Source organism: Athene noctua, chromosome Z (genome assembly GCF_965140245.1).
Source record: "Athene noctua chromosome Z, bAthNoc1.hap1.1, whole genome shotgun sequence".
In the NCBI taxonomy this organism is placed as follows: domain Eukaryota; kingdom Metazoa; phylum Chordata; class Aves; order Strigiformes; family Strigidae; genus Athene; species Athene noctua.
Window position 1 is genome coordinate 87582499 of NC_134077.1, and position 72089 is coordinate 87654587.

The window sequence follows — 72089 nt, forward strand, 5'->3', positions numbered from 1 at the left end:
CATGTCTATAGTCTCTCATCGCCCCAAAACCCACAAATGATAATGCACCATTTCCACCATCTCACAGCTTTCTCAGCCATACATTCTTGATATAAATTGCCTCAATTTTGGATCTGGCAAGTTACATGAAGTGGATGAATGCTGGATTAATCCCAGAACAAATCTCAAGGAGAGGAGTATGCTGTTATTGACACCCTTCAGTGTCGTACTAGCAAAAGTGAACCAGAGCACACCATCCATTTACCTTTTCAGTCTTTGGCATTTGGCACCAAATCTGTCTTTCGTAAGCTGTAACCACCTCGAGGTCTATGTGAGATGTTAAGAGCATATCTACACACATCTCAATGAGCATAACAGCTCTGTAGCAGCTTCTTATGCTTACGGCAGAGAGGCTGAACTGCTGGAAATAACCCACGTCCACCCAGTCCCTGACAGCAGAGTATCAGGCACCAAAAGCAGAGCTGCAGCTGAAGAGCTGCAGAAGAAATTGCTTTGACAACAAAAAACAAAGTGGTTGTGATGCAGCATCCACTGAAGTTCAGAAATAGCAGTATCGACAGATGTCTGATAAGGCAGAGTCACTCTTCACTTTGAAAAGAAGTCATATATCCTGATCTGCATCCAAAATATGATTTGTGTATACAGCAATCGTGGGGTGTGATCTTTAATAATTACTTATCTCCATCAAAGTACCAAAATATGTTGGTGTTCTATGCATGCTGGACACAGAAATCAGACACATTCAGGTGGTAGGGTGCAGTTACAGGACCCAGATATGGGCTTGAATTTGCAACCAATGAGTGTGACATACCCAGTTGCTTGTAAAAAAGCAACCATCACTGTTTCTTTTCCATAGAATAGTTGCTTCTCCAGGCTCTGAGAAAACTGTGGTAAAGTATGACTTTGGTCCTTCAAATGATGGTGTCACTACAAAGGAACAAAAGAAAATATCTGAGGAAACAGAAATTAAATTCTGGATCTTGTTCCCGCTGGTATATGTGTAGCCCATCTCTAGGGGACACTTGTGCATTCACCAGTTGACCTTATGTTCTGGTTTCCATTAAAGAAAATCTTTGTTGGCAGCACTGATAGTGTGGCAACATATCGGATGGGGGCTCAAGACTCAGGTAATGAAGGAACCAGAAATTTGGAGAGAGCCAAAGTGCACAAAGTGCACGTACAGGCATGGCCATGAGACCAGACTGGACTGTAAGAGCTTCGTTGGTTAGGTTATGTGCTGACTTTGTGGGCAAGGCTGGATAGAAAGTTCCTTTCCAAGGCTGGATAGAAAGTTCCTTTCCATTACCCCTCCAGAAAAGAGGCTATCTTTAATCTTAGTCATTTTAGCAATCCAGTTTTCAGTACAGAGACATAAATAGTTGCATTGGCAGAGCTAAGCACGTAGGCAGGAACAGAGAGGAAGCCTACTGCTGTATCTTCTCTGCTACTGCCAGCAGCATGGGCTACACCAGGCTATTGCAGCTCTGCTACTCTCTTGCCATCGAATCCTCGACTGGCTGCACCCTTAGACTCGGATGTACAATAAAGATAGTAGAATGACATCCCATCAGGTTTAGTTTACGGTACACGTAAAGTAACCCAGAAAGAATGGAAGGCTATTGCATTAGGATTGTATGTATGTATATCAAGGGCTACTCCATCACAGCTGAGACAGAGAGCTGTTATTCCACACAGAGAAGGTGCCTGGAGCAGGAATGGAGTAAAGACTGAAAAAGCAAGTAAAAAATAAAAGTGAGAATATACAATTTCCCCATGGCAATAACTGTATCAATGTGTTATTGACACCTAGTTGGTTTGGACTGGTATTAAAATACAAGCATTTGCTTTTGATACTGAAAAAAGAAGCAGCAATAGCCAAAGCAATTCATACTATTAGCCCTACAATGGAGCAAAGAATAAACCTATTGCAACTTCTGGTCTTGCACGTCTGGGACCGCGAAGCCAAGGTCGGTGTCTCGGCAGTACTCTGGAGGAATGCATACGACCTCCTGCACACGAACAACCTGCTGTTCTCCAGGAGGATGCTTATTATCCGCTCCCGAGCACCCAGAGGTCTTCCGATGCGGTCACGTGCCGAGCGATGGGAGCCTACAGTGCTCAGCAGGAGCTAACCCCGGAGGGGACCCCGCTGGCCTGGAAAGTGGAGATAAATGTTGATTGAATAAGGCATGGTTCATAAGACTTTTGTCTTCACTCTTCATTGTGGGATGGTTGGTTTTGTTATAAAACTAATTAGCATACATGTGGAAGTACTTTGTGGAAGCAGCTTAATCCTAAACAAATGTGAAAATAAGCCTGTATTGTTTCTAAGGACTGATTTACATTAATTATCTTCTACTTTAAAAAAGCTCACAGACTTTTTTTTTTTTTAATCATTGTTTCTTTGTGGAAAAATTAAGAACAGAACATGTCTGTAAAACACTGTACATATGAATTTCTTGCATTTCCAGCAAGGATGTATTCTCCAAAGGCAGAAAGGCTTGGTTTTAATTCAAAAATGTTACTTCCCAACTAGCTAAACTCAGGCACCTCAGTTCACATCTAGCTACCTAAATTAGTAGCTTCGTTCTCAAAAAATTATGACCTTCTGAGAACCAGATTTATTTTTAGGAACATATATATGGATTTAGGTGCCTAAACTTAGCCACACTGTGTTAATTTTTTTTTTTTTTTACTTTGTTAACTATAGTGTTGCTTATTTGCCCACATAAAACACTTGAAGACAGTTTGTGATCTCAGGAAAAGACTAATTCACTCAAATTTAACCAGCAACAATGCAGCAACTTCAGCCAGCAAACATCTGTAATGAAAGGATGGATTTTCAGGGTGTACGTCTGCATTTAACTCCTGCTCTGTGCATGGCCATTTGCCAGACCCCAGTCCCTTAGTCATCCTGCACAGGATAAAATGCACCCTAGCTCTCTTCTGAGGGATGCACTGGGGTTTTTTTTATAGAGCAGACTGAGCCAGTGTAGGGGATGACCTGGGTCTAGTACGGAGCAGGGGATCAGCTGCAGCATTCAGTTGGACCTGTGGAGTTTACAATTGGTCCCAGTTGCAGAGATCCACTTGCACACAACCTGGATCCACCGTATCCCTCACCCTTTTGAAGAAAGGCTACCTTCCCCTCTGAAAAAAAAAAAAAAAAAAGAGAGAAACATTGAAGACATACATGACTAATGACTTCTCTTTCATAGTGTATCCTATACCAGTATTGTCCACCTAAATCAGCATTATCTCATTCCCACAACATGCTCACTGAGTAAACATCCCAGATTGTCCCACTTTGGGGAATTTCCTTGCTGGACGTTACCTGATAACAGCAGAATATTATAAATTTGTAGATCTGCCTGATGCACCGTCTTCCATCTTTGCCATGAAGAAGAGTTGAGCATCCCGCAGGACTCCTCCTGCCTGTGCCCCCTCTGACTCCAGCCGTAAGGGATGGGCAAAGAGCAGGGAGAGGCACCTGTGGATCTAAGCGTGATGTCCCCATCCTAGTGAGAAAGGACAGAGAGGCAAGACTCCTTTCCCTCAGGTAGCCCTGACCAGAGTATGTACCTGTCTCCTTCATGTCTGAATAAACCCCCCTCCTTTTGTTTCATGACTGCTGCCTGCCTCTTTGTGAGTTGGAGGTCACGGGTTAAGGAGGAAGGTGAATGTTGGGAGCCTTGTCTTTCAAGAAGAGAAGTAAAAGAAGCTAACGGTGAAACAAGTGGACAATTCTAGTAAGGAAGATGGGCTCATCCTCACAACTCCTTGGTGGTGCAACATACACCTGGATGTCCAGGGACCATCATGGCTCTGCAAATCCCCTCCAGCCTTCCATGCCTCTGGGTCCCAGCAGGGACTGGTTGGCTTGGAGTTGCTGGCTCCTCTGCAGCCTGGCTTGGCCACTGCTAAGGTCATAAAATAAATAGTAATACGTGTCTTTTCATTTTGTTTTTACCAAACACCTAGACTGAGCTGTGGCAAGGGGTCGGCTTGAGACGTGATGACTAACCAAGCTTTCAAATCTCCAAAGAACAAACCAAGCCTAAAGCAAATACTATTTGCCTCTGTCCAGAGCATGTAGAAAGCCTTGCCATAGCACAAAAACTGCAGATTTTTGCAAGACGTAGTCTTATTGACAGTGTAATGGTTTTCTCTTTGACACACATTTTGCAGAAAGACAGCGGCAGGCTCAGATAAACTCAGCCACTGCAGGTCTCTGATTTCACCGTTCTGGAGAAGGTGCCTTCCTCGCAGAGATGCTGTTACCTCTGCTAGAAAAGCAGACACATGACAGAGAATAAGGACAACCAAGATTTTCCTCTTGAAAAAGGAATATTCTGCAAAATCCTTTCTTCCTCTCCCCTGGGCTACTTTTGCTCAAATACGAAATCCAGTTCTCCCTTTGGCTTCCTCTATTGTCTCAAATCCTCTGTTTAAAAACAGAGCATAACGTCTATGTTTATAGTTTTCACTAAAGAAAGCTTTAAATTTTCCTCACTCAGATTTTACCAGTCCTGAGTGCAGAACCAGCGTTCTTACACATTTCTAACAAACCCCCATTTGTTAATAGATTTTCTCCATTTCATTTAAAGCACAACTGTGTTTAAACACTTCGAGCACTGAATGTAAAAATAGCTGGCAATCTCAGAAGTGAACATTTTATTTGTAATACAGGTGATTTTATCATGCGCCACAACATTTTTTTTTTTCCTCATCATTTATTAATGTTTCATATAGCTCATCAAAAATGAAGGTTGAGGTCAATAATTGCTGACACATAAAAGAACAAGGAAAAGGACAAGCAAGGACATTATCCAGAGGCCTGTACACTAGCAAAACCCCCCTCAGATTTTATTTGCACACTTTAAAAAATATCAATCACTAAGAAGGGACGAGTCAAGGGGAAAGAAACCAAATTTTTTGTTTGTTTTAAAATAATCAGCATGCTTTCCAGCTTCATATATACTCACATGTGCTGCAGAAAGCATCTGGGTTTTTATTGATATCCCTTTCCACTTAACCATTTTCACTCTGTAGCCTTTACTTTGCTTTGGTGTTGGGGAGTCCCATTTTCCCGTCAGATCAGATCACTGAGCACAAGAGCTATTTTCCACTTGGCTCACAGATCCACGCTACGCGTTATTGACATGACTGCGTTTAATAATAGTTCCTGCTGATTCTGTTGTGGAAAAACTTACTCTTCATAAACCGTCTAGCATGTGGTGCCAGTGCATGTGTGTATAATTTTTTTTTTTTTTTTTTTAAAGCTACTCGGGCCCTGGTTTTGAAAAGAATGCTTGAGCATGTGCTAAAAGCTAAACACACTAGTTCCCACCTTTATTCAGCAAAGCACTTAAGTATGTGTTGAGTCTGGCTGGCTTCAAAGGGACTTATACACATGCTGAAGTGCTTGTTGATTCAGTGCCTTGCAACCCAGCTCTCTCAGGAACGAATCCCTAGCTCAGATACTCTCTCAAGTCTACCTACAAGTCCCTCCCCAACAGCCGGATTTGTGCCTTACTCTACAATAGAGTTACGAATTTGCAAGTTATCACATTTCCACTGGGCAAATATATGGCATATTTCAGAAAATTGTACTAAAGTTAGGATCAAAACTACATCTCCAGAGCAGGCAGCGATCCACTTAATCTACACTGCTGTGTCACTTCACAATACAACAGAGGGCAAAAAAGAAAATCTATTAAATGAGTCCATAATTGTTATGCAAAGGATGCCAATGGCTACAGTACAATTACATCACAGTTTTCTTCTAACACAAAGGCCCTCCCTAAATATCAAAGGTGTTTCCACCTTCAGTAAAAATAAAGGCATGAGAGCCATGTTTGTGTATGCTGGGGCATTTGACACATACCATTTAAAGAAACTGAAAACCATTTTAGTACGAAAATGCCATCCCCGCCACACCTTTTTCAAAGTTTTCATCAGCTGTTTATAAAAATAAATAAATATAAAACATGATGGGGTCTGGGAGGAGGGGTGGGAAGTGGGAATTGGGTCAATTTGATCACCAGAATGGTTTAGGATAGCCAGACTTAAACTGCAACAAATGTTTTTCCATGACATGATTATTCTCTCTCCAGAATAAGGAGTTGTTTTAAACAAGCCACAAAAGCAGACTGCACAGCATTTCCTTAGTTTGTAAGCTCTTAGCATCATTTTACGGTGTCACCTTATTAGAAAGATTTTTTTTTTAAAGTGCTCTCATTAGAGCTGGAGCTGTCAGGGCATGCAGTGAAAACATGTAATTTTTTTACTCTGGGAAATATGATTCTGTAACGAGCAGTTGGCTAGCAGTACAGCAGCAAACCTATGTAATACTTCCTCTTTTTTTAAAAAAAAAAAAAAAAAAAGTGCTGATTTATGTGTGCATGCCTTACCAAATGATTTCTCTTTGATTTTTAAATCTATTTGCTCAAAAATAATTGCAAATACCAGGTACATGGCTTTATGGTCGGAACGCCTGCGCAAATAACACTGCTGTCTCAAGCCATTCCCTGGGTACTACATAGGTATCAAATACAGGCTTAAATCCACAAAAGGACACCAGGTAACTTGCAATCATGGCAGAATCTATAGCTCCATAAAGGTTTCTAGGTTCTCTATAAAACATATGAGAATAAAAGGGCAGGTTGCAATTTCAATGAGCCAGTAGGAAAGGTCTTTCTCTCTCAGAAAAAAAGAAAGTAGCTTAAATCCTGTTCCTTTTTATGCTCTAACCCCATCTTCCTGAGCCTGCTGTTTGGCTGCTCTCCTAGGACTGCTGGAAATCCAGTGTGAGCCCTGGTGTCCTGATGGCTGAGCAATGCACCAGCAGCTCTCACATTGCACAGGGGCATCTTCCCTGCCACCATCACCCTCTTCCCTCTGTTTGGTGAATGTGTTGGTGCTTTGAAAAAAGAGCCAGCCCTGGAGGTAGTCTGATTCAAATCTACCATCCTTAGGAGAGGTACCAGTCTTGATGAGCCCGTTTGCTCAGGTTGTTCAGAGAATCCCAGAATCCTCTCAGTTGGAAAAGACCTCGAAGCTCCTCCAGTCCAACCATGAACGTCACCCTGCCCTTTCCCAGCTCCACCAGATCCCTCAGCGCTATGTTCAATACACAAAATAATGGATTTCCTTCTTTTAAAGCACCTCAGTCTTCCCATGCAAGCTCAGGAATTCAACACTGGTTTTCAGACTTTAGGAAACAAATCACCTGCAGTTTAGCCACTGGGGAGTCCAACCGTCAGATACTTCACTGCCTGACTGATTCCAGCCCAGGATCTTTGCAGAGGATGAATGGCTCTGTACCGGCACCAACCTCAATCTGCCTCCCTCGTATCTAGGTTAGCAAAACCTGACCTACTGCATTATTTCAGCAACTTCCTAAAAAATTCCAGCACTTGTTCGCAGGGCAGGTCGCTGGGAAAAACCTCACCGGTGTAGAGCTAGCTGAAGGAAAAGAAGCACAGCAGTCATTTTTTCTGCATCCACACGTGTACTTACGCGCATGCAGTTAATAATAAGATGGTCCTGCCACTAAATAGCTATCTTGTGAAACATTTACATATACCAAACTGATTAATTATTCATTTACCTCCAAACTATTTTCCTGAAAGGACTATTTACTTCCCACCCCCATTAATAGAAGTGACCTAATTGAAAGCTAAGCTCGTGGCCCAGTGCTTTCTAGGTTTAGAAACAAACCTCCCTTCCCCCCCCCGCTAGATCAAACATCACAATGTCAAATGCTCTGCAGACGTTTCCCTCGGGAATCTGAAAGGCTAATTAGGGTGAGCTTCACCATAAAGAATACAGTTGTTAAAACAGCTTTTGTACACACTGGAGTAATGATCATTCTCTTACACACGCGGTGATTTGTTGCTGCAATTTGCAGCCATATATCTCTTAGGAGCTAATTCGGATGTTGTTATTTATTGCACGTATGATTATTAATGATATCTTAGCAACTGCTGGAAGTAACTTATTTCACCTCAGGAAGTCAAGTACTTTAGCTCAATGTTTACAGATCTAAGGAGACATCAATTTCTGTAGAAAATCAGTTCTCCGTTTGGCCTCCCCCACCTCTACCCTAAGGTCTGAACCATCATTGTTTGCAGATATTTTCTCATGCTGGAAAAATATTTACCATGATAAAATATGAAAAGAACCCTATCACTTCTTCCTTCTTATTGAAAAGAACTCCTCAACCAGAAAAACAAAACAAAAAACAAAAAACAAAAAAAACCACAAAACCATGAGGATTTTTAAACACCTCTTAAGAGGAAAGAAAAAACAGAATGCCCAGTATTGACAAAACTTACCTGTGTAGAATATAGGACCAAGTTCTCAGATCACTTGTAATTTCTATTAAGGAAAGAACAAGATGAAAGAACTGCTTTTTCATTTAAAATCACTGCTGATCTGCAGAAGCATACAGAGTACAGGAAAATTTGCAAGATCACTTACATATTTCACAGTGTCCTTGCTCCCAATTGCTCATGTTTTTGTGTCTTATGCCTCAAAAATCATTAGTTTTCAGTTCTGTGATAATCTATACAATTGTTGTTGAACCTGCATTAATATGGAGATCTTCTCTCTTAGTGTCTGTGGAAAAAAATGAAGTGTAATCAAGAGAGACAGATGAACTCATTCTGCCTAATTTTGATCCCATTTGAACAAGTTTCACAGTGTGACTCTAACACAAGCTCTCTTGGAGATGTGTTCCCTTTAGAAGAGATTGTGAAAAATTCATGGGTGTTCAGGTGACTCCTAATAAAACAGAGACCAGTGGGTCAGTCTCTTTAGTGCTTGCCTGAAGTCATCCTGTTTGTAGCACAGTCTGGTCCAGGAATTCACCCTGGGTGGGCGGTGGGAAATCCTCTGAAAGACAGCAAACATGAGCTCTGAACATGAGCTTCTTGTAAATTTACTGAAAGTAAACTGACAAATCAAGAAAAGAGATGATGGTAGATTTTTCAGGGCAGAGAAAAAGTCTGTTGACTTTTATAGACTACACAGGGTCCGTCTCTTCCTAACCACAGGTGTTAAAAGTATAATCGAAATATTGTGTTTTACTGTTACATATTAACTTACAGTATGCAACAAATAATCAGATATTAGGATAAATAAACCATATGGGATTATATACATTTAATTAAAAATTCCCCTGATTGTTTTAGCAAGACCCTCATGATCAATATCAAATAGCAATATTAGAACAAAACAAGAAAACCAGATATTCAGTGTTCAGGAGTGGATTATAAGTTGCAGAGCCATGTTAATTTCATTTGTATATTAATATGATAATGCAAAATACAGTGCTCTCTAGTTAACATTTTACATACCTTCCTCAAAACTGTTAATAACAGCTTATTTTCCTCATTTCTTTAAGGATGGGATCATACGAATAATTTGACCTCAGCTCCCAAATGCTTTATGGACATTTAATACAGCAAAATAACTCAAAATACAGCACTATTGATTGTTTTTAATTTGCTTTATATTATTAGCCAATACTAACCCGAACTGCATTACTGTAAATTGATAGTAATGTGACCAGAGACTGTCTAACTGAGAACAGAATCTGGTTTAAGGTATATGATGGTATAGGTCTGAAAGTATTTGACTTTTATTTTTCATTAAAAAGTGGGAATTCAGTCAGATATTTTTCTGGGCCCTATCTGTTTTGTGTGCTTATGGGTTTTTAAGAATTTGCATGAACAATGGAAGTTAGCTCACAAATATGTATTTGCATAAATGTGCACGCAGGCAGCATCGCAGAAACTCGCATTCATTTATGCCTGTATCATACATATGTTGACAAAAATTTCCTCCTGTTCTGCAAAAAGGGACACAGGCAGGAGCAGTGCCATGTGGTCATTTATGGTGTGGGCAGTGAATGAGACTGTAAGCATTAACAATTTCAGCAAATAGTGTTTTAAGGATTCATGGGCTGATGCTTTTCTTCTATAGACATAATGGCTGAACAATTTTCAGTAACAAACGAGAAAAAATGCAAAATCTCTTCACAGATATATCTGTGAGAAGAAGAGAAAAGGCAACAGATTTGTCAAAACATTTGTTGTGAATTGTTTATCCGAATGTGATGCTTAATCATTTACTTCTTCAGTGTAATTTGAGAATCACATGAGAAGAATTATCCAAAATCTCAAAGGTTTTTCTTGTTAGCATCCTAATATTTGCACATATAAATACTCTGGTTAGACATACAGCTAAAGAGAGAAGCTGTGTCTTGCTGTTGTGCACAAGGTACACAGACTTGCATACTAGTGGGAAGAATTGTAAAATGGTCAAATATCTTCAAGAGGGAGACGAAGGACATTTGATGCATGTGATGTAAGAAAATTGTGACACTTGCTGGAGTTTTCCACAGTTTGAAAGGGTCGTTTTTGACAACAAACACTGCCACAGGATACACAAACCCACCTTGATCCAACCACTTACATTGCAAAGGAATCTTTTACCATTCCTCCTACTTTGACAATATGCTATGACACTGTCAGATTTATGTAGGAAAACAGGACTTTACATCCTGTGTCCTTACTTCTCCTCAGAGGATAAGGTTAGTTTATAATTTTCAGTTTGTTTGGGTTGGTCTTCTGTTGTTGTTGTTGTTGTTGTGGGATGGTGTTTTTTGGTTGGTTGTTTTTTTTTTTTTTAAGGAAAAGTACTGTAATGTTAAAATACCAATGAAAATCATTGTTCCCAAAAGGCTCTGTAAAGATTTTGGGGCTGAGTAACAACAAAAAAGCCTTCAGGACCGACTGTCCCAGTATGACTGAGCAGACAAGACTAGAAGGAAAGCAATGAATCTGCATATCTAAAGACTATGAAAACAACATCAGATGAAACAAGTGAATATCAGGACTGAAAAGGCTGCAGGAGTTTGCAAGCAGATGTCAAAAAGCATACCAGAAAACGTCAAGAAAAGTATAACAAGCGCTGGTTGCAGAGATTAGGGTGCTAAATATATGCATGATGAGCACACCATGGTAGGGCTTGCTGTCCTAGGAGCAGCTTTACAAGCAACACTGTAAAAAAACCCCAAACCCTCACCATCACCACCACCAAAAAAAAAAAAAAAAAAAAAAAAAAAATCAGTGAACAATGTCTGTAGATAATCTTGGAGTCGGCATGTAAACAGGGGATACTAGGCACATAAAACCACGGCTGAAACATGCCTCTGGAAAATCTCAGTCATTGCTGTTTTATCAGAGCCTGGGCCAATTGTTCTGCGCTGTTAGGAAGGAGAACAAATAGGCAGCAATTTCCAAGAGAGCACAACGGAGAACCTGAATAAAATAATTGCGATGAGCACACTGGCTTTTGGAAATGGTTTCCTGGAAGTGTGAGTAAGAAAAAGGGTTTTGGAAGCACAGAGTGGTCTTATGTGGCAGGCAATAGCAAGTTTGTGTGTATGGCATTTGCACGGCAGCAAGTCATGCTGTTTCAGGAACGGTGCTGGCTCCAAAGTATTGAGTGATGCTAACGCTCTCCCGTGGAAGAGCCCCATGGCACCAGAGGAGTGCTTCCAACTGGAGGCGTTGTTCACCCTCTCCCTGGAGGCACTGAAATGAGCAGAAAGAGCAAATGGCTGAAATCCAGAAGCTCCTGAGCTGGAAACTCACTGAAATTACAGTGGCAGAGAGAAAACGAGCAAATCTTTAGACAGTGTTGTGGAAGCAGCCTCACCGTAGTGTCTGTGGCAGCTATTAATTATGGGATATCCTGGCAAGTCATCACATTGCACGATACGTCCTCTGATCACAGATACGAAATTAAACAGATAAGGCAAGAATATTAAGATCTTCCTCACAGGCTGGCGGGAACAGAAGTTTCAGCGGTGTGGAAAAAGGCCCTTTCTGGTCTCTACCACGTGTGCTGGACTGCAGCTGGGGGTGAGCCCTGTGGGGTCGTGCAAAGGTGTGAATTTGGACAGATGAATGTATCCTGCCCCTCTCAGAGAACTCTTGCTGGGGCTGGCCGGTACCTCACCCTTAGAAAATCAGCTTGATGCAGAGAGCTTTCAGTTTCAGATTTTCCACTTAATTTGTAGTGACTCATCTTTGTTTGTTTATGGCCACTGATGTGTGCTTGGCTAATAGAAAACCGATGCCTCATCTCATGAGCAGAAAGCTCATGCTTCATTTCAAAACTGCCATATAATGGTCAGCCTCAGCATGCAATTTCTGTTTAACTAGTGTGCTTGGCACTGCGATCACCACATGGAAACACTGATTCCCAGTCACCCATGTCATGTAGTGCACCGCTATACAGCCTATCCATAAAACAACTACAGGCTTCCTGTTCAGCAGTGCACACTCCTAATTAAGTATCTGATTATATATTCCACTGATTTGTAAAACAACACAAGTAGGAGATGTAAATAAATATGCATAGTCCCTGCTTAAAGAGATTATTTCCACTGAAAGAGGATGTACATCAAGACAGCACCAATATTTAGTGCTACGTGGTGAAGTTTTCTAGCACAAGCAGCGACTGTAGATCTGACCCAGCAAATATCTATTGTCACCAAGCAGTTCACGTTCCTGTAGTTAGTCCTACTGAATTCATAGATGGCTTTAGGGAAGCTCAAATGAATTTCAAGTGCGGCCCATTTTGGTGAGCAAGCAGAACTGACTCATTTTGAATTGCCATGGGTTACAGAGCATGAATCGCTACCACAGCTCAGCTGCTCAGTGATAAGTTGCTAAATGCCAGCTGGGTTTGTTCCTTTAGGCCTAAAATGGTGGATATCAAAGAAAATGCCAGTTACATCAGTTCAAACCCTCCAGTCTTTGGATGCGTTCCTAATGCAAATACTTATGCCTTTTTGGGAACTTACAGGAGAAGAACTTAGCTGGATATCTTAGGTTCAGGGGACACATATGGGAGGTTGGTACTGCTGCTGCTGCATCCACGAATAGAGCACATCATCCTAAAGGAGAAGGAATGGCAGAGACCTGGCTCTGTGTGGTGCACCAAACTTTCCCTAGCAGTTGTGCAAGGCAGAGGGCTGTTGTTATTTTCTGCTGATACACACAAAGAGCAGTTCATTCCTCCAACCACAGCAGTAGGAGCAGTAGGAAAAGGGTAGAAGGGTTTTAGATGAATGCTGCAGCTTAACCACCACCTTATTTGCATCACCTAGCTAACTGAAACGTTTCCTTCCCTCCAGTTGTTTAACATACCTAAGGAAGTAGGTCTGAGTTTGCAATCCAGACACTCAGCAGAAGGAAACATGATTAAAAAACTTCTGAAACTATACAGCTTGTGGATAGTAAGAAACAAGTTAAAGAAGGCTCTGCATTACTTCCAGGAATAACTCCTTTCATCTCTTTGGTGTGTGAGTTATGTAAACTTAGGTTCCCCAAGAGATTGGCAAATAACCTAAAAGAATACAAATGATGGTAAGGAAGCCTTTGTTTGATCTCCTTACGCACCATTTCTGATTTGCCCTTGGTGACTTCACTGAGACTTTATATGAATTTACTCCCACAACTGGGTCCTGCCTATGGCAGGGTCTGTCTCATTCTGACAATTTATTTTCCATGGCCTATTAAATTTCCTAGTGGAAGCATTGATGAGAGCTGCCAAACAATCCTATGGTTGTAAGAGTGAGTCCATACTTCCCCTCCCTCCATGCACATTTGAAAAAGTGGAACCAGAAAAACACATCATATCGTATCATAATTCATCCAAATAAAAAAAAAAAAAGCAATTAAAGAATTAAAAATTGGGAAAATTTTCCCCAATAAAGTCATATAGAACAAAACTAATACAATCAAAACTGTCTTTTATTAAGAAATGTCACTATTTCTAGATGACTAGTACATGCTGGCAAAAGGAAAAACGAGAGTAGTTAATGATGCAATGCTTGGAATCAGAGAACATTAAGTCTAACACCGAATTAAACACACAAAGAATTGCTACAAGGAAGGAGAAGCTCTGACATAAATCGCACGGTCTTAAACCCCATCTTTCTAGCCAGGGAATGGTTAGAGGTCTCAAAAGATCTAAAATAAATTCCAAAAAGCTATAAAAAAAAAGGAGAATGGAAACCACATGCAACATAATGGAGTCTCAAAGCACCAAAGAACTTCAGTCCAATATAGATAGATTAGATGGATGTATATAGGTTACATTCAGCTTGGATGAGTTTTGAGCATTTCTATACAGAAAGCTTTTTTTTTGCCTTTTTTTTTTTTTTTTTTTTTAAATGAATGATGCAGAATAAGCGTATTTGTGACTCATCTGGTGAGCAACAGCTCTTCCTGACCACTTTATTTGACCTCCTCACTTCAAAACTGAAACCACTGTGAAACAGAAGATACTTTTTTTTTCATTTTTTTTATTATTATTTTTTATTTGTTTGTTTTTTATTTGCTCTGTTCTCACTTCATACGTTATATGCACTGCTACAGAAATGAACAGAGCTTGAGCAATCATGAGCTGCTACCTGACACAGAAAGGTATTCTGCACTTTATTATTCTGGTGGTTTAGTAAGTGTGACAGAGGATAAGGTTTGATTCTAATTTTTCATTTCATACTCATGGTTAACAAAAACACTGTCAGTGCAGTAATTATGGTGAATACCAGTAAGGCACAGCATCTTTTGAGTTGTAACTAACAACACTCCTCAAGTGTTATGAAAGGTGGCAAAATTCAAGAGATGTTCAAGAGATAATGGATGAGGATCCACTCTGACTGTTCCATTATCTAAGTTTTTTTTTTTTTCTTTTTTTTTGGTTTTTTTTTTTTTGGTAGTGAAAAAGCATACTCTCAATAGGCACAAAATTGACAGCACTCCAGACCGAAGTCGCATGCATAATCACTTTTACAAAGAGACACCAGCAGTGCATCTTTTCTCTCCCAGCCACTCTCAGGATGCTTCAGCCCCAGTTCAGGAGAAAAACACTTAAGGACAGGACAGTAATTCACATTTTATCTTAGCTCTCCTGCTGAGATTGCCAGCCAGAGTGCCTCATTTTAGAAAGACCATATTGCGATGCCTGTACTTGTCTGCTAAGAAGTAGACTGACCCCACTGGCCCATTTCATGTGTATTAAGGCACCAAATGGCAACAGATTTCATTTAGTACCAGCATGAGCTAATTCCCCAAAGAAAGTAACTTAAAACATTCTGTTCCCTCTCTCAAATTTTGCTCACCCTAACTACCTTTTCAGCATTGTTGAATGCTGAAAAATGTTTTATCACACAGGTAGAGATTACTTTCTGTTGTTATTGTAGCTTCCCACAAACTTCTGAGCCCTGCATTTCAGATTTCCATGGCTTCACCTCTGTCATGGACGTAGAGGAGTGTTATTCATAGGAGGCTGTACCTTCATGCTTTAGTCATTAGTAGAAATGGGCCATAGATCATGTCATGTTGTCTGTAACCTAGTTAGATTCTGACAGGAGAGAGGTTCTAAAATCATAGGTTCACATTAGAAACCTTTAAAAACTCATTAGCTTCTGATAATTATCCTAATATCCAAAGCACTAAAAATCACAGAGCTCGTTTCTGCCTCAGAATGAACTGTGAATATGTTCAGAAAAAGCTTTGTCTTTTCACTTCTCAGTAATAAAAGAAATAGCTGCTCTGAATGTGAGCATTTGGGGCTGGTATAGAAAAAGACCACTTTCCTTCCTGAGCATGAACAGCAAAGTCAATTCATTTTGTAATAGAGATGAAAAAAATTACAACTAAGTCTTAAATCATTGCTCTGCCTTGGGATATCACCTTTTCTAGGCCATCTCCTCCTGAATGTTTGACATCTCTCTGCCAAACTCACAAACCACTGCATTTCTCTAAGCTACATTTATTCAGAAATGTTAGCTGTGGGGGTTTTTTTTGTTGGTTTTTTTTTTTTTTTTTTTTTCAGTTACGATAGAAAAGGTTTCTGTGAGGCCACTAATCCTTATAAGCAGCATGTTCTTAAATGCACCTTAGCACTTGAGTCCTTCATGGTCAGGACCATCCTGTGTCCTCAGTTGTTCTACCATGGCTGAGTCCCAGTGACGAGTTTATTTTGAACCATACAAGGATTCAGCCCACATACTTGAATGTGTTCTGAGTCACAAACAAAGTGATCCAAAGATACGTTTCCCACTAGGCATTAAACAAAGGAAACAGCATCCTTTCAGCTTAATTAGCGGTCACTGTGCATGACAAGCTCTGGAAGGGATGGCTGGGGAATATTAGGCTCTAAGTTGGAGCACTGTTTTATAGATCCAACTATTTACATTTGATCCCACTGTAAACAACTGGAGCAAACCTGCTTCAACTTCAACCCTTATAGATTTTAACCAAGTCTGTTTCTAGACTTAATTTTAATAGCAAAACTATTTAATCTCATAAAAATAAAGCTATAAAAATATATTCATATTTATTACTATGCTAGAAACGGCCAGAAGTGTACAAAATCCTGCTAGAACAAACAAAACAGCACAACAGAACAATGACCAACCCTTAAAAAAGACAGATATTAATTTAAAATGTACATGAAGATGATCAGATTATTCACAGTCTTGTTATTGTGACCCTTTTCTCACCACACCTGATTTCCTTGGGAATGTATTTTCCACGATTTCTGGGATGTTGTGTTTCTCTCTTTAGTTGGGACTGGGAATTGACTTTGACTGCTGCACAGGGCTAGCGCAGGAGGGTTGCAATCTAGGTTAAGTTTTTTTTCGCTGAGATCTCTAGTGTAAAACAAATAACAATCATAAAATTAATTCTCGTGACATCGTTTTTACACACCTCACCTAGCGGGACCTTCAGAGCTAAAAGGAAGATGATGACCTAAGGAAGCAGGGACTGTCACCATGGCTACGAGGGACACGTTTACCTGTGCAGGTTAAGTACAGAGGTAGACACATAAAAGACGCTTATTGGCAATATTTGCTGAAAAATAATGTAGGGTTTGTCCCCAAAAGAATCAGTAATTGCCATACTGGCGGTGTGCTGAATACTTTTATTACAGAGTTTATTAAAATGCCACTTACATTTAAAGAAACAGTTACTAAAGACATTAGCTTCAGAGCAACAGAAATTTCTTAAGCTGTCAGCTCTGTAAACACAATTCTGGCACCTGAAAAACGAAGCTGTGTTGCTTTGGCGGTTTACATCACAACTTGCAGTAACCATGGCAGGATCAGAAAGAAGCTGGCCATCTCTTGATCTTTCCCTGGGAAGAGCAGAAATATTTCTGTGCTCTTCGGTGATGTACCAGCTTCACCGGCACGTCTGATATCACCTGTGGCCCCTTCCTGGGGATCTACATGAATATTTCTGTCTTCATGAGTCACCACAGTCACCTCACTGGCCAGAAGTGATGGGAGCAGCTTCTTTTCAGGATGACCAAGCTGGAATGTTCCTGGGAGGTATCTGACTTTCAAAGGGGGAAGAGGTAACATTTCCTGAAGGTGGGGTCCCATAACATATCTCCTGCTGTCCACCCGGAACCACATGAAGCCCTAGCTGCCCTTGAAAATATTAGTTTAAGGGGTAATAGAGGACAGCATCTGAGACATAGTCTACATCAGTAAAATTAAACTTGGAAGCATAAGGACACTTAAAGTGTAAAACTATACTGCAAAGAATGAGGTCTGTTTGGCCAATAAAATGCAAGAAGTGAAAAAGTATAGAAAGTCTTTTCGTACCAGCAATAAATGTCATATAAAGGTGTCATTGTGGAGCAATGTTAACTGTAACAACACAGTTTTGAGGAGAGAAATCTGCTTCCCTACATTTGACTGCATCTGCTTCATTCATTTTATCCATTAGCCATATGAAAGCCTCCATTTCAGAGCATTTGATGTAAGCTTGGGAAAGCCGTACAGGTGGTGCTGCCTCAGCAGGAAACCCACTTCTTGCTGAGGGACCGTCAATTATTTGCGGGGAAACTAAAACAGAAGAATAAATATTACATGCTGATGGATATTTGTCAGAAAAGATAGGAGTACTTTCAATGGGGCTTGTCAGACACAATACGTTCAGCACATCTACATTTTCTATGGCAAAGGGAATAGAGAGCTCCAGCTGCTCCCCTGGCAAGCCTAAAGTTTTGTCTCGTAAATTTAAATTATAGATGACATAATGGTGGGATGGAAATGGATTGCACCTATAGAGATAAATCCAGTGAAAAACCTCACGCTTTCAAGGAAAGGGAGAAAGAAAAAGGTTCTGACGTGCCGCAGATCTTCCGTTTGTTGTGATATTTAGCTTCTCCAACTCAACACTTTGTAAAGCAATTTGTTTCTTTTTTTCATTTCCCTCCACCTCCATTGAAAGCGATGAACATTTTTGTGAAGCTCACAGAGAGTGCTAGGTTGCAAATATAACAAAAAGCTTGCCAATGCCTGGGAGTCCAAACTGGCAATGTTTTCTGTTGTGTCAGCATTTAAGTATTATTGTAGTGTTATCATAGCATGGCATAAAAAAATAACGTGGAAGTAGTTGTGCCAAAAGCTTAATGTTTGACTGAAAGCACACATCGAGTATTCATAGGTACGTTTGGGTTCTTTGCCAAAACATCATTTTAATATGAACCATTCAATGGATCTTCCACTCAATCATGAGAAACTCTACTTTTTAATTTAAACCAATAAGACAAAAAGCACTGGCAGGTTTCCTGCATCTGATACTGATGAGGAATAAAGACAATTTTACAGTCCTGGAAAGGAGACGATCTCAGGTCTGGAGCCTGGAGAAGGTTCTGTATTTTTTTTTTTTCACATACTGAACTCTCCACTTTTCTAAATGTGCAGAACTCCACAACAAATGTATCTACCTTTGTCAATGATAAAGCACAGCCTTGCAAATGGAGACAGAAGAAAGAGCAGACTGAGAGAGGGAGAATCTTGCTCAGGAATGGGTAAAATGTTCTGTCTCCTTTTTTGGTCTCAGTGAAAATTATATCTGAATGATCAATACAGGAAATTAGAGAAGTGCTTTTGTGTAGTCTATCATTGGAAATTAAACATTTGAAGATATATCAAGCTTGACAATCTAGTGGAAATACCACCTGAAGTTTAAAAAAAACCCCCGAGGAATACACATACTTCAGACTAAATTCAGGTCCAGATGACTGTCTCACCATACGAATATAGTGTGATGAATAGGAATTTATTTCAATGACTGTTATTAAGTAGAGTCTTGTCCTTTAGATAATCCAGTGTAAATTCAGCTGGCTGCACTCTGAAAAACACCAGGTCTTGGGTGAAGGTAGAAGTAACATTTGGTGATTTTTCAGACCCCTTTGATCTTTCGCATCCTCTGAACTTCATTATACTGCACAGTTTGCTAGCAACTGCTACACTGCTCTCAGCAGCAGCCCGGGATGCAGCAGCAAAAAGTGGGACTGAGAATCTGGGCCCAATGACTTAAAGTGCAGAAACAGCTGCTGAAAGCAAATTCATTGGAAACAGAGACGAGTGTTCACGGGAGACAAACTGATTTTGTCTTGGAGGAAAAATTAATCCAGGCCTGGTCAACAGGGGCAAGCTGGATGATATCTCAAAACAAAAGACTTGAAAATAAGTGCTATACACTAATGATGCCATATGTGGAGCTACAGCAAAGACAGCAGCAGAAATTTGGCTTTTGAAAACTTCTACCTACTCCCCGTGTTCTTTGTCTACCTCCTCCCAGAGTGACCATTAGTTGCTCTCAATTGCTGCTGCAGCCTCCCAGAAGGAACATGAGGAACCAAATCCCTTTTCACCCTTAAGATGGAAATAAACCATCTGAAGGGTGAAAATGACATTAAATGGTGTAGAAAATGAACTGTAGTAAAATGTGGAGGCGGTAAGGCGATACAGACAGTCATCCCCAAAGTCTTTGCTGTCTATGCCATTTGTTAGTTTGTTTGTAAATAGTTGAATCTTCAGAATAGAGCAAGTTTAATTAAAGGCTACCTAGCATACTTCAACTTCCTGAATAGGTAAGATCTTTCTTACAACAAGGTTTCAGATGAATACAAAATGCGCTTTCCACAAACATTTTTCATTCTCATTTTAAATTTTGCTGCTTCTGCAAACATTACTGCAACCAAACTTATTTGCTGGGATGTACGTGAAAAGCAGACCAAAAAAAGGGAGTGCAAACACATTAAACGTGAATTCACTTAGAATTTAATAATAAAAAATTGCACAGCAATTTTGTGCAGCACTTGCCTGGCAATGGCTCTTAGAGCATCAGAATCAAATCCAGAAAGTTACGCACAGCTGACAGCAATGTGTCTAACACCTGATCATTCAAGATAAACACCGGAAAAAGTAAAGTGAGGACCATAAAGGACCAGACTTTAAAAGCACTATGAGACTTAATGCTGCAATTAGGAGCATGAACTTAGATTTAAAGAGGAACTTTGCACATGTCTATCTGAAGGGGTTGAGATGGATCCCACCTGCCCCAGGCACAAGCCAGTTTTGGGAAACCATATAACTACAACAGCAGCTCTGCCAGGCGCTTAGTTTGAACACACTAAGATATTAATTTGGTCATCCAGTTTCCAGACCTAAAATGATTTACATACCACCACCAAGCACTCCATTGCTGACAGAAAATATACCTCTGTAGGACTTCAAATCCCTGCAAGCCAAATGGAAACCTGAAACTGGTCTTCTTATAGCCTAGGTAAATACTGCACACTGAGCTGCCACGACCGTGTTTTGAAAAGACTAACTCCTGCTTGGTTTTTTGGAAGAAATTCACATCTAACTCCAGACCTGTGAATCCTAAACAGAAATAGGAGCCTCCCTCCGGTGTAAGACTTTGATCTCTCCATTGCATTAAACCAACAGTAAGTACTCGTCATAAAAACAGAGGGCTTAATGTTCTCCAGAAAACACGATTATTAAATGAGCAACTCCTTTAAAATTTTTTTCATCAAGTATCGGCTCATCTAATGCACTCATGCAACAGCTTCAGTTGGTTCAGCTTGTTGTATCTCTCTGTTGGCTTCTGCGGAGTTAGGCTGAAATATGATGGCTGACACTGGAAGGAAGAATACGTTACCCTGCTAAACTCAGGGGTGATGGAGCTCCAAAAGCAGTTAGCAAAGCTTCCTTATAGCCTCATTCATCTTCAGGCTTTGTCTCCAAAATCAGAAAGCTCAGAGCAGCTCCTGACACGCCGCAACAGCAGCAGTCTTAGAAACAGACTGTGCTCAAACCAAAAATCCCCAGAACACATCCCCGAACCAGCGTGGTGCTGCTGAAAAGAGGAATAAGTCACTGGGCCCTCCAGAAGGGGAAAACACATTTCAAACCCCCTAGAAAACCACAAGTCAGAGAGGGAAGTGTGCTGCTGGCCGACATGAAAAGTCATTTGCACCTGGCAGAGGCAGAAGACCTAAAGAGTCATTAAAGCCTGATGTATGGAAGTGGTTTTTGTCTTGCAAATGGGAGTGAGGCTCAGAGTTTCGGTCGTCTTTGCCATAAAACAGTGAATCACGGGTTCCTAGTGTGAGCATCTGCGCTGGGGCACTGCTTAGCAGCAATGTCTGCACCAGCATACGCTCCTCCTCTTCTGACTAGCTTGCTAAAGGTGATAAAATTAGTTTTAAGTCCTCTCCTCTTTCCCTGTCTTCCACCATCCTTCCATTGCTATGCTCTCCTCTCTGGTGTGAGACAACTAGTTTAGGAGACAGAGGAAGAAGTAAACTGTAGGGAAGTTTTGTTTACTTTGTATGCTCTTACTCTAATTTCTCCTTTGACCATTTTTTAGTCACTGTAACTCTTATAATAAGGACAGTTATTATGTACATGTTGAGCCTAAGTGCAGCCTTTGGTGTTTCTGAGAATTTCTTAGCACTTTTAGTACAGAAACACGGTGACACGGAACAAAATCCTGGACAGAAGCATTATGTCTTTTCAGCGGCTATTTTATCTCTGATTCTGGTTATCCATCATAATAACTAATTAAGAACTCCATAGAGGGTCTGCATTTTGACCATAGATGAAGAATTTTAAAAGTTTGGGTATAGATGGGTTACACTGTCTGCCTCTGACGTCCTGTGGCATTCAGTGAATAGTTTGTCAACACCAACATTTACGATTTCTGTTGTGTCATACATGTCATCTATTATAAATAATGTCCCTGGTCCATGGTCAACTTTATCTTTGAATGAGAACAGCAGCCTGAGAGCTGCTCCTTTCATAATTTAACTTCCTGCCTTAAAGTAGTTCTGTGGACCAGATGAACTCTTCAGTGAAAACCTGAAAACTTGTACATGTTCTAGCACACGTCTATATTGCACCATTTAAAGATTTTATTGGATAAAGCAATATGGCATTGCATCTTCAACTAGAAAAAAAAGAGGAAAAAAAAAAAAAAAGGAATCATTCTTGTTTGCTTTTTGTTTGGGTTTTTTTAAATGAAATTATTTTGAAACTGGTTGGAGATTTAGGATCATTGATATATTCTGCTAATAAATGGATGGCTAAAAAGTGCAAAATGAGGCATAGTTTTACATCTGTTGTATGAAGCATGCCTATTTCTGGGAAATGGGAAATACAACCCCTTCAACTTACTGGTAGAAATACAGATATTTCTTAAATTAAAATAATTTCTGGTTGGGATGTTCATACCAATATCTTATTCCCAGGACCAATACAAAAGCTTTGAGGATGTGAAGAGTAGTATCACAGAATCGTCTAGGTTGGAAAAGACCTTGAAGATCATCCAGTCCAATCATTAAATCAAAGTGGATTAGTACATCCACTTGAAACTATAGAGATGATCCAGATGCACATAGCACAACTTGGAATGAATCCAGCACGCAGGGCCTAACACCCCTACCCTCGGATAAAGTGCCATGGGATCTTTTCACAGGAGTAAATTGCAGATTGCAAAACAGTTACCTTAACTAGTTCCTGATGTGCTGTATCACACCACATTCAAATCTCCATCTGTGGTGTCTGCAACTACTGTTCATAAAATGAAGGTTTCAGCACAGAAATAAATATGATGTAGCTCTGTCATAGTGCCACAAGAGTGATTTTCTTCATGTCGTTTAATTTGAAAGGTACTTCAAGCTTTTGTAAATCCCACATAATGCCTAATCTGGAGGTCTAGGAGAGTATGCGGACATTGTTTTCAATATTATCAAGTTGCACTCTAAATATATTTCTCAGCGTATTGTTCTTTTCCTGTCTTGTCACGCCGAGCTGGTATTCATTGTTACAGAGCCTCCATGCACCACCCCAGACATGACTGCATTTTCAAAGAATGAAATGCTTTTAATACGGCAGTATATATAGTACAAAGGCTTGGATAACCACATGGTATGTCTATATAATGCCACACAACATTATTGACCCATGAAGCAGAGGCACAAGCTTGCGTGCAAACCTCTCTCCTCAGGGCTTCTCTTTTGGTGGGGTCACAGCTTGCTAAGTCTTTCCCCTCATTCTCAACTGTTTGACTAAGCTGGGGAAGAGCAGCAGTGATGTTACCACAAAGCTACCTAGCAGTAAACTCATCATGAGCCAATCCTAACTAATACTAGGCCACCAGAGTCACTAGAGGGAAAAAAAATCAAGTTGACTCCTAGCAGTCACAACCTAAGTAGGATGAAGCACTAGGCAGCCTGAGAAATGCTCTAGAGCCTTAACCTAGAGGAGGAAGCTGTTTGAGGAGTAGTGAAGGAGGATTTTACTTTTAAGGTGGGAAAAAACAGAGCTCAGGAGTGAGCGGTTCAACAGAGCAGTGAGCACCATTCTGATAGGAAAAAAATAAAACAGAGCAAAGAGACAAAAAAAATGTTTGTCAAGCATAACCAAAGATAAAGACTCAGGGGGAGGAGAAAAAAAAAAAAAAGTCTGTAGGAAAACAGACAATGTGAGAATCTAATGCTAAAAAATTCCTGGGTGACCCCTCTGATGTGTCTCAATGCTGTCTCTAGAAATACATATGGTTCGTTTCGTGACAGAATTTCTAGAAATATCTTCCTATTTATTCGTTTGGATCTGATATGGTCATTCCAACAAAGTTCAGAGAAGTGACTACAGGAAAGTGAGTCTTCTATAATAACAGAAGAGTTTAGAAGAACATAATGTGACTGGCCACAATAGTTGCACTTTTCTTTGGCTTGTTTACATTCTATTTCTTCCAAGGTTTAAATATACAAATAACAGACCAAAGACCAACCTAAATTTACAATATCAGTACCTTTCATCATGACATAATATATTTCTGCAAATGTACATTTATTTGAAATATGATTTTAAAAGAATCCTGACGATACTTGGCTAAAATTATCTCTGGTATAATTCCACTGAATTAAAAGAGGTTGCAGAGGGAGGGAGTGAATTTGCCTCCTAGTGTTATTGGTGAAAAAAAAAAAAAAAAAGAGTTTTATGTCAAGATGTTTTTTATGAACTTGAATCCAGTTTCTAATCATCCAGATTGCCCTGTACAATAAACTCTTGATTATGACTGCTGGCGTTAACAGTAATAAGACAAGATGATGTGCAGCACAATTTTCTTCATTCAGCTTTTCATTCTCCCACTGCTCCTAAAAAGTCTCCATATCTTTCTGTTGGTTTTGTTTAAAAGTCATGTAAAATTAGATATTATCAATCAAGTCACACATTCTCAAGTGCAAAAACATTATTTTGTTGATTGCCATGTAGCTTTGTGGGACGAATCGGCGCAGCTCCGCTCCTTGTTCGGGAAAGTTGACGCTGTCATGCTCGTGTTAACTTTCTGCTGAACTGATAGCACAAGAGAAAGCACTGACTTTCCTTTGGTCTAAAGCAGAGCTGCAGTGCCCGATCGAAGACACTTATCTGCATTCTTTCCACTTTGTAGTTTCAGCCATGCACACTTCTCTCCACCAACACTAATTAAACTAAGGAGGAAAAAAATTAGATGTTTGCACTCAGACAAAATTATTTGAAGAGAGAACTGCTTGCTAGAAAGATAATCAACAAAAGGCTTTCATTTTGAAACCACGGTCTGGCTTTTCCCTGGTTTTCTTGTTTGGGCTCAGGGTTTGGAAATCTTGTGGCCCTCGTTTCGTGTGGTTTATCAATGTCAAGAGTTTATTGTAGGCATGAGAACTGAAACCTGGCAGTTGCTGTAGCACAAACAGTATGGCTAATGCAGTGCCCCAGTATCCTGGAATTACTGCTTGAAATAAGAAAAATATGTGGGATTTCAGACTTTGGGGAGTTTTTCCTCTCTATTTCAAGCATCTCTCTAGTGCCTTTACTCAATCAGCTAAATGACATTTTTCTCTGGCTGGCTACAATGTTCATCCAAATTTTTTATTTAGTCCTATACAAAAATCTTCCATTTCTGTAGTACCATAGACATTTATGTGGCTGATACTTTAAATGAATGTGTGGAAAACCTTCTTCTCTTCCAAATAATTAAAGCATCATAATTCTCCTCTGTAACAAAACAGGATAAAGGCAGAGGCACAGTACCAAGTGCAAGCTACAGGCAACAGTATCAAATAGGAAAAAAAAAAAAACACCAAAGGATGGGAGATGAGACCAACAGGATTTGTAGTGGTTTGTGGTAGCTAAAGGGATGCCTGCACCCCTGTGAATTGTTGGTATGAACAACAGCTCTTATGAAGGAAACTACTTCAGGAGAAATCAGTCAGTGGACCAGTGTGCATGGGTCTTCCAAGCTGACTGGTCTGATTTTGGAAAAAAAAAAAAAAAAAAAGAAAAGCAAGGACCCTCACGGAGTTTGTGTGCTGGTGAACTAGACTTGGAAGGAGGTACCAATCCACTCCAGCCTCTGTTACCTCTCCTCGCAATGTAGATCTGCTAGTGTCACAAAGTGCTAAGGGCAATTTCAGGGACCCTTAAGCTACATTCCAGGAGTTAAAGAGAGGCATGACCTACCTGGCCCTCCCACCAGGTTTGCACCGTTTTGCAGGGTTGGAGCTGGGAGCAAAGGGTCATGTCAGTTCCCCGTGGCCTCAGACAGCTGGAATGGGGTGAGGAGAGGCAGCCACTACCCTTGAATTTGTGTGACCCTAAAACAGGCCAGATCCAAGCTCTTTCTCAAACTAATACTTTTTCAGTCTTAAGAGATCTCAAGCAGCTTGCACGAGGAGGTTTAATTTTTTTTGGTAAAAAAGATGTTTATGTTACATACAGAATAACCAACCTTCCCCAAGCCAAAAGCATTGGCTACAGAATGAAATAGACCGGTTTCTAGCAATTTCTATCTCACAACAGAGCCCGGAGAGGCTTAAAGCGGTGTAAAATGCCTCTCCACATTTCCGGAGTTTCTGACCTTATGTCTGCTGTTTTGCAGAGGAGGCAGAGATTTGATCCCCAGCTACCCATGAACTGTGGGCTCCCTTCAAAAACCTCTTTCTGTAGAGGACTGCAGACAGTTATTGCAACACTCCCTTTCAGTAAGTGACCTCATGCACATGGCATTTTATCTCCAGAGCTAACTGCTCATGCCTGATACACAATTCGCTGCACAAACAGTCCTCTGACAACCCTGCAGAAGCAGAAGCAGGCACTGAAACACATGGCTGTTTTGCAAGGCAGCTTCTTCGCTTAACTTACTGCCTTGCCTGAGTCTTCTTTTTCAGAGCTGTCGATAGCACTCATCACTGTCTTGCCCACAGATGCTGATCGACAGTGAAGGAGACCAAGAAGGAGAACAAAGGTACCCACCGACCCACAGCTTCAGGCACGGCTCGGCTCCCAAACCCAGAGCTGGGTGCAACGACTACCCCGTTGGGTCCTACAGCCTCACTGAGTATCCTCTATGCCAGCTTTTGTCAGTGTTTTCTCTGCCCTGCTCCCTCAGTAAATGGCCTTTGCTAAATCTCTTTTTACTGCCTGCCACATTTTTCATGGCAAGTTGCCACTTTTTAAAGATCTTATACCAGCCTCGCAGAATGGAACTAACACTCACTGATTTCACTCACTTTGGCACAGAAATAAATATTTTATGCATGCAGATAGTCCCAATGAGACTTCCAACCTCAGTAGAAGGGACTGTCGTCAACTGCAGTCATTACAGCACCTGAATATTAATTATTGCTCCTTATTTGGCATTGCCCCACAAGCCAAAGAGACACGGCAGTGCTTACCTCTTCTACACAAACCAACAGAAATAGTCATGAAGCAGAGCATATGCTGTGTCTTGTTCCGACTGAAACACTCCAGAAGTTGGGAAGTATATTTTATCCACCGTAGGAATAATGCTATCAAGACTCTCTGCTTAAGTGATACGTGACGGCACCATATCACAGTGCAGAGTTGGAACTTAGTGTCTGTAACTCAGTGTGCATATAACATGTTTATTTAAACAAGAACACATACACATAAACACATGTACAAATGTATACATGCTTCTATATGTTGATTTATGTGCATGTGTACTTATATACATACATTTTATATATATATATACTTATATAATACGTACATATACACACGCAAGCCTAAGTATATAGGTATGTATATATTTTTTATATACGCACAATTATTTTACTGACCAATGGCAGGGAATTTGGTTAGCCTCCTTAATGATTTTGTCTGCCTTAGTAAGTAGTAAGACAAAATATCTAGCAAAAGGTATGGCATACTTTTTTAAGTATGAGAGGAGCATTGTTTCAGATCCAGAAATGAAGGTTTTCACCTTGACAAAAGCGAGAAGGAAAAGATCCAGTTCAAAGCCAGATTAAACACATGAGCACTACCGTTTGCTGCTTTGCATCCTTCCCCTTGGTCCCCAAAATATTATTAATGCATAGAAACTCCACAGAACAGAAGAATGGCTATAGAGTTAATCTTGAGACTTCCAGAATATCACCATGAGGTGGCTGAGTAACGCTATTTAACCACCAAGACAAAAGAAGAAAGTGGTTAAAAGTGTACTTTCAGGCTGCTGATGTCAACCTTCTTCAGACCATGGAGGTGTCAGTAATCACTGTTGACATGACAACCTCCAGAAGAAGCAGTAGATTTCACTGGTGAAGCCACAAGGCTGATCTTTGGAATAAAAAAAACAACAGTAAGCTATAGAACGTAAAGGAGTATGGGGCAATAATATTACAGTCGTCACACCGAGTGTGACATTTGTGTGAAAGGTCTGAGAGTCTAAACACACATAGCATTACAAAAATACACCACAGCCTCCTCCAACCCAAATGCAGTCCACTTCTTTAAGAGCGTTGGTCCTGCTGCTCACTCAGATGGCAGAGCAGGAAAAGAGAGACGTACAGTCCAGGGGTGGCAACTGTGTGCAGAGATGCATGATGTTTAACAAAAAATATTGGCGCTGGGTTACTGTTTGTGCTGAGCTGCCTTTGTCTCCCCTCTCACCCTCCAAGAGCAGGAGATAAATCCTAAGGACACCAGTCCCACAGAGCTTCTCTCCATCTGCGGTCAGAAGGGCTGGACCCTGTGGCTGGTTGAGGAAAAAAAAGTGTCGCTTCAGCAGCCTGGGTGGTGTTATCTTGGTCTAGATGAAGCCAGGACCATATAAAGTAGAAATTCACTCTTCGTGAGACACTGCACGTTACTTTACAACGCTACTGAGAGGACACGGCTCACTCTGCGCAGGCTGCAGCAGCACAGCATCATGCTTTATATTTTTCTTTCTGCATAATTTCAAATGCCTGAAGTGAATTTATTGATTTTTCTGAAAGTGGTTTTGTTAACAACATCTTTAGTTTCCGCTATCTGGACATTTTAAGCTGTTTTGTTCAGAGGAGGGCCCTGCACCTCTTCCCAGCACCATAGTGATAACAAAGTCATGCTGGCACAAGAAAAAGTACACCTTTTTCTTTGAAAGGGTAAATTTGACCCTTCTGAAAACAGAGCCAGCTGGACAGTCGTATTCAGAGCCAGGCACAACAGACTTTTTCAGAAACGTCTTTCTGTGGTACCCCGCATGTGGCAATGCCCTTCCCTCTGCATCTGCTACCACAGGGGCTTTGCAGAGGAGCAGCCAAAAGGGCAGTCGACGGTGTTCTGCTCTCCCCTCCCCTCACACGTCTGTGGCCAAACTGCTTTGCAAATCACAAGATCTTTAAAAAGGTCACAATATATTGACCGTTTTAAAGATTGGCCGCCTGAAAGAAGACACATCTGATCCTTTCTTCTTGAAATCGAGAGGGAAAAGCTTTGGCACAGCAAAGGTTAATGTGCCGTGGGGAGAGAAACCTGTTGTCAGCCTTTTTAATGCTTCCAGGTGCATCGCTATTTGACATACCACAGAAGACACCCTTGTTTATTGACATTTACTTTTTCTTTGCAGGAACAGTCACACTCTCCAGTCATTGGTTTTCTTGTGGCTTTCACGCTGAGCCTGTAAGAACAGGATGTTCAAGAGCTGTCCCATATGGTGGCATGCTGTCTATTGTTCAGATGATTGGCTTCAAGCACTGGCTGGCTTTCACTTTTTGCTTTGAGTTGGTTATGGCTGAAACTTGCATCAATAGTTGGGATGGGGTGGAGAAACCGGGTCCCAGCGAAGGGTGAATCCGCAAAGGGTCTTCTTTTCATTACATGAATTTAACACATCTGCTAGAGCTAGATTTCTTTGTGTATTAAGGGCATTATGGTTCAAATTAGAGGGATATTTTAAGATCATAAGAATAGAATTCCCTTCTAATGCAGTGGTGTATATTTTTGGTTTCATTATAATTCTTATTTACTTTAACACATTTGTGATTTGTCCAGAGCTTAGGTTAATGTGTCTATTTATGTGTTTATTTTGGGTGGTTGTTAGATGTAGATTTACCAGTATACTTGATTAAACTAGTTTTCTTGTGTCCTGGACTATTAAGAGCATTCACTTATACAATTGAATGGTGAGACAAAAGCTGTCTGCATTAAATTAAATAGAATGAAAAAACCTGAGGAGATCAGGTTGACTGCATTTGCTCCTGTCAATAATTGTTTGCTTTATTTCTCTTCCTGTAAGAGGTCTTCCACATTTTTTTCCCTGCTTCTTTACAAATACAAAGAGAGGTTGCTATGTCGTAACAGGAATCCATAAAGAAAAACTATTCTGTTCTGGGTAAGAGAATAAAGCATCCAGAGTGCATCAAATTATGTAATGCAAAGCCCTGATAGTAATGGTTATGAATTACTTTCTGACCCCAGCTGGTGACCAATCTCTGTCTTAAAGTGTAAAGATTGATGGTCCCTGAAATTTTATCCTGGTCACCGTAAATCTGTTTTTCAGGACTCTCAGTGGATATTCACTGTCTGGTCTATGTTGTCTGCCCCTGTAAACTAGTTTTAGCTTACACTCTTTCTGGTTTGTACAGCATGAAAAAAAAAAAAAAAAAAGAAAAAAAAAAAAGCACAGACAAGATGGCAACTTCTGTGACCAGAATAAATAGGCAAATTTTAATCGATAAAGTTCTTCCTTATGTACATCACGCTTGGCAGAATTTGAGGAATATGGATGGCTATCTGCATTAAAGGGTCCAATGTGTTTGGTACCCTCTAGTTTAACACCAAACGCTACTTAAAAATCTAGCTCTTTTATTTAAAAAAAAACCCAAACAACAACAAACAAACACAAAAAACCCACAAACAAACAAAACCACACACAAAAAAAACACCACAAGCCCACATTTGATAAATACACCAAAATACCAGTTTTTCATAACAACAAAACTGAGATATTCCCGGTGAGATCCTCACAATCTCACCATTTCAAAACAAACCTCCAAACCAAATCCCCCTCTCCTGCCCCCAGCTGAAGGCAGCATTTTCTTGCCCATTTTTTGTTACCCATTTCCACCTGGACATGACTGGGTCCCAGAAACTCATTGAATCGAATGTTGATGGCTGTTAGACCTGAACACCTTTGAAGATTTGGCTCGAGGAGTCATTGCACCCACAACTGTAACACCCAGTCACATGAAAACACGAATGGTTTCACCAGGATTCGCCGGAACCCTCACGGCAGAGGAGCGTTTTGCAGGCAGGAATAGCGTTTTGCCGCTTTCTAAGCAAGATCACATTGTCTTCCCTAATCACGTAGTGGTTTTGTAGCCTAATTTATTCTTTTCAGGAAGGATTTTGTGGAATGCGTGGGGGTGATGGCATCCTTACACCACAGAGCTCTGGCTGCCGAGCACCAGTGGAGTCCCCCGAGGCATGGCGCGCAGGTTTGGGGAGCCTTGCATGAGCAGGACTATTAAGTACACGCTCTATTTGAGCGGGCGTGCACTCTGGATCTCTTTTCTCTCAACTCATTATTAATGGTGTGTGTGTGTTGGGATAGGGGGACTGCCTGAAATTACAAATGAGCTAATTTCCTTTTGCAACTGTACATCAAGAACGGAGAAGTTTGTAACACTTCTTTCTTCCCAGGCAGACTCTACACCCCAAGGAGCATTTTTAAGGGTTTTTACACACACACACACACACACACACACACATGCTCTTTTTGTATCTCTCCTAATTCCAAATTTCAACAGCACTACTGTGGAGGGAAATACTTGCTAAAATAAAACGTGATGCCTGGAAGAGAAAGAATTATCCAAATCTAATTATTAGACACTGCAAGCATTTTGAGAGTCAGAGATCCTACTGAGATGGCAGAATGCCTCATAAGTAATGCAGCAGGCAGGTTTTATTTCATTTCTAGGAGACTATTCATCTGTGGATACAAAGAATCTTTGATAAGTGCGCGCATGAAGAAAAACCACTATCATTTTGGTGACACTATCAATTACTAGTTAGCAAGTACCACTGATACACCGCACTGCACAACATATGAAGTGTGCCCAGCTAGTAACTGGTATAATCAGGGAGTAAATAGCATGCTGATTATTGGCATGTCGGCAAGTACATGGAAGACGAGTATGATTTGAAACAGTTTTAACCAGAAATTATTCATAGAGGTTTTCCACAGTTCTTGGGGAGGAGAGGAGCAACACGGCACACAGTAAACTTACAGACAAGACCCCGCAGACATCAGCAGTCTCAGATAAGGCCTCGAGACTAGTGCTGCAAAATCGTGGCTGAACTTTTTTAATGCAAAGGCCCAAAGACCTTAATATGAAATAAATATTTTAACGTTTTAAGGCAGTTCTCTTTGAGCCTTTAGGAAATTTTAGATAATAATAAGTTTAGACTGCGAGTCACAATGTTAATTTGTCGATATGAAGACAGCATGTACATCTTCTCATGCATGGAAACTTGTAAAGGTTTGACCGAACGTACTGAAATTTCTTTAATTGATTTGGAAATCTTTGGTTTTCATATTAACAAAAGTTTATTTGTCCAACATGTGCCGTTTGAACCCGATTATCATAAGCAAGATGACCTTCATTTATTCTGACGCAAAACTTTAACTGGTTTCACCTTCCTCCTGCCCTATTCCCTCACTGAAGGGATGGCACTGTCAAGAGGGGACTTGTCTGTGGTCTGAAATCTGTTCTCACTGCTGTTTTGTGTTTCTGTGGTGTCTTACATCACCTGTTTTGATTTTTAGAGCACAATTGCATGGTCTGCTCCCACACCCATCACTCCTGAAGTCACAGCGTCTGGCTAACCGTGCCCTGCAACAAGACACATTGATTCCTGGTGCTGCTACAGAAAGGAAAAGCTTAACAGCTGATGTGGTCTCTTGAGAAAACAAGGCAGATGCAGTCAGACTCCAGACGATATATATATGGTACAGGTTAAACAAGATAGATGGGAATAGAGGAGTGGGGAGGAGAACTCCCTTCTCCCTCCTCACTGTTCTCACTTCCAGGGGGTGCAGGTTGAGCTCACTCCTTCAGCAATGTGGGAAAATGCAGAGCTGCCCTGAATGCTCCAGCTCAGGAAAGAGTTTAGAGCATGTCAGAGACTGGGATACCTACCTGCAGAAATCCACAGAAAATCTACAGAAATCCATAGGAAACAGGCCACTCTGGCTCCCAGAACCACTCATCCTGCATTCAGCCGCTGCCTTCAAGACCTTTGGGGTGTCAGATTCCCAAAGCACACTCTTCTGGTGAGAGCTTTTGGATTACTGAAGGATTTCTGGAAGGATGCTTGGATTAGTGATAGCGATGTCTAACAATATACTTCTAGTTCACGCTAATACTGATAAATCGCAATATTCAATACAATTTCATGGTACCACTGTGAGTTAAAGTGCTCTCAATAACATAAAAATTACCAAAGTGCACCTTCACAAAACGTACTATTCATAATTTTTCAGTCAATTAATATGGAAAATGTAAAGGAGAGCAGATTGTTTTCTATATCAACAGTTCACTGAGAAGATTGTTTTAATTACAAGGCTCTCACGTCTTTTTATATTAGGTGTCTTGTTGAGGTTGAAAAGCCATTAGTGTCTCAATGTCTTGCAAAGCTTTCTCTACAATTGTATAACAGCTACTTAGCAGTTATATGAAGCATACCATTTAAACAAAATTTAAATCCACAATTACTCTGTTAATAAAATGTAAATTTAAAAATACATGCAACCATCATGAAGATGGAACATTTAATTCTCACTTAGCTTCCTACAGAATGAAGGGTTAATTTGGTAAAAGAGATAAGAAGACTGCAGTAATTGCTCTTATCTGCCGTTTCGTGGGTGAAAATAACTTCTAAGACTTTGAATTCTGAGGCCTAAATCAAGTGTTCATTTTACCTAGCTATAACTCCCCTGGAACATTAGAAGGAACAATTAGCATAGATCTACCTGTGTATCTTAAGTTATGGTTAATGCATGGGAATGGTGTGCTTAATTTTACTGCTTTGAAAATATACCCCTGGAGAATAAAAGAAAGTCTTTGGAGTTCTCAATAACAGTAAAAAGGGAAAAGCCTGTTTTATTTACTTTCCCTTTTGTGATAACCTTGCTCTTTCTGGTCCTAATACTCTGCAACGAGTAAAAAAATACAAAAAAAAAAGTGACGAAGAGGATTTCTGAGCACTATGGGGTTCAATGGAAATGCTGCTTTAGCATGTCTTAGCCAGAAGACAGCAGGGGTTTCTTCTTATTAAACTATTGTTTGATGACTATATTATGCAACGAGACCTTCCGTGACCATCGTTATTATGAACAGGAAGAAGAATAAGTGGGTCAGTCCAGGAGAATCAGCGATGTCAGCCAGTATTTAATACAAGTAAGGTCTTCTGGTGCAGGTGGTTGCAGAAGGAAAATCAAGAGTCGATTTATAACAAGCAAGATAGGTGACATCAGCCAGAAAATGAAGGTCTAGTGGTGCCAGGAGTAGCTGTCAGGAACCAGTGATCAGTATGAAAAAAAAAATTAGGTATCCTTCACCACTCCTGAACCCCATACTGACATTGGGAAATATTCACCCGTAGGGAGACCCACAATGAATTTCCAAACAAAGAGAGAAAGAGCAGAAAAGGGAGTTAAGCCTCAGGGAACACTCTTGCAACCCAGAGTTCGGTGATCCTAAGGGACTTTCACAGCCAAACCCAATTAAATGCCAAAGGTAGTTGGCCAAAGTCTAGAGTACAAACTTTTTTAAAGCTGCCTGAAAATCTTAGCCATATGTGTCTGCGCACTCCCTCCCCAGAGGCTGCTCAGAAACCAGTAATTTGAACACTTGTTGCTACCTCTGAAAAACGTACATATTGGGAAGTCACTTCTTTTTACCTTTTTTGGACAGAACCTACTCCCGTTATTCCTTTTCTAATATCAATCTCTCCTGAATTAATGAAGTTGCCTCTTTTACAAGATGCACTGTTCAGGTCAGAAAAATGTTTAGGAATGTGTAGGCACATAACTTCTATCACGCACCTAAAGAGGATTTAGGAACTTACATCATAGCTGATTTTGTCCTCTGTGTTTTGACTGGGAAATGTTGAAGGTGACTGAGCTACTCACACAGACAAGAGAGCTCCATTCTAATTCCAGGTCTGCCTTTACCATTGTCTGACCTGGTCTGTAAAGATCAAACCAGTTATTCACATCTCCTAAGAACCTCACACATCAGATTTCGAGGAAGAATCTTTTTTTTCAGTGTTCCACTGGCTGAAACTTTACAGTGAGGAGCATTTCCAATTATCTTTCCATGTCAGTCAGTAAATTGCTAAATTCTGTGTCCTAACAAACCATAGACAGATTGTGAAACAAAACATGAATTTTCATGCAGATACTTTCACTCGTCCACCCCATTTTTAATGCTCACTATCCACTGAGAAGCGGTTTGCATCTAGAAAGAAAAGCTAATGTGTTTTTGCAATGTCTTATAGTTTTACCATTAAAGGCTATATCAAAATAATTTTGTAAAAATAAATTTTTTAAAAAAGTGCTAAACCGTATTATTTCCTGTGTCGTCTGTATTATGGAACCTCACCCACAAAAAAATTAGCCATTGCTATTTATTATGCACCACCATATATTCTAGATCAGGGTAAACTCAGTGGGAAGAAAAAGAGTGACTGAACACTGTACGTGGAAAAAATAGAAACAGTGAAAACAAAAAGTTTACTGCAGTAGCTGGTCTGCAGTAACTTACAAATTACTAACAACTTATGTAAGTTTTACATGCCTATTCCATCTGCTATTCATTAAAAAAACACGTTGCTATGGTAACTGCCACATGCCATGGTATTTATGCTGCTTCTGATGTACAAAGCATAGTTTGTGTAGGAGTGTGTGTATGTATATGATGTGGCAGCTGTCGTCTCTGCCATTTTGTTGCTGCTCTAGAAAAAAATAAAGCAAGTAGTGGCTATGAATACTCATTTGAGTAACGATACTCGCGCCCATTTGACTAAGGGCCCACACAGAGCTCCACATGGTTATCATCTGACCAACCCACACACGGGGTGTTCTCGCAAGGGGGCAGAGCTGGGTGGGCTACCTTTAAAAATAACGCCGCTATCTGTCACAGAATTAACAGGCTGGGAGGCAAAAAGATACCCATATTTTTAGTGACACATAGAAAACAAAGGCTTTCAGAATGACCCTCTTCATCTCCCTCTTAAAAATATAAATGGGAAACAGCACGAATGGCTATGCCCTTTAGAGAGATGTAAATTTTCTGCACAGTGGGAAAGGAGGCAAATCAAAGCACTTCCCAGTAGTCTTCTTTCTGTCCATTATTTTAAAAAGGGTAATTGCTGAAGATGGACAAGCTGGTGAGAATAAAATGGACACAACATTTTGTCCAGTACTTAGTTCATACTGAATCTCTTTGAGTTTTAATGCTGTTGTGACATTTTATTCTGTTTGCCATCTATTTAACTTTGACATTTCACAAGAAAAATATCATTCAAAAGGCTATTTTCATACTGTTTTAACGTCTTTTAACATAAATTGCTGTCTACTGCAATCTTCAGACAAGTGGTCTTAGGAGATGACTCTGTTACCTGCCTAAAGAGACGTTTAGATTTACATTTGTATTCTAAACTCTCAGATTACTATGTAGTTTTCCAGCTTGAGCCCACTCCCTTCATTTTTACTGAGCTTGTTTGTCACAAGCAATTAGCAAACAGATTATTTCAAGGTTCATGAACATGATCTGACCTCAATGGTGACCTGTTCCAGTAGCAAAAAACCACCCCAAACCCCCCGGAACTCTTGTTGGTTCTGATTTCTTGTGCAGTGGAAAAAAAAAAAAAAAAAAAAAAAGAGAGAGAGAGAGAAAGAAAAGGAAATTGGTTGCTGTACCTTCACCTGCAATAATTTATAGAGTTTGGTAGCTAAGGGGAAGCTGCTACTTTGTGGAATATGAGTACTTACATAAAATCAGAAAGCTGAGGAACTATCTGTTCTCAGTGCCATGGAATAACCTGTTTTCATGAAAACATACCTGCAAACTGGTTAATAACATGAGATGGAAGGAAGGGGCAATACTGATGACACTGGAGATTAGAAAAGCAGCCTAGCTGTATTTATTAGCCTTCTTGCACACTTCTTGACAATGACAAATCAACAAACCATATCAGAGTCCTGTATTACAGGAAATGAACCGAAGCAGCCCGTGCACAGCCGTTGCCTACACATCTTCAGCTGACTTTCAGGTGTCCCAGATTCATCCATTTCAGAAGAACTCTATAGATCAGAAATCATGATATACAGCTGTGCAAAGATTACAAGGATGCAAATAGATGGTTTTCTTCAGCAGAATGTGTTTGCTCCTTACTGAAAATATCTCAAATGTGTATGCTGAGCAGAATAAAAAGCAAGAATCACTTATTCATGTGAAGGAGATATCAGGCCTCAGTCTGCATGGCTTTGCACATTATGGAATCATTTATAGCCTTAATCATAAGTGCTTATAAAATGATCTTCCTCATCAGGATTCTCTTTTCCTACTTGCATACAGGGCTTCAGGTGCTTGCACAGGTGTAAATGACCACACAGCAGCCCGGCAGCGCGCTATCGTAAAGTATCAGACCCTGAAGTATTTTTCTCTCACGCATATTCCAAAATCTCTTTGCTCTCAGGAACAGAGGAATAAAAGAGCAGAACCCGGGAACTGCCAAATGCCACAGGAAGAAATGAAAGGGGCTATTAAAAAACCTTCTCTCCCTACATTAGTGATACTTGGTGGGAATTACAGCTGCCTCAGCTCCTCTCATTTTACCATGCCTTTGACCCCAGAAGGCTCTTCTAGCAGGCAGGGAATCAGCAGAAAGTCAACATGTCATACACTGACCCTGAGACAACAGCCAGAGCAGGTTATCATAGGAGTCATTATAGCCTTGAAAATGGAATCCTCAACTGGCTGGTTAAGCCTGCTTCGAGCTGTCAGAATGATGCAAAGCAGCATCATCAGGTCAGAGAAACTGGCATTTTCAGGTTTTAGAGTAAAAGAGTGAATAACAATCCTGTGATAAAGAATTTTAGGATTCATCAGGCATAAGATCCGATTCTGCATGCTTTCTGTATTTTTCCTAGGGGGAGGTTAGCATTCATAACTAAATCCATCACACAAACAGTATCTCAGAAAAATCCCAATAAACAACCAAACAAAAAATTGAGTCCTGGGCATTTTGCATTCCCGGTTAGAACTGGCCTTGCACGCAGCTGTTAGGCAATCTTCTCTCAGACCAAAACATACCACTCTATCCAAACCACATTTGCTTCTCAGCTCGTGTCCAGTGTAAGGTATTCTAAGCATTGCAAAATCCAGGGCAGGAAGGTTTTGATCCAAACAAAATAACTATTTTATTTGTTAAACTAGATTAAACTCACAGCACGGTGTATATCTAAATAATAAGAAAAGAGCTGGTAGAAATAACTCTAGTTCCAGGAGGTCGATGACATTAACCACTGCTATTTGGCCCAGATTGCTCCACATACTTAAAGGGTTATATTTTATCTACCACGGCACTCCTTCCCTCTGTATATTCAGCTGTAATTACCCTATCTTTCAGGATGATACCTCAGGTAGTCATGACTGTTGTGCTACAGGGAGCTAGGGAAACATCTTCAGCCCTAAAAGCTGTTACAGGTTTTTGCAGGTGTGTTTGAGACTAGCATAGCACAAATGAAGTTATCTAGTGCAAGAGTTAGACAATATGGACCTCATGCACAGAGGAGCAATTAGCACAAACAGGGGAATAATCTACGATAGTGGAAAAATAAACAGAGTTCTTTCACGTTGAACCTGAAATCCCAATTACATTGCAGAACACAGATGTTAGTCCCATAAAATAAATACAATTGGCACCTTTGGGTAATGATTAAATCCTGCAGGCACTGAACAAAACATATACCTTTTCCCTTTATAAGACATTTTCCTTTTTGCTCGGAAGCAAACATTCTTTTGCACCCAATTCCCATCATAGTTATTTATATAAAGAAAATGATATTTAGTATCATTCCTTCTCTAGCTTATAACACACAAGAATCTCCTCTTTCCCTCTCAAGAGACGGATAGCAAAACTAAGATCAATGATTCTGACAATATAATCATCCAAGTCAGGATTTCCCAGGAGTGCAATTAGTCTTCCTTGTCTTATCCTCGTGTATAGACCTTATTCCCTTGCCCCTGGCTAGCTCCAGACCATTTCAACAAAATACGCTTCAACACAGTCCCCGGAACAAGACCGATTCTACAAGATGCCTCTGAAGATGTTAAGTGATACTCAAAACTCTTTCTCTGAAGGTATCTCCTTGACATATTCCACCTCCAGAAAGTGACCGTAGAAACAATAAAAGCGTTTTAGATTGTCATGCATGCATTTTAGGAAGGTGGGTGTTGGGATTACAGTGGTTTACAGGCTTATAATGGAATCAAACTATGTAAAACACTGGGTGTCTACTTTGCTGTGCGTAGAAAACACAGCACAATATACCTCCTGTTGCAGAGTAATGAGTTCTAACCTTACGGGATATTTCACATATGTATTTCTAAGAAGAAAAACATTAAATTGCTACAAACTCCAACGATAAAGCAAAGCATTTAGCATATAACACTAAAATGAAGTCAGGGAATTTTTTTTTATTCCTCTCAACCACACTGCACAAAGACCAAGATAAACAAAAGGGCACAGTACAGAAAACGGTTGTTTTCTTTTTTTCTTTTTTTTTTTTTTTTTTTAATCTAATTAATTTCAACCCTCCCTTCCACTTCTGGGACTGATTTTCACAGTGGGATTTTTATTTAGCCCTAATGCTTCAGTCTTTATAAAAATGATGAGCATCCCATCCCTTGGATTTAGTGGGAGTACCAGGATCTCTGAAATTCAGGTCTTTAATGCAATGCTTAGGCATCTAACCACCCAAGAGAACTTCAGTTCTCATTTGGAAAGCAAACTGCTTATCACTTCTAATACGAGACATTCATGTACCGAACAAGGGCGTTCAGGACAGGCGACATGGCAGGTTTCTGTGCTTTGTGATGCTTTAATCTCTAACACTTAAAATCTGTCAGCCAGCTCCATGAATGAACAGCATTGCCCCAATTCTGCTTATATAGCAGGCAGAATTAGGAGGCTTGGACAGAGAGTCGGTATCTCAACCAGTGAGGATCCAAGCCATAGATCCCAAAAGGCCCAGATGAAGGTGTTTCATGAGCAGTGCTGCCTGCAGGTGAAGGTTAGGTCTCAGTGAAGGTGGTATTCAAGGTGTGAAACAACTCACTTAGATATCTTCCTGTGGGGACAGAAGGAAAACAAGTAAAAGAACATTTCCCACTCTTTCTGCAATAGCTCATGGGACCTCATGCAACTAAGAACATAATTCTTGGAGTTACCAGGACAGCTTGGCTCCAGGCAGGCGGCAGGATGAACTCCTGGGAAAAGGGAGGTGGAGAATTCAGTTCCTGTCAATAACTTCTTAATGTAGTATGTGCCAGACTTTCAGAAGCCAGCAGCAACTTTTGAATGGGAGGGAAAGGTGAAGACTCCCACACAGAATGCTAGACAAATGGTGCTCCCTCCTGGATGATGGAAGCTGTGGGCACATAACTCCCCGGAAATTTGGGGCTCTCTGAGCCACCCTGGGAGCCCCCAGACTTGAGCTGCGGGACGATGCTTTGCCCGGCTTTTTGGAATGTGTATGCTGGATAAGGATGGACCTTACTTGTTGACCTCACTAAAGCACAGATTTGACACAAGGACTTTAGGAGTGAAAGAATCAATAGATCTTCATGATAATGGTAGGGGGCAAACATCTTTCTAGCACCACATGTACCAAATTGTAGACTAAGTCCAATCAGCCAGCTTGGTCCAGTCTCACTGTTGAGAAGGACCCGTAGCTGGGCTTGGGGATCCACATTCTCTTTTGTACCCTGACAGACTCCTTTTATAAATCTCCTTTCTGCTTCTTTTCCTGTACTTGGTTTTCATGTCAAGGTTTTGGTAGTGGGGGCTACAGGGGGGGCTTCTGTGAGAAGCTGCCAGAGGCTTCCCTCATGTCCCACAGAGCCAATGGCAGCTGGATCCAAGACTGATCCACCACCGGCCAAGGCCAAGCCCATCAGCACAAGTGGTAACACCTCTGGGATAACATATTCGAGAAATGGTAAAAAATCTGTGCAACAGCAGCTGAGAGAAAGAGGAGTGAGAATATGTGAGAGAAACAAGTCTGCAGGCACCAAGGGCAGTGAAGCAGGAGGGGAAGGAGGTGCTCCAGGTGCCAGAACAGATATTGCTCCGCAGCCTGTGGTGCAGCCCATAGTGAAACAGGCGGTGCCCTGCACCCAGGGAGGTCTACAGTGGAGCAGATGCCCACCTGCAGCCCGGGGAGGACCCCACGCCAGAGCAGGGATATGTCTGATGGAGGCTGTGACCCCGTGGGAAGCCCGTGCTGAAGGAGCCTGTTCCTGAAGCACTGCACCCCATTGAAGGGACCCAGGCTGGAGCACTTCATGGAGCTGCAGCCCGTGGGAAGGACTCACGTTGGAGAAGTTTGTGGAGGACTGTTTGCTGTGGGAGGGAGCCCACGCTGGAGCAGGGAAGAGTGAGAGAAGTCTTCCCCATGAGAAGGAAGGAGCAGCAGAGACAATGTGTGATGGACTGACCAAGACCCCCATGCCCTGCCACCCTGTGACACTGGTGGGGAGGAGGTAGAAAAATTGGGAGTGAAGCATGGGAGGAAGGGAGGGGTGTGGGGAAAGTGTTTTAAAATTTATTTTTTATTTCTCATTACCCTGGTCTGATTTGATTGTCAATAAATTAAACTTATTTCCCCAAGTGGAGTCTGTTTTGTCCATGATGGTAATTAGTGAGTGATCCCTCCCTGTCCTTATCTCGACCCATGAGCTTTTAGTTATATTTTCTCTCCCCTCTCCAGCTGTGGAGAGGAGTGATAGAGCGGCTTTGGTGGACACATGGTGTCCAGCCAAGGTCAACCCAACACACTTCTCTATGTGGCATTTTGCCTCTCAGTTGGTTTGGGGTGAAACTCTCTCTTGGGTCCTTTGAAGCCACATGGGACACAGGTGATAGTCCCTGATGTCAACAGGACACAGTTTTTCTTCTTCACTTAAGTCAGATAACCAAAAGACAAGGAGATGTGGATTTTCTGTAAGCCGGTCAGAGTTAAGCACTTGAACTCTTTCGTCTAAAACCAGCTTAGTAAGATATCTCAGTTGGGGGAACAGAGACATGGGGTTAAAATAAAAATAAAACCTCGTACTCTTACCAATAGTTTAACCTCTCATCATGAGACAGACCTGACCATTCCTCCCCTCACTTCTTGGAAGCTTTCTAATGATCAGGCTACTGTGTAAAAGATTAATACCGTACACTAATCAATGCAGTATAATTAGACAGCTCAGGTCAGGATTAGACAACAGAGCTCTTGAGAGGGCCTAGTGTTTGGATGCTTGGTTTCCCGATCCCAGAAGGAGTTACCCCTTTGTTGAGCTAACTACCTACTGAACAAGGAAACCACTAAGTAAGCCTAAACCCATGTTTCTAGGCATCCATAGAGTTCTTGCCTGAAACCTAGATTCTTAAGGTGTCTCAGTCTGCACTGGATTAAAGAGTTTTTCTGAACTGTTGCTCTGCAATACTTGCCTATGTTTTTAATAAGCTGCTGGCTATAACATACAACTGAGATGGAAGCTGTGGCTAATCATTGGAAAATTAGGGTTTAAGATTAACTTTATATGCAAAATTTATTAATGTTGCTTGAGGATTCAAGGCTCTGAGTCATGAACATGGGTTCCGCAAGACAAGGAATGATACAAACACGTAACTGCCTGACAAGAGCTTTCAGTCTTATTTTTCTTATTTCTTACTTGATAGAATCATAGATTCATTTAGGTTGGAAAAGACCTTTGAGATTACCAGATTCAACTGTTAACCTAGCACTGGCAAGTCCACCACTAAACCATGTCCCTAAGAGCCACATCTACACAACTTTTAAATACCTCCAGAGATGGTGACTCAACCACTTCCTTGGGCTGTCTGTTCCAAGCCTTTCAGTGAAGACGTTTTTCCTAATATCCAATCTAGATTGCAACCTGAGGCCATTTCCTCTTGTCCTATCACTTGTCACTTGGGAGAAGAGACCAACCCCCATCTCGCTCCAACCTCCTTTCAGGGAGCTGTAGAGGGCAATGAGGTCTCCCCTCAACCTCCTTTTCTCCAGGCTAAACCCCCCCAGTTCCCTCAGCTGCTCCTCACAGGACTTGTGCTCCAGACCCTGCACCAGGTTTGTTGCCCTTCTCCGGACACACTCCAGCCCCTCGATGTCTTTCTTGTAGTGAGGGGCCCAAAACTGAACCCAGTTTTCAAGGTGCAGCCTCACCAGTGCTGAGTACAGGGGGACGATCCCTCCCCTAGTGCTGCTGGCCATGCTATTTCTGACATAAGCCAGGGTGCTGTTTGACTTCTTGGCCATCTGGGCACACTGCTGGCTCCTGTTCATCCAGCTGCTGACCAACACCCCCAGGTCCTTTTCCTCCAGGCAGCAATCCAACCCCTCATCCCCAAGCCTGTAGCATTGCGTGGGGCTGTTGTGACCCAAGTGCAGGATCCGGCACTGATCCTTGTTGAACCTCATGCAGTTGACCTTGGCCCATCAATCCAGCCTGTCCAGATCCCTCTACAGAGCCTTCCTGCCCTCAAGGACATCAACGCTCCCATCCAACTCGGTGATACCTGAAAACTTACTGAGGGGGCACTAGATTCCCCTTGTTCAGATCATTGGTAAAGATATCCAACAGAACTGGAACTGTGGTCAAGAAAGGGTTCAGGGGAAACTGGGGATTTACAAAATTAAGTCTATCCCAATATAAAGAATGCAGCAGTTTGCATTTGTGGGATTTGACCTCTTGTTCCTTTCCATTAATTCACATTCTCTCCAGTCTTCCCTTATCATCATCTTGCTAGAGTCTTCAGGCTATTCCATGCTTAATTTTAGCCTTGCGTTTCATTGAGGCTATTCAGACTCAGGAACAAATCAACTAATTATCAGCAAGAAAGCGTGATGCACTGTGAACTGGCAGGTACTTGCTTCCAGAATTTAAACCTTTGTCTGAATGGTCTGCCCCTGTACCAGTGATGATGCAAACGTGCTGTGGAGGTTAGGATTCTCGCTGCTCAGAGACAAGCTAAAGTAGGGTGCAAAAGGTACCTGACCCCTGGACCACAGAATGAGCACATCAGCACAAAATTATGAAACACAGGTGTTTCTTTTCAATGTGATGCATTACTGAAATGTAGAGTTTCAGTAGCCCTCAGACCTTTGCTCCCAACTCTGCAATGGTCTGGATTTTATACTCGAGGGAGGCTTGTAAACATTGTAGGAATAATGGGTTTTTTTGAGACCTCCTGGAGCTTTTCCCTTACAGTGACATCCTACCTTGCATAAGAAAGGCAAGAAAGGAATGAAGAAACATGATGGGAGCCTGTTTTGTTGTTAGCTCTTTCTTTGCTTTTCTTTTGCAAAATATATTCAGAAGAATGACAGGAGCCTCATAATAAAAGATCATTACTGAAGATATCCTCTCTTATTTGCAGCTCCTGGAGTGGAATCAAGAGCATTGGCAGGCTACACTGGCTTAAAATTGTGCTATTTGACAGGTAAAGATTTTATTGAGAGAGTTTTAATTTTACTTCTGCATCCTTTACATAAAGGCGGGGAGGGGGGGTGGGGGGGAGAGAGAAGAAGATGAAGCAAGGAGGCATTTCTGCCCTACACGAAAAATCACAACAGCATGGTGGTTTTGCAGGGGACTTCCACACTCCATATACTGTTCACTTAAACTCCTAGGTTAACACAATGTCTATAAAAACAGGGGGTCTGTGGGCTCACATAGGAAAGGAACCAAAGACTAATAAAAGGTAGGAAAACGAATGGCAGCCGTTAAGTTGGAACAACAACAGAAACAATTCCATCACATAAATGAAAGGAATTAGAATGGAAAATGTATAATATGGAACAGCAAAGGAGACAGGATAATGATTTACTGAAACTTCTGTGCCTCATACTTTGGAGTAACAATGTGAAATTTGGCAAAGGAGAGTGTGCCCTTTGCGTGAACTCTTTATCCCCACATCCCAGGATCTGCCTTCAGTAAAACAGCTTCCATTCATACATACACAAGTGAAGGTTTGGATTTAGCTCGGCAACAAATTGGCAGTAAAACTGGGTCGGTTTAGAAAAAAAGGAAAAGGGGCCCATAAGAAGGATGGAACAGTCCCTTCCCAAATCTAGAACATGCCCAGCCTCCAGCGTCCTCCGGTTTTATGCACCTTTAAAACCCACCAGTTACATCTAGACCTGCCCAGTGTCCTCATCCCCTGGGTGGTGATGACTTACTACTTCTTTCTGGTGTTACATTGGTTTAAGTGACAGTAGGCAATTGCATAACTAAAACATGTACCATAATGGTAATGCTCAAAGTGAGACCAGAAATCCTCTTTTTGGCAATTTTTGCCTTTTAGATACTTGGCATCGAAACTTTGACATTCTCTCAAGCACTAAATTTCAGACATTTTCAAATATCATGCAGCAATATTTTAATTTTTTTAAGTGCTTCCCCTTGAATATAAGCCCTAATATAAATCCATTCTTTAGTAAGCTACAGATCTCTTTTTTCCCCAAGGCTGGAGGAAGCATCTGCATTCAGCAAACACTTCTGTCCTTAAGGGAAGGATGGTAATTTAAAAAGGGCAGGAAAAATGGAGGTAGGGGATTGTGGGGTTACTGGAAGTGGAACAGGAAGTAATAAGGAGCTATATAGTAGGAATATTCAGTAAAAATTATAAACAAATGCACTGCTGCTTTGCCCATTATCTTACACTTTCATTTCTCTCTCCCCCTTTCTCCTAAATTATGGTCATGTCAATGCCTTTGACTAGTTACTTAGAGACGTTATAAGGATCCTGTGTGTGCGACTCCATGCAGACTGTCAAATAAATGATCAGTTGTAAGCTATACTAAAAGATGAAAAAAAAAAAAAAAAAAATCTGTCCCATATATTCGTCTATCCCACAGGGACTCATTGTTCAAATAAGCTGATTTTTTCACAGCTACTATGAAAAGCCAGATTCTGTGAAAAGTGAAATCGAAAATTACATGATTAAGAAAAAAATTGAAAAATCTGTATCATGATAATTGTCACTTTTTGGACCAGGTTCAGTAAAGGGATGTTTGTTTTGTTCACTTGTTTACTTTTAAGAAATGCCATCCCTATTTGCCATGATTTGAAAGTCCATACATAAATAATTCTGGGAGCAATTACCAAATGTTGTGATTTTAGAAACATATTTCTATGTATTTATGTGCACAAGCCACTGCACAGCTTTAAATATCATACTTCACTGGATTCCATATATTCCTGGTTGCTATTCTGCTACAAGTATCTGTGCCCCGTATAGTCACCAGGACATTAATTTTAATTTTGACAAATGTAAATGCCAGTGAATTATGAAAGCTGAAATACACCAGCATGAAATGCTTTGAGGACAGATCATTGTGAAGCAAAGAAAAAAAATATAGTCAAGAAATTCCCTTCTCCCTCCTCTTGTAAACAATGGTTTGATGTGTGAGTGACTTGAAGGAAGAGTGCCTCCAGTACGCTGCTCCCTGCGGTTTGGTTCTGAGAATCTCGGTTTAGGTCAAGAATTGCAGCTGCTCTTTGAGGGATTTTCCCAGATCTGGGTGTATCAGGTGTTGGTTGACGCTTCGAGCACTGAGACCTGTCATCACACTGACAGGGTGTGACATAAGGGGAAGTTACAAGAAGCAGCAAGGCAGAAACGTGAAAGAAAACTTGTGCAGATACCAACCAACATTTCAAGCAGAAATTGTTAAAAAAGGTTTAGAGTTCCCTGAATAAGATAGAAGCTTTTTGGTCCCAAGCTTGTGATATATTACTATGCCATCTACTATATAAAGCTCCAACTGGAAAAAAAAAAAAAAAAAAAAAAAAAAAAAGCAATAGAAAGGATTTTAGAAGAACTAAGCTGTCATCCTGTGCTACGCCATTAACTCAGGGGTGGCTCTGCCAAGAGGGTGCTTAGTACTGCATGAGTATTCCGGTCTGAAAAATGAGAAAATTTAATCCTTGTAGAATACATTAATCTTCACCCCAATTCTATGTGACATTGTCAGCAGTTAATTTAACAGCAGGGCTTCACAAATGAAAGATCAATGCAGGGGAAGTTCCTCTGAAATCTTAGTTTATGCAATGAACATTGTCTAAAATCTACAGCCTGGACAGAAAAGGTGTCTGAACACGCCAGCAACTAGAGCAAAAAGGTGAAATTACAGATGTTCATGACCAAGTCCCAGATCCTTTACAGACCTCTTGTTCCCAGACCCTTCCAGGGAGGGGACATCCACAAACTCTCCGGGCAAAATTTTCCAGTGTCTCAGCACCCTTTACTGTAAGGGAAGGGGTCAAGACCAGGTTGGATGGGACTTTGAGCAACCTGGTCTAGTGGAAGGTGTCCCTGCCCATGGCAGAGGACTTAAAACTACATGATCTTTAAGGTGCCTTTCAACCCAAACCAGCCTAAGATTCTATGGTTCTGTGATCTAAACTTAAATAACATTCCCAAAACTAGCCTCCAAGAACTGAGACTAAAGCAACGACATCCACAATTTATAAAGGCGGATTTTAGAGATACAGTGCTTGTCCCTGAGTGTGTCAGGCACCAGACCTGACGAAGAAATTCGCCAATGGCAGAATATTTGCTGCTAAATTTTTACTTCTGGCACCATGAAGAGGAGAACAGAAGATCCACTGTACCCAAAAAAAAAAAAAAAAAAAAAAAAAAAAAATCACCATTCTCTCTTTATAAATTCAAAAATGTTAAATAATGAAAGACCTCCCTGACAGAAGGCAGAAGGGTCATTTGCTGCTTACAGGATGACCAAAAACCAACCAAAAAAAAAAAAAAAACCACACAAGAAAAGTCGAATTTCCCACTTTCTCAGCATATAATTAACCGTGTTAGGTTATAAAATAAAACTTAAAAAGTTTTGTCACCAAAATCAACTCCTGGTTGTATTCCAGCTGATTTCTACAAAAACAGAACAGCTTTATTTATGGTGCCCTTTCTTTTAAAGCAGTTGCTTCACCCACTGGAGCTTTCCAAGTCACTCAGTGGGAATTAATGTGGGGAATCATGAATATACTTAAAACTCCGAGTGCCACTACGCTGCTGGAGGTACACCTTAGCAGGTTCATCGAGTGTTTGCTCTGGAAAAGAGCGGGTCTCATTCAACCTATCCTGAGGATGACAACTATCTTGTTCCAGTCCTGGCTTATACCTGATGGACACCATCACACTGTTCACTGCATTAATTCCCGTATCCCACACACCCTGCTGTACACCAAAAATAAAGCTTTGGAGATTCATATATTCCACCACAAAGCAATGAAGCAGAAAGTAGCTCAGGTCGGATTTATTGAAGACTCAACTAGCAGAGGGCTGCAGAGAGGTGGGAAATGTGGCTGGAAACCACCTTTCTGCTCCTCTGACACCAACTGGCAAAAATACCACAGAGAGAATTTACACTCTGGCTGCGGCCACACACATTGCAGAGATCAACTTCCAATCACTGTTGTTGTCTCTTGTTGTTTGCACAGCCTGTTTTTCTGGTATAAATTTGCAAGATTCTGCCTGATCATGAGTACCATGAATTATGCACAGAGCAAAAAGTCCTTATATGCAGTAAAATTTCACCTCAATAAGAATGAGACTACTGCAAAACCAGTTTTAACAAATGCATAACTAAGAGTGATGAGCATTTATATTTGCCTTTTCAGCAACCCTTGCCTCACAATAATTAGGACCTGTGTTGATTCTTCTGATTCTTTCATTTCCTTTTTAAAAATTAAAAAAAGAAAAGGTTTGTCTATCTGATTAATAGTCAATATTTTCCACACACTCAAGCTTTCATCTGTTGAGAACAGCAAGACATAGTTTTCAGATATTGCTGAGGATGCAACATGTGGAATTAACTAGAATAATAAGCCACAAAGAAAGAATCTGTGACATTGATTGTCATGTCATTTGTATTAAGCAAGGTGGGAAGGATGGCTGTGAGGAATTAGGATGATGTTATGACTTGCTATGAGAACACTGCACTGCGAAAGTTTTGCAAAAGAGCAGGGTATTTTATTCTTAGTTTGCTTCGATATAAACCATTCAGTGGCCAGTAATAACTATCACCTGGTAATTATTTGGTGCCCTGAGCCAGATGTATTGACATTGTCAGCTGAATTTAAATCAACTATTACTCATGATACAGAATTGTCATGGATGGTGATAAATGATAATTAGTGCTCCTTTGCAGAGAGGTATTGAAAATATATGCCAAGCTTAGACCTGCACAGAAAATTAAGAAATTCTACTGAGTTTTTTTGATGCCGTCAAGGAGCAGAACTACTTTTGCATTTTGGAGGAATCAAAAGTGGACTTAAAATTCAGATAAAAAGAAGTTTATTGAATTTAAGTAGTTTTCTGCCTGTTTTTCCAATAACTGTTACCGTGATGATGGTGTCAACAGGGAAATTACAATTTCTCAACAAAATCAAATGCAATTACTTGAAAAAATGTTCTTCCATAGATGCATTATACTTTTAATAGGAAAACATGGCTGCTGTATTCATAACTAGATTTGAGAGCAGATATATGGCATTAGTGAAACTATACTGTGCAACTTTCCTATGGGAAAACAAAAGAAAATAAACTGGGGGGGGGGGGGGGGGGAAGGAAGCCTGAGAATATCATTTAATAAAGTCCAGACATGATTCACAGTGTTTAAAATCATTAGTATCCTTGATCCAAATAAAACAGAAAGCTGAGCTAATTCAGGTGCTGTAGAAATAAAAACTTTCTAGATGCATTTAGGACAGACTCTGAGAGAGAAAGGAATCTCAGCTTATAGCAGCAGGATAACAGTATAGCACTGTTCATTTTGATAGCAGACAAAGATCTACACGGTACATCAAAAGACTGCAAGGGACATTTAACTACTCCATTTTAATCATTTATTATACATTGCCAGGAAAGCACTGCATTTTTTCTTAACTGAATGACAAAAAAACCGATCACACAGCATTCCCTCTGCTTCTTACAGAAGACTTTTTTTTAAATCTACTGAATTGACTCAATTTGTCACTGATGATACAATACCAATATCAAAATGCCGTATTTGCAAAAGCAACCCATCAGAGAAACAATCCACGAAGACGAAAAACAGACCGGTCCCTAGAGCGAGTATAAAAATGTCTTGTCCCCATCTGAAACATGTGTTTGAGTTGTAAGTAGGGCATGACGGACTGGACAAACGTGTGTAGCAGTGCACAGCTCCCAGTCGTGCCCAGGTCCCAAGCGGGGTTTGGAAAAGTGTTCTTCAGCCACAGCATGTTGCGTTTGCAAGCTCTGGCTCTGCACGTGCAGGAAAGGGAAGTGAAGATGTGTAGGCAACCTTGCAGCCATCCTCAGCTCAACATTCAAACACAGTCTGGGAGGCTTCCCATCATCACTGCAGCGTGAAGAAGTGTGGTGGTACAGCTACAGGTCACATCTTCCCTCTATCAAAACAAGGGGAAGAAAATTAATTTAAGAACAAGAACCTCTTCATGCTGATCCTCTTGAATTTTGTTCCACACGTGCTACATGAATTCTAACATTTATTGCAAGACATGAAAAAGCAGAGAAAACACAAAATTTTAATCAACAGCCAAGTGATACAAAATGTATTACGAATTAGCCTGTAGCAGCTATCCTCTGAGATGATTAGCTTCCAAAGTCCATCATCTAACTATAGAATATTTGGTGAAAAGCAAGTCAAGATTAATCAGTCTCATTTAACAGAATTATAAATATTTCCTACAATCATATCAGGATAGCAGTTGGCCATATTGCCAAAAAGAGTCTTGTAAATGGAAAAGTTATAAATAAATAGATAAGCCTTTTGGTTGGTTTGCTTCTTGCTTAGAAAAAGAGCATAATTTTTTCATCAGGTTAAAGAAAGTTCAATAATGTTTTTAGGCACAGGATTGAAAGAGGAAATTGATACTGTAAGCAGGAAAAAAACAAAAAAACCCAAAAAACCCAACAACAACAACAAAAAAAACCAAACAACAACAAAAAAACCCCAAACTGTTACCTATTTGACCATGAGAGTCAATTTAATGAATGCTAGGGTTGGGATTTTTACTGATCATTGCCAGTGATGAGACTTTTTAGATCCTGATTGAAGGCTCCATGAGGCAAGGAAGCAGAGCGATCTCCATTTTTGTGGAAAGGGATCCAACTGTTTCAAGGACCATCTTTAATGAGCTCTGGCTAAATCCTAACTCCGTGACCGTAACAGTCCCAGCTCAAAACCTTTCCATTATCCTCCCAGTTGTTCTGGAAACATGGGGATAGAGGCTGAAGGAGAGCTGTGGTGGAACTGAGTTTGGGTTGGTTTTAGTAGTTTCACATATTATGGTGTGCACTTTTCAAATATCACTTGTTCTGAAGCACAGACATAGCCAGAGAGACCAGACAGCTGCAGTACAGTGCCAGGGAAAGGGAGATATATGAGCTCATCTAAGGTTGGGTTACCTCTGCATGGCATTATAGAATTATTCTGTCTCTTCAGACCTCAACTCATTCTTTTTTTCCCCCAACAGTGTTTCATCTCCACATCTGTCAGGAACAGAGAATGAAAGAAATGTCAATGGTAGTTTCTTTTTCCACAGGAATGCTGTCCTTCCCCTCGGTTTGCATGTCCTAAATTGCTTTCCCACTTTGTGTTTGTGCTTTCACAGGCAAAATGCTTGCGTCTTCTTTTTTGCAAGGTTCTTTGAAAACTGATTTTATATGTTTTAATTAGAAATTCATCAAGAATTTTTTTCTCTGAAGTTGAAAAGTGAGTTTCAGGGACTGATTAGATCCATTCCCTTAAAAATTTCCACAGTTTTTACAATCAATCAAAAAACCAAACATTGACAATCTAAAATATGAAGAAATATGGTTACTTTAGCTGCCAGCAATTGTACCAAAATGACAACACAAAGAAGAAAAAAATTGCATTTTTAAACATTCTCGGATGAAGTAGGCTTATATCCTCAGAATCCCAAATCTCCACATATTCCCAAAAGAAAAAAAAAAAAAAAAAAAAGAAAGAGTGAAAGAGTTCATTCCTCATTCCTTATCCTTGCAATTTCAATGGAAGTCACAAGAGGGGCGAGACCTTGTTTTTTACCATTTTGTGAAGCCAAATCCAAACTGCAGATCTACCCTGATGCTGACACAGATCAGCTTCCAAACGGGAAGGTTCTGAACAGAAATCCAAGAGCTGCAGCTATGTGAACCAACGTTAATCAGTTCCTGCACCAGTTGAACCACAGACACACAAGTTTTCAGATGTCAGTGACCGTAATCATTAATTTCAATAATTTCAGTTTAGAAGTCAAGAAAAAGCATTATGATTTTTATAGCTAAACTTGTGGATACACAGAATTTTGAACATCTTCATTTTGCTGCTTTAGACCCTTATTCTTTTTATTGTAATCCTCCATAAAGGGGAACTGGATTAAATACCAACTAAGGGATGAAAAATGACATTTTTCCTGCCATTATAGTACTGTATCTTAATATTTTATCAGAAGAGAGTTTGTAAAGCCGGCTTTAAAATGCCATGCCAACTAGAAATACACATGTACCACATGCACAGGAGAAAATCTCATCTCTCTCTCTCTCTGCTTTCTTAGCTGATAGCTTTTGTCATCAGAACTAGACTATGTGATTGCGATGGAGGGACGTCAATGTCATGAAAACAAGAGCTACTAAAACCTATGAGTTTACTCAGCTTAAACACAGACTGCCTGTCCGTGTCAGTTATCCAAAGCACTACAGCTGGTGTTGTTTTCCAGTAGGTCCTTTAGGCAAAAAAAAAAGGCTTGATGCCTGGTTTGAGTGGCATTGCTCTCAACAGACAGGGACTCAATGGGGTCGTCTGAAAGGCCCACGGTGCAGAAGGTGGAGGGATGAAGAAGGAGCAAAGAAAACGTGGTAAGTTTTGCCCAAGGGATGAGGAAAGGTAAGACTCTGGAAAAAAACCCTCATTTATTCAGTTTGGATCTTGGAGGCTCTGGAGCGTGCCTGTACTACAACTTCTGTTTAAGTTCTCAAAAATCTGCCTGGAACGTCTCAAGAAGCCAAATGAAAAATACCTTTTGGTTACAACTAACAAACTCTTGTCCATGCAGGAGGGTTTCTTTCACAGATAACAGCTTTAAATGTTGCAGGTACAGAGAGAGAGAGAAATAGAAGGAAACAGTTTGCAATCCTGCCCCTCTTTGGAATAACTTGAAATAAATGCCAGGAGCCTTGAAAAGGCTTTGCTGGCAGTAGAACATCTGAATATAAAACTGAAAAACCATTTTGAAAACTCAGAGAGGAATTGTGGTCCAACTGGATCAATAATTTGGAGCACAGGACCCAACCATTGTGACCACACAACAGAAATAATTGCAATCACTGCTAAAAAAAGTAACATATCTCAACACAGCTGAGATCAGGCTAATGATTCACTTTGTTTTAAATGTGAATTATTGAAAGCAGGAATCAGAAAGTTCAAGGATGAAATTAGCCTCAAAACAAATTAATCTATTTTAAAAGTTTTGGAAAAAAGATCCCAACTTGTACAGTACTGGGGGAAAAAAAAAAAAAAAATCTACAGAATACAACTCCAAGCTTCCAAGCTCAAAGTTAATCTGATGATATATCTGAATACTGATAACCCGGGCACGGATCCATCTCCAGAGAGAGATATGCCTGCTATGATTATCTCTCTGGTAGCTGTCAAACAAAGAGATGTCATTCTGTCTACAGTTAAACAACAACAGATGGAACAGACCCTCAGCCAAGGTAAGTAGCATCACTCCAGTGCTTTCAAATGGAGCCTTACCGTGGTTTGCACCAGTTGAAGATCTGTTCCAGATCTCTATTCCAAGGCTAGGGTTAATCTCATCTCTAATATAAGCTGAGATCATCACCAAAGAAGCTACAGAAGAAATTATGTCTTTAAGGCACTGACTTACATTTGTGGTATCATTATGACATGCACCAGTTAGGCTTTCCACTTGCTTCAGAGGACACTTAATAGGTAAAGCCTCTCAACTCCATAAATTCATGAGCTGCAGTATCCTGCAAAAACACAAAGTTCTTGGGATAGAAGGTGTCCCATCTGATTTTGCATATTACATCTGACGAGTTGCTTGAACGGCTTTTACAGCCTCCACTGAAAGAAACAGGAATTTTTAGACAGCAACTCATTAGCTGTAGGAGGGTTGCTTAAAACTGATCAGATGATCCAAGCCCCCTGCAAATACACTTCTCCCTCCATTGCGAATAAAGACCCATTAACAAACCTGCACCGAGGCTGATATCTATTCTGCAGGTGTTTACATATAGGTGTGATAAGTTCTAGACATTGTGCCAACCCTTTCTTAGCTGTAACAGTGAGAAGTAATGAGTAGAGAAATCTAGTCAAAATTTTGCTAAATCACAGTTCTCACACTTTGTGTAATATTATAGATAAAATTCCCCCAAAATGATGGGAAACATGGTTTCTAAGATGTATATGGTGATCTGAGGCTATTTTATCTCCAAATCAAAATAAACGATCTACCAAGAACAGATGTAAATTCTGCATAGACATTTTCATATACAAAAGAATCTCTTAGAAATAAAGAGGAATAGAAGTAATGCTCCACATTTACCAATCTTCATTTCAAAATTCCCATAACACTAATAACATTTGATATCTTGACCCCAGACCATAGTGTTTTGGCTAGAATATAATATGTAAGGAAATTATTTTCTCTTATCTCAAGTGATTTAGTTTTGAAATCACCTTAATCCACTGATATTCACAATGGAATATATTTCAGTTTTGTCGTATGTCGACCACGTGGTTCTGAAATACTGGTGTTGAAGATATGTGTGTTGGAATTGAGATTCATGACATCACAAATGGAAAACATCTATTAGATGAGCCATTCCTGCCAGTATAGGCTTTTTCCCCAAAGAACATTTCCTGGTCTTTTGTCCAGCCTAATTTCAAAGTCCATCTGGGTGTATAAGTTATGTTATTATGAGCAAGTATATTATTAAAAATGTGTGATGTGTTTTGACTCTATAATTTTTAGCCAAAGAAGTCTCTTTATTACTCAGTGTGGGCAGAAAAAAGGTTACTCCTTTTGTTTACTCTTGGTCTGGAAGAGACCACCCAAAAGCCCACTTAGCAAGGGACCCACATCAAATGTCTGAAGCAACCACAGCGGCTAAGCCTTGCAGAGAGATAGCCAAACATGCCTCATAAGCTTATTATAAGTGCAGCTGCAGCAAACTGGAGTTCAAGGCCATCTGCAAAGTGCAGTCAGAAAGGTTTATAAGTACCCAGATTGTGAAGCTCACGCTCAGTCCAGTGCTGCAGGTACATCACCGTCAGTTGAGCTCTAGTTTAAGTGTCTGCACGTAAGCTGCGCCAGCTCCAGATGTACCTAAAGGGATGCAGCACATGGTAGAAAATTGTATTATAACAGAGACAAGGGCATTAAAAAATTGCAGTGGCCAGAAAAAAAGACCTTTAAAAAAATATGTTCATACCAGTTGATCCTTCTGAGATCACTTGGAAAAGGCTCATATAGTAAATAGGCACTTTGCTGTACACCAGAACCTTGATTGATTTCTATCGATCCTATATTAGACCAAAAAATGCTTGGAAAGAGAAGGAAAGGGCTTTTTTTTTTTATCGCGTAAGCTAAATGCAACTCTCTCAATTTCATCAGACAATCCTTCCTTCTTACATGGCCCCTGTTACTCTGATATCCAAGCAGCATACAGTGCTCAAATGGTACTGCCCTACCACAGAATTCAGTCACACAGTTACTGTTACTGCAAGTTATACCATCCTCATTTACAACCCAAAACCTCACAAGCAGAGGAACATAATCATAGCTCGGCACCCAACCCCAGTGTATAGTTACCAGAATCAGGTCCCTGATATAATGAAAAGCAGACCCAGCTTTTAGAACTGGATTTACAACAGTCAACGCAAAACACTAAACCTGAAGGTTTTCTCAGATCCTACCGAGAGACATCTGTGAAGTCAGTATCTCTGCAGGTTCAGAGTTGCAAATCTGAACTAGACTAAGACACCTAAAGTAAACACCTAGATACAGAAAAAGGAATTTTTATAAAGTTAGCAGAGGACACAGCAGGATGGCAGCAGATAAATGTTTAGAGCACACCTGCCTGGAAATCAGAAGGTCTAGATTTCAAGCTCTCCTAAATCTGAAGAACTTAAACTCATGTCCCAAACTGAAAAATTTCTTAATCACCAAACTAACAGTGAGGGCAGAGAGGAGAAGGATGTAGTGCAAGATGACCCACCAGAGCAGAAAAGGGGTAAATCAAGGTTTGGCTCGAACACAAAAAATAAAGTCTGTGGTACTGGGAGGGAAGAGCCAGGGTGTCTGGTCTGTGAATGAGCAATAGGAATATCCTAAACATGAACTCAGGAATGGTCTCTTCTCAAAGTTCACTTCAGAGGGGAGGTAGAGAAGAACATCTAGATGTAGATCATACCTAGCAAGAGTTGTGATTCAACAGTCCGTACCAACCACAACCCAACAGGCTATGCCTGGCAAAAGGCTGTCCTCTCTGATTCTTTCCCATCTCTCCACAACCTCAGAAAAGGTGTCTAAGACCTTCCAGTTTTTGATTTTTTGCTGTGAACACAAACATATCAGCACCTTGCTTCAGAGACTGTTTCCCCACACTGCACTACAGTAGTTGGGTAAAATGGGTAAAAATTTTCTGTGGAAGCAGAAAGCAGAACCAAGAGCTCTGCCTTCTAACCACAGGCTTTGCTGTCATGTATCTTGTCCTACATGTGTTATTTCTCCTTGCATGAACCTCGGTCATCCTTCCTGCACAGCCACAAATCTTCCACAGTAGGCACAGCAGTTATCCTCTCTTATCCCAGAGCAGACCACGGCAAGAGGTAGTAAATTTTGAATGCCACATACTGAAAAGAGCCTACAAGCAATTTCTTCCCACTTTTCAGAGCATTATATCCACAGGGAAAATGTACAAGAAGTGGATGACAGGTCTTTCTCCTTCCAAAGTTGAAAAAAAAATATATACATGTTGTCTGAGCACGTGCCAGGCACCCACAGGACGCCTAATAGACCAGGATCTTCTGGAATATAACTAATTTTTCTTCTAAATAGACTCCAAATGAGGCTACTTCTATTCTCAGTCCATCTGAGGACAGTGGTGCCTTTGAACACATTTAAATGATCTTTGTCTTTTTTTTTTTTTTTTCCTAGCCAAAGCCATGTCATCCACATTCTCTCAGGCACCTAAGTGGGCTGAATTTTCATGGAGCACTCCCCTGAGCAAAGATGCCTAAATTAAGCTTGAGTTACACTTCAGGTTCCTAAGTGCTTTTTTGGATGTCAACCAGACTAAGAAACTTGACCAAGGTCATGTAAGAAGTCTATGGCGGAAAAGGAAACTGATCTGGGGTCTCTGAGGTCTAGGACTAGCACCCGCAGCACTAGAACATCTTTCCTGTCTCTGCTGCTCCTATTGAACCTGAAATGACACGAAGTATCAGGAAAGCTAATGTCAGGATTGAACATGCTGTGGAATCAATTCATTTCATCTACGAGACTCTGAAACATGATCTATACTTACTTTTATCCATTTATTACTTTCTTACTCTCTGCAGATGATTGCAGAAATGCCAAATCCATCTATTTATAAAGCAGTGAAACAGTTGAGTGTTCTCTAATGTACCACTTCCAAGTGCAAGCAATATATACTGACCGGCTCATAACTATCTTGGCAAGGGTTCATACACCTGCTAGGATTTTAATTTATCAAAGACAGTCATATTTATATTTATGTCTACGGCTGCATGCTCATGAAATAGGAAAGGATGTTAAAACAACGCTAGTGCTTTAAGAGCAGCCAGGAAACTCGGAGTTAAGGTTTGTTTCTCTGTCCTTAGCTCACCCGTGCTATGCACAGCTCTCTTATATGCATAGAAACAGCCCACGAACATAGCTGATATGTGAAAGAAAAGAGTCTGAGGCAAAGACCGAGTCAAACCCAACTGCAAAAACACAAGTTGAGTTCATAGGTCTCTGGAATGGCCATGCCGAAATCAAACAAACTTTAGCAAACGTCAGAAAAAGACCTGAATTGTACCTACCGCTGTCTAGACGACACGGTGTTCAGATTTGGCATGTTTGATTTTTCTTTGATTAATGAAGGAGATTATACCAGGCTTATCCCATTTGAAGACTGTTAATATTCTTCCCGCATTATAATGGCCCCCAAGGATCTCGGGGAGCGTACGGGCACTCCCACTGATTCCCTGTCGTTTTCCGCAGACTCGGTGCAATTTCAATAGACCCGTTTCCTTCAGACCCATTACACACATAAGTGATACACCCCCGTTATCAGCAGATCATTGAAGTGATAGATAGTAATGACTCCTTAGGAGATAGACTGTATATCAACCTGCAGTGGAGTATGCTTTATAGACCAGGTATAAATTCTATAGGAAATGCTGACAGACCCCTGACTGAAACGGCACCTAACAGCGCTGCCACACCGCAGTGACAGGAAAAGCTCGGGCACTGCCCTGCCCTCAGTCCACAGTGGAACTGAGGTTAATGGGAGCTACACACCTGAAAGAAAGACAGCCTCTTTCCAAAAATTTAGAAAAAAAATCCTGTTAAATTCTTTTTTTTTTTTTGCCCCTTATACTGCTTTCATAGTCAATGTTAAAATTAAACTGTTTATTTGGTAAAAAGATTGATTAGGTTCTCTTTCCTTTTGGTTCTTGCCTTCTGCCTTGTCTAAACTGCCAGCATTTTCTGATGCTAATGATGGTACAACACCTACCTCCATGCTTGACAATGCATATTACTTTCTACCCCTAATCTTCCTAACTAACGTCTTATCCACTCAACAGAAAAAGTTTGTCATCCACAGGATGCTTTATTTGAGGACATTGCACCTCATATTATCATTATAACTGCAGCCACCACTTCTAAGATGATTCCAAGATGGAGACACTTCATTAAAGAATATTCACACTCTGTCCCGGCTATCAATTAATATTTTTCTTGTCCTCGCTGCAGATACCTCACAAGACATCCATCACCGACAGTCCACTCCTTGAAGGCACCACCCCAAGGCACAGAGGTTTGATATGGCACAGTCAGTGTGAACGTGAGCAAGTTAAATTTTGTGAAGATAACGGCACTTCATGCATTATCAGGCACTGAGAAAAGGGAAAGAACCAAAATAATCAATCAGCAACACAGGAACACAATGGAAAATTATCTCAGATGTACCAGACAATACTGTAAAATGTAAGTATGCTTCTAACCTATTTTAGGTAAAGGGGCATTAGTCCCTTTTCTGTGATGTACTTAATTTCCTTTTTTTTCAGAAGAGTTTAATATTGATCATTATGCCATCTAATAAGTTTATGAATCATCCAGATTTATTGTTTTAATATTAATTAGTTGTATTATATGACTGAATCTGCAAGACAAAATAACATCGTTTATGACAAGTAAACAGATAACACTCATTGTAAGAGCATCTTCACAGTTTTTAAATTAGAAGATTTATTAAAAATACAATTCTTAACCGACAAAACTTGAGTTTTATAAACAACACAGTGTGAACCAGAATGACTCCCACTCTGAGACTACTTTATATTCGTGAAAGTCTTCGAATTGTTTTTACTTATAACTTTAAAAATTTACCTTTTACAATAGAGGTCATTTTCCTGAAAAGACTGCAAACTTGTACAGTAATACTTGAGCAGGACAATGAAAACTATGCATTTCTCTTCTAATAAAAGTGCTTCAGTAATATTTGAGTGGCTGAACAACCTGAACCTTTCACTTTTGTTGTTCCAGGAATTGATTCTGGATACGTCAGTTTACAGTTTCTATAACATTCTTAAGTGCATTGAATTTTTACAAACATGCCCCAATACAGACATAAAACTTACATTAACTTGCATGCAGTGCATGTAACCACCTGCAGTTAGTAAGATTAACACACTAAAGAAAACTAATAATCTGCTAGAATCCTCAAAATAAAAGTACTGTATGCTGCATGTACTTTATTTCTAATTAGGTTCTTAACTGCTACTGGTTGTACTTCAGTCATTAAGCAGACAGATCAGAAAGAAATAAAAAGGCAGTGATTTGTGTCCATTTTCTGAGCCATATCCTTTATATTATTGCCACAATTACGTTACCTTACTCCTCTTCCAGCAAGTCAATTTCTAGTGTTGTGAAGAAAAACAAGTACACACATTACACTGAGATTTGTGAATTTCCTGGAGTTCCGTATAACTTTTGGTCTAGCTCCCATGGCACAATCTCAACTGTAAAGCAAAGTTTGGCAGTCTCTAAATTTCAGGAACAGTTCAAGAAGTATACACTCAAAGGAAAATGAATTCTAAATTGCAAATATCCCTGCTATCACACAGACTTGGCTCACTTTTTGCCCCAATCCCTTTACTTTCATGATATGTCTCATCTTGGTTTAGCTCATTGCCAAAGGACAAGTTTACAGCAACTTTAAAATGGTTTATGTTGGCTTGAGGGAGTGTTGCCCAGTCAGGGTTTAGTCAGAAATGGTTTATGTTGACATGACTCAGGTCTGGGCACTCACTTGCCTTCATTTTCTTTCCAGTTTACCACACTTTCAAATGCAATGACATGCATCCCTTGCCTAGAGGCAAGGGGTTTTTTTTTCCACAAACACTTGAAAATTTCAACCACACTTCTGCTTTTACTTTGGTTATAAACTTCAGCAGCTTCCTGGGAGAAGGTAGGTGCCAACACCAAAAACCATGTTGCAGAACGAGTTAAAAACCTAACGTCTTATAGAAAGCCTGTACAAACATACAAACCAGTGCAATGTAAGTAAAATGCACGTTTTAAGACATCATGTTTGACACACAGAAAGAATGCTCCATTTAATATTTCTGAATTTAAACACAACCAACAAGCTTGAAATAGCAGCTTGAATAAGGACTTCTTTAACAGTGACACGAAAACCCTTCATTAAAGTAGAAACGTTCATCTTGACACCAGTGAGCTGCTAAACCCGAAACTGGTCCTGCACCTATTTGTGTGTGCAAGGCAGAAGTACACTTACATGCTGTTCCCACTGCTTATAGTTCTGACTTAATATATTCCTTTGGAAATTGCCTGACATTAGGAGAAAATGGAAATAGATTTTTAGCAAATCTTCTAAATAAATAATATAAAACTTCAATACTTTTTTTTTTTTTTTTTGCCATGTATTTTTGTGTCTTTTAGTTCATGTATGTCTCCTTGCCTACTGTCACTGCTTACTGCCAACAGTCTCTAGTGGCACTTACCTGAGCCTGCCTAAAATATGCAGAGGAAAAGAGAAAAGAAAGTCTTGCACACGTTTGTGTGTTATCCCTCTAGTTCTCTGCTCAGTTTTCTTCAGGTATTTTTTCACAAAGTGCTCTACACAACTTTCCTGGGTTACTCTGGGAAGTTATTTCAGACAGTTCTAGAATCAGAAAGCAACAAAAGTGGCTCAGAACTTCTTCTACTTGCTTTCCACTTCTAAACTGCACTAAGAGATGCTGGTGGACTTAATTTACATTCATGACCCAAAGTGACTGCAATGCAGAAGTATCTGAAAACACTGGAGAAGCTGAAGAGGGTAAAGAAGGTTTTCTAAACATCCATTTTGCCCTGAAAGCCTCTTTTCCATGCTTCAGGAAAAGAAAAAACTTTTGATTACCTTCATTCCATTTCTGGTGTAGAGCTCAATTTAAGGCAGACTTAGTTGGTCAGTAATGCAGTGACAGCTTTTGCTTCCATCCAGCCCATTAATTTTAACAGTAAAGAAAAACAAGTACATCTGGCTGTTATGACCAATGGTGAATGACTCAGTGTAACCAAGGGTGGCTTTAGAAGAAGCACTTAGAAGATTTCAGCCCTCCCATTAGAGCTGCCTGGAGAAAGGCACATCCAGGTCACATGCCACTGGGAGTGCTTGAGCAGCCTTACCATCCAGCCCTGGCCGTAAAAGCCTCACTGCTATCTGTTCCCATTTGCAGAACCTGAGACAACAATTGAGAAAAAAGTTACCCGCATCTGATCTGCATCTCAAGGGGTCTAATTTAACTGCCAGCACTTGAAATTTCAGCTATGGTAACCCATTATTCCATAATATACAGGAAAAGAGAGGGCTCCTTGGAAGGTCTCTCCAATCACTCAGTGCCTTGTACCCACAGCTCCAACTTTTGATGCCTCTTTCTTGACTTTTCTGCAAGATCAACTGATGTCAGGGGAGCAGATAAGTATATCCCTGAGACATAACCTCTTGTTCAGGTGTCCAGTACAGCATTGTCTTTCTGACATGCTTATAAAGCCAGCTCACAACTCTTAAATATATCTGCAGCCTGTACTAATGTTTAGTCCTGGAAAATACTGTTTTCTCCATATTCTACTCTCAAAGGGATTCACCTCCTACTTATAGCTGAATGAATTTAGTTTTATGTTTCTATAGAACATAAACACTAGTTTTCTATATGTGAAGCACAATAAAATTGCCTGCTTAACAACATTTGCTTAAAACGGTATTCGCTATTCACCATAAATATATAATGACCGATTCATCCTTTATTTTCAGAACTTCCTTCCTAAATGGATTTGAAGACACATGATGTTTCCCCCAAAGTCAAAAGCGCTGCCAGCTTTCACAGTGTATTCACCTGATGTTTCCCATTGGCAGCTGTAGCCATAACAGAAACACCTGGGGGCACAGGTGAAGATGACACACATATATCTCCATAGATTATATTGTTAACAAAAGAAGATTTGAAAGAATTGGATTGTTCCTGTTGACCAAAATGTCCTTTGATTCAAGCTTCACATTTTGATATTTTTTCCTTTCAGTACTTCAGGGTGGACTAGAAGATGAGACACCACTAGCCGTGATAGAAGACACTACCACCATGTGTGAAAACCATCTCATCATAGCACAGGGTTTGTCATGCCATCCTGCAGAAGGCTAAATAATGTCTGGATTTCACATGTTAATGTGTGCTGGCAGAAGAATACTCTGGGTTACTAAAGCAATGGTAACTTCATCCTTTAGACTGCGGAATAATATGAAGGAGAAAAGCCTAAAATTCTAATATTTTGCTGAACAGAAAGTTGGTCATTTTGCAATCCCAAAAAGTGAAATCCTATTTATAGCAACAGCAAAATCAAATAGTATGCGATCACTCTGAGGTTTGCAACATTTGACAAATTGTAATTTTGTTCTTCACAAACTCCTAAACACTTCCTGCTAAGTGACAACAAGCATCAGCAAGTTTCAACAAACCTTCTGCAGCTTCTTTATCTCACTATAAAGAACAGATGCCGTTTTGGGGCTGCTGTGAGCTCTTCTGTTCTTTGTGTAATATGCACAGTATATGAGAGTGCACATCACACGAAAATGTGATAGCCAAGGCCCATCTCAAATGTTTTTTCTGTGGTACACAGTAAGCAAACAGCTGGCTCCAGGCAAGAATCCTCTGTCAATCATGGCAAAAACATGAGCCACATGCAATTTCATGGCAAAAGTGACAAAATTTTCAACACTAATAACAAAATCATTTGGGCTGTTAAAATATACAAAGATGTTCCCACAATGTTTTCTAGTATGTTTATGAAAATGATTATCTATTTCTGCCCTTCACCAGGAGCAAGAGGGAAGTATCAAAAGTACATAAATTAAGGAGAGCTGATGCTCTCAGAAAATAATTACTTTCAGGCTATCAGGGTGCTTTTAAATCTTTCATCAAAGAATTTCCTCTAAAATAAGGAACCCGATGAACTGCAGATTTCAGGATGGTTGGAATTTCATGTCATGAAGTCAGAATGAACATCACCTACGTGCTAAAACTGTGTCAAGTAAAGCTTTGAATTGTCCCAGCCTTTGCTATTACACACTTTTCCATTCTGGGCTCCTTTATAATAAAGAGTAAAAAAGACAAACTTAAGAAGTCTCACTAACCACATAGAAAAAGAGACATTCCTCATAAAGAGGAGGAGGGAGTTGGGTTTGGAAGGCAGGAACATTCCTGATGGAGAAGGAAAGAAGGAAGACATTCAACTGATGAGGGGCATGATGTCAGAGGCAATGCAGGAAGCAAAACAGAAGTAAAAATGGATCACTTCGGAGAGGGGAAAGAAAATTAATAGAGTCACAGATAAACAGCTTAAAGGGAATACAAGGGGACTGATAAAAATGGAGTATATCATATCGGAAATATGTCTTGAGACAAGCAATGTCCATTTACCTTACTGTTAGCAGGTAGACAGCTGCATCATTACACACTCGTAGAAAAGGCAGAAAACATAGATGTTAGAAGAATATGGTGTCGGCCCTGCAGTTACCTTGTGATGCCATTTTTTGCAGTCCTGAGTAGTCTTCCAGTTTAATATGCCCAAGTTTTCCATTTATAAATTTTATTGGAAAATGTCAATTCATTGATGCCAAAACATGTAGGAGAGAACACATCTGTTGCAGCATATACAGACTTTTTATTCATGAAGACTATGCTATGCATGTCAGAATAACCAAGAGGCACAGTGACAAGAGCATCTTCCTGGAGGCAGGAGACCCGGGTTCAGGCTCTGTTCCCCTGGAGTTAGAGCAAAGATTTCAGCTTCAGCCTTTCCCCAGTAAGCCCTCAAGGCTATCCATTACTCTTGATGGAACATTTTCAATCTTACCTATTAGAGCAGCTCTATTTTGTATAAATTGTATTAAGTATTCATTGAATTTTGGGCTTCAACACCAGGGGTTAGTGCCCTAATCACCTGGCTATTCTAGTAAGACATGAGGCAGGGCAGAATGTGGAAGGAATCATGTAAGACAACTCAACAGCTTTTATAAACTTCCACCATCAAGCTCCACACTCCATCACTGCTGAGCTCACTTCTGGGAGTCCTGACACTTTTGCAAACCTCCACTGCCTGTTTAGGTTATGATTATATCACTGGTAGAATTGGCTGGGATGAATTTTTTGGGATGTCTTTGGCAGCCCCTCTGACTTTTTTTATTCACTGAGAGAATGTTAAGGGGTTTGGATTTAATATAACAGGGCATAGAACAGCCTAGAAATTATAAAACATCTTGGAATGAACAAATAACTTCCTGACCAAATCTAATCCTAAGGAGATATTAAAATAATCCATTTTTACTTTACTTTAAAAATTAACTTAAAATAAAACTATGTAAAATGAGAAGAGCAACAAGAAATTGTTGAATGCACAAGCTGACTGCGTGTTGTCTCTACATGCAGCTCCTTTTTTAAAGCAGAGATGGAATTCCAAAGTACCTGTGAAGGAAAGTCAATGAAAAGTAAGGATAAGGGTCTTTGTTTTGACAAAGCATAATTTAACTGCAAAACACTAACATCTGAAGTTTAAAATTACATAGGGAAGCTTCACGTTGAAACAACATGGAGAGTCTTTTGCTGTTGTTGCAAGCTTCATCTAAAAATGCCTTTTGCTTGCCACCACAATGAAGTTACAGCATTACATATGCTCATACGGTAAGTTAAATAGTTCAGTTAACAAGAATAGCAATAGACAAATGAGAAATATGAGAGCTCAGCACTGTAAAGCACAGCCATTCATGCTTATTGACTTCCCTGAGCTCGTTCCGCATTGATTGCTCATTTTCACACGGTGTGTACGAGCCAGCCTCTTGCTACTTCATTAATTCCTCTACCCTCCACGCCCAGCGTTCACTGCACAGACGTCGGGTCAGACTCTTCAACACAGTGCTGGACTTGATCAGGTGGAGGTCTCAGCAGAGTAGAGGCAATCTTCACTCTGGGCAGGGGGTTTGCTATGCTTACCAGGCAGAGGAGAGCAAAAACATACAGGAGGAGAAAGAAGATTCACCAAGTGAGTGGAGCAGGGGATGATAAGACTGAAGAAAAAGGGATGATCGCTGCCTTTTTTCCTTCTTCTCCCCATCCCCATAGGATCAGTTGTGTGGAGCACTCACTACACAGCTCATGACCAGAAGGTGACTAAGCCACACTGTGTGGTCCTAATCTACACGGCAGCTGGAAAAGGGAATGGACTTGGAATCCCATGTCAAGACACAAACCTCCTGGAATGCTTTAATTCATAGGTGGAGTTTTCCAGTGATAGATCTTTCCAGTATCCTCAGACATAGCAGAAGCAAGGAAAAATGCTGGATCTTCAGAGGAAGATTTCAGTAATATTTTCTTTGAAGACATTTGGAGACAATTCTGGCATACGTACCAGACCTTGTCAACATTGTACCAAAGGTTAAAATTTATCTATTGTTTTATAATCCGTATCAAGGTCATATGTTCCCTTCCCATACCAGGAAGGATCTCATCACATAAAAGACAGAAAAAAAATGAGTTGGTCCTGCTCTTTAGTACTTTTGTCTCTCTGAATGGTCTTTTTGTGCTTTTATATTTTCAAAGGAGCAATTTCTTGCCCAACTCAATTCTCCTTCTCACATGAAGAATTCATGATAAACCAAAAATAAACAATATATTCCAGTTTCCTAAGATTATATAACATGGGGTGTATTTCCAAAACCCTCATTTAAGCAAGACCTTTTTGTTGATTGGATAGTGTACATAAGGTCTGCAAAACCAAGTTAAAAACTGGCTTTACCATAAAGTTTTCCCTCTGTCACAAGTAGGTCAGTAATTTCCCTGTCATTATTGATAACAAATCTTCATTCTTTGTTCATGCAACTATTTTGAACACAGCTGTCACACAGAAGAGTTGAGATGATAAAAATCTCTCTTTAAGCCATCTAAACTTATACAAACCTAAAACCCACTTGTCTCCCTCTCTTCAAATAATCCTTAGACCTATCTTAATTATCCAGGGACCTAAAAAATGAGATCCAGTTTGAGAAATTAACAAAAAAAAAAATAAAAAAGATTCCTGCTATTATTCAACAAATATCTTTCAATTTTCTGTGTTTTGAAGGCAATCAGTATATAAGACAGCAGAATGTCAATGGATACAAGCGAAAGGTATATCTGATCTCTGACACTCATGTGTCATCTCAGTACTGAGTGTTATAAGAATTTGCCAATAGCTTCGAGATCTTTGTACTTGTCAGTGAGCTGTGTGTACTGGTTGTATTTTTTGCTTTGGATTTCAATTTCAAAATAGGTGAAAATAATCAAACTAGAAGAAGTGTCAAGAGAGAATACGACATTCATCTATCACTGAAAATGAGTGATACAGTGATTTCAGGTTTTAATTGCCAGCATAGCATTCTGGCCAAACTCACTATTAATGAAGGAAAAAAAAAAAAAATAAAAAAAAAGCGCTGTTTACATCAGGAAATAGAGCATGACAGTCATGACCTACGAAAAGCAGAATACATTTTTTAATCTTTAGAACAAAGAGCAATTTTTGGTGTTGTATTTTTGCTTGAATAGACACATTACCGAGGACCATATGATTTGAAAATCTGGTTTAGTTCATCTGAAAAATCTCACGGATCGGGAATGTTCTTTTTCTCTCTTAATCATTTTGCTTGGTCCCCAAATTAAATGCAATTCAAACCTCTCTATCAATATGCATTCAAAATCAAAATTTCCCATTAGAGCTATTTGTAACTAAGAAATGTGTGCCTGTTGACACAAGAGCAAATGACATGAATGAATCTGCAGACCTCAAGAGAAAAAAGGAAAATGATACCATAACAGCCACCCGTCTGGTACTGATTTCATCGTCTTTCCACCCAAATGTTTTCTTCGGCTTTCTTTTTTAGCTTTCTTCTGGTGACATATTACAAAAACCTGGATACTTTGCTCTCAAGGAAAGCTTTTTTTGTGTGTATGAACTCAAAGGAATACCAAGAAAAGCTTTTTTTGTGTGTGTGAACTCAAAGGAATACCATATGTAAAGTACTTATAGCAACATTATATACAAAAGTGCTAATAGAACAGATATTGCAAAGCTGAGAAATGCAAGCACATACTGAGGTTCACAAAAAAAGAACGTGGTAAACCACTAATGATCTGATAATTTCATAGGTCTTACTCAAGTTCAGGACAAGATTAAGGAGACTACAATTATTACTCAGCTCTCATGCCTCCAGTCACGGTGCCTTTCAAGAATTAGTTAGGGGCAATCAAACTAAAAACTTACCCCCATCATAAAGTGACTGATTACCATAACATCTGATTTCAAATTTAAAAAAGACTATTTGGGGTCTGGGAGATGTTGGGTCTGTGTTTTCTAGCTCTTACTATCCTCAGATTGCTGTAGATCTTTCCTATTTCTCCTTCTGCTCCCATTCTGGTGCTTTTCTGTTTTTCACTCACTCTCACTTGTTTTTAATCTGTCGCAGTCTGTCCTAGCTTGCTTCCACCCGCAGCTCTAACCTAATACTTTTTCCCCCACCCCCTTCTATTATTTTCTCAGAGGAAAAGCAGGAAACTTCAAGTCTCATCCCCAACACAAGAGAGGAAAGAAGTGAACAGACACATGTTCTCTACCAGGAGAAAGAGAATTGTGACATGGTCTGATAAAAATCAGCATCTATCTCATATGTGCTGACTATCAAATATTTGTAAGTGACTTGTTTCCCAGCAACAATATATCCTGGCAAGCAGTGATGAATTCTTTTTTTTTTTTTTTTCTTCATGATACAATACAAATTTTTAGTACCTCAAACAGAGTTGCTCATTCTTCATAATAAAATGTAGAGTATAGGCAAAATAAAGTATAGTAAGATTTAAAGAAGGAGAGAATGATTTGCTTTGCCCTGATTACAGATAAAACACTGTAGTGTTTGTCAGAATTTTATGTGGATACCATTATTTCTTAGAATTTGCTATCCCAGACTTCCTGTTTCTTCTAACACAATGCAGCCAAACATAAGAGTAACACCTATTAAAGTGCCTGAAAAAATTCTGCCTTTAGCTGCAAATTTCTGGCCCATCTGAAAGCTAGGCCTGGGTTTAAGCTGGCTCTAGGCACAGCCTACAACTTTTAAAATGTATATTCTTAAACCTGTGCCAGTGCATATGCAACGAGAAGTCCCCTTAATAATTTCAAATTCCATTTCCAAGCAAAGAGTTTCTACTCTCTGATTCATAGCAGGGGAAAGAAGAACCTCAAAACCACTGCTTCCTAAACCCTGTGTTTCAAGTACTCAGACTCTGAGATAACTCAAAGATCAGACTCTCTCTTGCCATCATGGCAGCATGAGCAATTGAGGAGTCATTATCTGTCTCCCACTTGAGGAAGAAGGGGAATAAGAGAGTTGAAGGGACAGAGGTAGAGGCAGGGAGGGAGGATGAAGAGGTCTAACAGCAAGCAGAGATCCAGGCTAGTATGGATAACGGCAAAACCACCAACTCCTTTTTAAGTGTTTGCAACCCCAGGGAGGCCAATTCTGAGAAGATCGCATTGTTCAAACAATGGATTGATCGGCATGTTCATGGGCTGCGAACAGGCCAGCTTGCGGTAGAGAGGGGGGTGGTGGGGAAACAAACAAGAGATTTGGAGCGGTAGGGAACCGGGAGGGAGGCCAGCCAGGCATACTCTGCGCCATCAGCCCTGACATGTGGCCATGACTGCTTAAAGAGTGAAAATGCGGAGGAAGAGAAGTTAAGTAAGGCCATGCCAGAAGAGTTAGCTCAGCTAAGATCTGTCACGGGGAAGAAAAAATGATTTTGAGGCAGAAGACAGAGTGCCTGGGTAGGAGCTGCCGTTGGAGTAGAGAGGAGCCGTGCTTTGAACGTAAGCTAAACACCACAGAAAAACAGATTGCAAGCATCTGAGCCTGAGTGACCCCAAAACCAATGAGCATCTCTGATTTTGATCTCACTCACTTCCTCCAAAAGTTAATCAGGATTTTTTAATTTTTTTTTTTAGTATTTCTCAACCTTAATTGTATTCTATAATAACCATAGTACAAAGCTTAAACACTCTAACTTAAAGCTTTACTGTCAGCTCCCTCTCATTTCAGGGAGTAATTTATGTGTTTATGCTCTGTTGAAAAACTTTTAATGCTGGAAGTGACAGGGTGGATGTCAAGGTAGAAATAACTCCACATTTGACTCCTAGACCTACTCCAAGCTACAGCTTAATGGAAAGCCTACAAGGAAGACATTAATTTCCTGCAAAAACTTGTATCAACCTTAAGTTTCATGGCATTTTAGAAGTCAGTCATAAAAAGACACCTTACTTCAGAATTTAGGTTACTGTGGATTTACCCAAATAAGTGTTTTATCATCCAAGGCTACCTCAAGCAAATACTGCAGAGTGGTAGTAGATCTGTAGTATAATTACTGGGTTTGAGGACCTGATGCACACACTCTATGGGTTTCATGGTAGGTGACAGAACTAGCTGTAATTTTTGTCCACTGCCAAATCAAAATGGACATTCTAGGGAGAGAAGAAAAGATCACACACCACTGTATAACTGAAGCGGAAAAGTTGTTTGTGTCTGGGGCTCTTTCAGTTAAGGTACAGAACCACACACATGAAAGTCTTTCAGGGTATAACTTCTTAGGAAAAAGCACTGACAGCAGTAGTGGGTTATTTAAAAATTTATTAAATCACTTCACAACAAATAGTTACACATCAAGTGCTATCCTCACTTGTTGTAGCAGTCTCATTCTAAGAGGGGAAAAAAATAGCGAGATGATTTTTTTAGTCTCTAAAATTTTAATTTAGTTAATATCTAAGATATAAATTTTTTTAGGACTTCCCTAGCAGTTCCTTCGTGTTGTACAAACATCAGGATACAATGAATCTGTATATGTAAATACTGAAATTAATAAAGAACTTTCTGATTGTTGAACCACCTGTATTTCAGAAGTGAAGCAGCACGTACATCCTTCTACTCTATTGGGCACTCAGGAGAAAAACAAAACACACACTATAGTGTATGTCTCTTAAATTCACAGAGGGCTCAGATTTCATAAACTACATACAAATGTGTATCATTAATTTGGTTGAAGTAAGAGTTGGTACATTAAAGCTTATTTCACAAAAATAAAGATAGAATACAGACTTAGACCCTTTTTTCTGTTTTTCATGTTCTTGCAAAAGTTAAACAGCTATCTCTCTTTCCCCTCCATTTTCTTCACTTTGCTAAAAGCTTTGACAAGACAATGATTTTTTTCCCCTAGTTAAACATTTTCACTTCTTAATCTCCCAAGTCCCCACCTACTGTGAGAAAAAGTTCTCTATAAACAGCAGCATAAGGTACAAACAGGAAGATATTTTCACATGTAAGTTTTAACTGAAATGTCATTTATTTTAAACAATAAAATGACTTTAAAATATTATAGCTTATTCTAATATTCACCTTAGAAGATTCATTTTGTGCACCCAGAGATTTTTCAGTCAAGATTTGCAGCTTTTTTCCCCACAGGAAAAACTCAATAATCCCTTTCCTTTTCCTTTTCCCTTTCCCTTTCCCCCCTTCCCTTCCCTTCCCTTCCCTTCCCTTCCCTTCCCTTCCCTTCCCTTCCCTTCCCTTCCCTTCCCTTCCCTTCCCTTCCCTTCCCTTCCCTTCCCTTCCCTTCCCTTCCCTTCCCTTCCCTTCCCTTCCCTTCCCTTCCCTTCCCTTCCCTTCCCTTCCCCTTTCTCCTCATTTTTAATACGATACAGAAGATGAAGGGCAAATAAAATCTCCTATACAGATACAGAACTACAGCAGGAATATCTGTTGGTGTGGTGGCAGGTAGATACCCGCCTGGTGTATAACAGAAGACAAACGATTTCCTGAGTTTAGAATGAATAAACTCCACTGTCTTATGTTTGCCACTGGCCACATACTGAGCAGTGATTTCAGATCACGAGAGACGAAAGTAACTTCTCAAACCAGTGAAGCATGTGTTTTGCCAAAGGAAATGTGCCTGTTGTGGGGAGACGAGGATGAGAAAGCTGAGGGGAACAGCAGCCCTAAGCAGATGCTATTTGGCCACGCCTGTTTTCCCCTTTCTTCTTCCCTCTCACTTTTTTTAGCACGGCTATGAAGCGTGAGAGATTTATTTTGAAGTTTTTCATCAGGCGGACAGGAATCAGTTTATCCAGCGCCTCAGACCATA